General features: G+C 35.7%; 1 protein-coding gene across 3 annotated transcripts; it reads left to right on the forward strand.

Moving 5' to 3' along the window:
* The first annotated feature begins 9,343 nt into the window (after positions 1–9,343).
* LRRFIP2 (leucine rich repeat (in FLII) interacting protein 2) lies at positions 9,344–54,303 on the forward strand. 3 transcript variants are annotated; one of them, XM_010084352.1, is made up of 26 exons: positions 9,355–9,444; positions 18,235–18,321; positions 19,821–19,871; positions 22,685–22,738; positions 24,492–24,557; positions 26,410–26,451; positions 27,397–27,462; positions 28,882–28,956; positions 29,715–29,762; positions 29,846–29,890; positions 31,233–31,280; positions 31,379–31,432; positions 32,925–33,032; positions 35,317–35,361; positions 36,035–36,148; positions 36,616–36,687; positions 39,904–40,074; positions 40,762–40,854; positions 42,870–42,962; positions 46,830–46,931; positions 47,205–47,337; positions 49,470–49,519; positions 50,303–50,423; positions 51,419–51,498; positions 52,683–52,787; positions 53,504–54,303. In XM_010084352.1, exons 1-26 carry the CDS (start codon positions 9,355–9,357, stop codon positions 53,612–53,614), a joined length of 2,124 nt encoding a protein of 707 aa, XP_010082654.1. In that variant the 3' UTR covers positions 53,615–54,303. The 3 variants fall into 3 exon arrangements, with proteins under 3 accessions (XP_010082656.1, XP_010082654.1, XP_010082655.1); XM_010084353.1 differs by lacking the exons at positions 19,821–19,871; positions 22,685–22,738; positions 24,492–24,557; ... (8 more) ...; positions 42,870–42,962; positions 46,830–46,931; XM_010084354.1 differs by lacking the exons at positions 19,821–19,871; positions 22,685–22,738; positions 24,492–24,557; ... (9 more) ...; positions 42,870–42,962; positions 46,830–46,931 and having other exon boundaries at positions 9,344–9,444.
* Positions 54,304–58,171: the final 3,868 nt, after the last annotated feature.

The following is a 58,171-nucleotide window of genomic DNA, read 5'->3' on the forward strand; positions in this document are numbered from 1 at the left end:
GGAACGAGGGGGGAGGAGGAGGAGAGAGAAAGGAAGGTGTCCTGAAATCACAGCTGCCTGTGTTTCAGCGCCTTTCTCCCACTTCCTCGAAGCACGTTACCGCAGATTCAGGGTTTCTCAGAGCTGTAGGGCGTGCCCCCTCGGTGGAGAGCTGCGGTAGCGTTCAGTCAGGCTTCCCGATGCTCGGTCGGAGCACGTTGATGTGCTTATTCGTAGTATGCCCTGCTGCTGTAATTGCAGAGTCTGCTGATGATAGGACAGATGGGCACGTTCATGAGTTTGAAAGGAGCCTGGAAACAGCTCTGGGCTGCGATCTGCTCCGTGTGTTCTAAGGGATGTCCAGTTTGAATTCTAGCGTGGTACTGGGAAGGTCAGTGTTAGTATTTCGCTGATAATAACGGTATTATAAGCGATGCTACTTTGATTTTGTGTGATTTAGTCAGTGACTCATTTTAGAGAGATTAACATTTTTGGCTTGAAATGAGAAAGGTTTAGGATCAGTTTTATCCCTTTGTGAAATATCAAATCATCAAATACTTTTGAGATGTGTGGGATTTTTTTGTTAGAAACTTACCATAAGATGAAGTCAATGCTTGTCTGGTGAGTTCTCTAAATGTTCATTGTGTCTTGACAGCAAAGTGATGTTAATTAAATGTATTTGGGCCCAGAAACAGTTACTTTCTTAATATTCATCTGTTTCCTTGGTTAATGTAATTGCTTAGTGATGATGTAAGAACAGATGAAAAGTGCTCTAGCAGTACAGAATACTTTGACGTACATGACATGCCTTTTCCATTGTTTTGCATACTTGGGTTTGGAGATGTATACCTTAGCGTGTGAATCAGTCTTACCTGAACTGAATTCCTGGCTGTACCTGTGAATTTCTGAATAGAAGACAGTTGTGTGAAATGTGTCAGGTGTAAGCTTGTTGCCCGAAACGTCAGTACTTCTTGTGAACTGACTCCAAAGGAGCTTTTCTTCTTTCTTTAATGACTCTCGTTGTCTCATAAGATGGCATAGTACTTTAACAGGTGAACTTTTAGGAAGTGCTGTTTAAATTGGACTCCAAGTAGTAGGGATTAGTAGAACATGTTAAGGTCTAGACTTCCACATAGCACACATGGTGGTTGTGTGCATATACCCAAAAAACCTAGATGGGGATAATATATAATTGAATACCTCTGGTATATAATTTCAGCAGAGGGTTAGAAGCCAATAACGGATTTGATACTATGTTGTTGTTTGTGTTTGTAAGGCCCTGATGTGAAGGTGTGTGGTGACAGTTAGGGGACAGTACTGTCCAGTAGTGTTACAAAAAAATGATGAGAGCTGCTTTCTGGGAAAATAATCCAAATTTATTATCTTGAGTATCTGGAAACTAGGTAACATGTAAGTGTACATAAGGGATAGTTCATACATTACATGTCCTTGAAAATAGTTTATATAAATAAATGTGTCTGCTTGTGAAATGCTAAAGTTCATTTTTTTTTTTTATTTGGCTTCCGGAGTTAGACCTGCTCCAAGGGAAGAGGTGAAGGGGCACTTCCCAAAGGGCCAGGTGGGAACAAATGTTTCTAAGCCTACCAGCCTGCTACTACAGCAGAGGGCTACTTGGCAGCTGATTGAAGAAACAGGAGGTGGAGAAAGCTGTAAGGGGTACCCAGGAGAATTTGTCCTGCTTGCTTCAGTAGCTTTTTTTTCATTGTACTGTAACTGTAGCAGTAGTAGAAAAGAGTGTAGGAGTATATTAATTTGGTAATGGAAACATGTCTTAAATAGTTGCAGCTTCTTACTGAAAGTGGGTTGTTACCATGGGGCTCTCTGTTTATTTCATTACAAAAATGGAGCCTCAATATAGTGGCAGTGTTTTGATTTGGTTTTTTTAATGAGTAATGAATCATTCTTTTGCAAAATGTTAGAAAGGATACTCCTTTTGAAAAAGCTGACACTGTAAAAATGATGGTTGTTCCATTTTAGAATAAACACTTATGGAAGATTCTTGTGACTTTGTTTTTTATTGTGCATTCCCATCATTTTTCATAGTGCTCATTACAGTACTGTCATTTCCTCATATTTTAAAATCACGTTTGATTTCTTAGTTTGTTCTGGATCTTTGGCATTTATGGTAGCACTGATTGTAGAAAAGCCCAGCTGTGTTGCAATGCTCCTTTGAAACCTGCATCTGCTTTACATTGTGCCCTGAGAGATCCTCTGGTGAGTGACCATTATAAGAGCTTTGCAGATGCTTCTTGTCACTGATTATAACATCCTGTATATAATGTTTTATTTTGTGGAGTAATGGTATCTCCAAGAGCAGCTGTTAGCAAGTGACTGTCAGAGAACATAAAATTCAGTGCCACTGCTTGAGGTTGCATAGCTGCATGATGTTGTCTTGGAATTTTGGTAATTTGCAAAGACTGAGGAAGGTCACCAAAGACAGCTTGGTGGGTCTGGAGGATATATTAGTACAGTTACTGTCTTGCATTGCTTTAAGTTTGCCGGCACTAACCAGGCGTGATTATACTTTATGGCTCCATCAGGCAACACTTTTGCAGACTGCATAATTGCTTTTTGATTGCCTTAAGTGGTGACCTGATGTTCAGTCTGTTGGTGTTGTGAAGCTATCAATGAGGAAATTTGGCCCCCTCTAAGAAATTGTCATTCTGTTCCTAAACACCATGAACTCAAATAAATTGCAGATATGCTGCATTAAAGGGGTAGATGATGCAGTTGTCAGCTTGTACTGCATTAACTGTCGATTATCCAAAGAGTAACTTTTTTTTTCCTGAAGAAGCTGACATGAGCTTGTCCGCTGAGAGCATGAACTTTGTGCCAACGGTTTCTGAAGTGGGCCATGATTAGAGCTGAACAGTGTTGCTTCTTTTTTTTTTTTTTAATGGAAACACTATTCATGGAATAACTTTGCATCCATCATAGTGGTAGGCACTGTAATCTTTTTGCAGACAGTAATTATATGCTTTTCTCAGTCTTTGCTTTTTCCCTTTAATGTTAGGCTCATTTACTCGTATTAGCAGCGCTTTTTTTGCAGCAGCTCTAGTTTCAGTTAAGCTTTTTCTGAACAAGGTTATTCAGAATAGAAATTCTAAATGCCTCCTTAAAACTATTGCATTAAATCCCTGTTTATTTTCCTCACTCACTCCTCACACACTCCTTTGTTGGGTTGTGGTCACCCTGTGATCATGCAGCTCCCTTTCTTTCTCAGGTGCTTTTGGGCCCATAGGCAGACATACTAATTCCAAAGAGCGTACATATCCTTGTACAGGGGCATTCTTCTGAGGAAGACTCTTCTGTTAGTCTTGTATACTTTTAACTCAAGTAAAGTTTTATTTCTGTGTCTCCTTCAGAGTTTGCTTTGACAAAGCACGGAAGGCTAAGCAAATAAGACTGATTTCCAATGTGATTCTTTCTGCTTCTTCTCAAATATGAATGCTACGTCTGCTGTTTTGCAGTAATAATACCTCTGGCTTGTTCGTAGCTTTGTGTTGCTAGAGCTGTAGTTTCATGAGACAGTTCTTTAAAATTGCTGGGTTGGGTTTTCCACTGTTCTTCTGAGCACATTAACTTTTAGAACTTTGCTTTAATTGCAGGTGTGGTAGCTTCCATACCTTCACTCATCCGCAGTATTCGTTTGTTGAAGTAAAGAGCAGGTGTTCAGTTAACTTGTGAAGTATATTTAGATTATTTAATTTCAACTCCATCATCATTGCATAGCACTCTTGCTTCTTAGATCTTTTGTTCTTTTAGTATATTTCACAAGTATGTTTTCTAGTATATTTAACATCAGTGAAACTGTCAAAAATCAAAATAAGTTACTACTGTTTGTGCTTTATCAGCAACCTGTGATTGGTTTGCTGGTAAGAAATGTTTTTTTATCCTGTTTTTATTGATGTATTTCTAACGTTATTCATACAAGTAACCTTCATTCAGATGCTTTTTTTTTTTAGGTTTTTAGACTGATTTCAAGAAAATCCAGCCTTCTGTGTTAATGTTCCCCTTTCCCACTGACTTGATAGTCTTTTTGTTCTTATGAAATCAAATAATTTAGCCGTTAATGTAGATTGAATCAACTTATAACTGACATTGATCACACAGACTGTTACTACGTGTTCTGTAAGGTCTTTGGGTTTTGTTGAGAAAATGCGTAGTGCTATGTCTTGTTTGTTAAGAGACAGATAAAATTCTGTAACAAACCTAGGTATTTATGCACTCTAATATTGTGAAATTACATTCAGATGATATTTTATAATGAACAACTTCCCAGCAGTGTTTATCTGTCGTATCACATGGCAGAGATAGCGATTTCCAGCAGCAGGGGCAGTTAACCCTGTTGCAGTATTCTGTAGAACTTCCTTTATGGTCCCCTCAATTCAGATGTGTAAAGGTCTGTAGGAAACACTACTAATCACTAACTTTACAAGTGGAAAACTGAAACTGCAAGAAACTTTGCCTGGATATCATGGACAAAAGGTGCAACTCTTTCTCAGGATTAAAAGAATTTACTACTTTAAAGATATAAGCTACTGTGTTTGTGGCTTTGGACTTGAAATGCAGAGGCTGTGTTCCAGTGTTAATCAGGAATCTGAGGCTGGTTCTCACAGCCAGTGGTTCTAAATCAGGGCTGCTTTTTTCTGTTGTTGGATCAAATATACAGAGATTGTTTCTACACAGGTGAATTTTAATTATCTTGTGTTCTTACTTGAAAGAGAAAAGGAGAGTTTCAGTCTGTTTATTTATAGCCTGCTCACACTGTAGTATCTGAATGCCTTGCATGTATGTGATGCCAAATACACTGGCGTGGACCCAGGCATCAGAACAGGTGGTGCCATTGAAGGTGGTGAGTGACAGAGCCTTAAATTGCAGTGTGGCTTCTGTGTAAGCCAGGTCACACTTTTTTATGGGAAGTTAAAAAGAAACAGAGAACCTTTAGTCAAAACGTAATAGGAAGAAGAGTAGAGGGCAAAGACTTGGGCAAGAGATAAAATCTATGTATGCCTGAAGTGAGGACAAATGAGAAGGAACTTTAGGGATTTCCTCACAGGTCTTCTGGTTTGTTTGGGGACTTCAGACACTTTTGGAATGAAATACAACAGGATGTCACTTCATCAGTCCTGTAATACAATATGTAACCCACACTACAATAAGAAATAAACATGTAATAGACATGTAATAGACTCAGGAATTCTGAACTGTAAATGGAGCAGATTATAATGTACTTTCCTTTTATTATCTTTTGTAGTTTAGGAGGGCCGGTGTAACAAACTGTTCTTTTTATGGTTGTGTTTTGTTTTAGAGTTCTCTTTAGTTATTTTCTATGAAAATTCTAATGTTACGGCATATGTTAAATTCTTTATAATATGCAGCAAATTATTTTTCCCGTAATTAGCAAGTTATAGAAGTGAAGCACGTAAGAAATATTTTTGCATGTATGTGAAATATTTGGCACCTTATATTTTTCTCAAAGTGACATGATAAATTTAGTATTAGACTATTAGCAAGAGGACTAGATCTCTTTAATACTGAACTGTATAACAGGACATGAAATACTGACATACATCAGCTCAATTAAAAGTTAGATAGAATGGAAGAAATTGTGACAAGACCCTTGAAGGAATACTTAAACATCTTATTAACGAAAGCTTATATTGAGGTTTAGTTTCAAAGCTGGCAGCAATGATAACTGTAGAATCATATAATCTTTTACTTTGGAGGGAACCTCTGGAAGTCACCCCTTGCCCAAAGTGTGGTCAATTAAAGTAGGTATTTTGGAGCCTTGTCTGGTCAAGTTTTGAATATCTTCAGGGCTGCACATTTCACAGCCTCTCAGCCAATGTTTAACTATCCTCTGTTCTTCAACTCTAGGATCCCCTATTTGCACATCATTCCTATTGGAGCTGTGGGCACTCTAGTTTTGTGTGTGCCTGCAATGCTCTAATGCATGTGCAAGTGAGGGTACACCTCTCAAGCTTGCACTCATACACCTGAGCTGTGGGTTCTTCCTTGCTGCACCCTGTGCTGACCACCTACCAGCTGGAGTGCAGGACCTTGCATCCTGCAGGAGGGATGCTGGGCTGTCTGACCTGGACAGATGTCATGGTGCAGTCACTGGGATGACTTCTGGCAGCATCAAACTGGGATTTGACTGATGCTGTTTTCTCTCCAAGGTCTCTCCCACTGGTACAGGCTTTCACAATTTTTGATACTTCTTTTCAAGAGGACTTCTTTATTTCAAACATTTGTTTCTAGTTGCCTAGTTACTGTTTAATGTAACTGATGATGCTCTTGCTCTTCAATGTGAACAGTTTTGGGCAAATATCCTGTCAGACAATTTTGCATATTTGATTCACACTCAGAAATGCCTTTCTTTGCATTTGTTGTTATCCAGACCTTTTTGCCAAGGGCGGGCCTTGCAAGCATCACCCCTCCACCCCTCCCTACCCCCCTCCTCCCGTCCCCTGCATCACCAAGCAATGGCCCAGCATTTTTTGTAGTCTTTCTTTTGTTCTTAGTGTTCTTACAGTAGCCTTTCTCTTGGCCTTTGCTATTTTTGACTTCAGCTGAGCTTTCGCTTTCTTAACTCCTCCTTGTATGCAAAGGCAACATCACTGTATATCTTCCAGGTAATCTGTCCCTGCCTCCTTTTTTGGGTTTGGGCTCAGTTGGGAGTTCTGTGCGCATCCTAGGTGAGAACCATGGCAGTTAGCTGATGGGGATGCCGTGCTCACCTTCCTCCACAGTGCCTTTGGCACGATGATGCTGCAGCAAGACTGAAGTGGAGTACTTTATGCTCATTTAAAGAATCAAGGTCTATTTTCGTTAAATTCATTACTCTCAGTGTATACATTAGTACTTGCTGTCAAGTCTGAACATAGCTATACTAAAAATAGCTGTAAACCTGTTACATTCCATTCCCTAAATCAGTCTGCCAGCAAAGATAATATCTCTGAATTCATAAACCAAAGTTAGTTGCCTGTTAGAAGTGTTATGTTGTTTAAAAGATGTCCACAAATGCAGTTCAGGTCTGTGGTATGTGCAGTAATTCAGCAGTTTTCACTTATGTGGTAAATATTTAGTTAAGAAATACAACTCTAAACATAAAAATTAAAAGAATTTCATTTCATGCTTAGTGACCTTTTTCAGTAGGTAGCTTTGAGTTCTGTTGCTTACATGAGCTAATTTATTGTAATAACAATTTATTGATTTATTTTCTTCTTTTTTTTGGCTAATATGTGACTGTGAAAACCTTGTGTACTAGGGGAGTGTTATTTTACATTTTGATGCAACTTCTACTTTGGGCCTTGTCTTTTTTTTTTAATTTCAAGTCAGCCAGTAAGAATTACTGAAAAGCGAAACAGGGTTTTGGAGACGTTTCTTCTGAATGTGGGCAGCAACCTGTAGGTCTGAGCTTGAACATTTACCACTGAGATTTCCATACTCTTTCTACATGTGTATATGTTCATTTGAGTACAAAACACAAGTTTGTTTGTTTGTATTTTAACACTAAAGAGACACTTATGGAACAGATTAACAGTGGCAGTACTTGTGCCAGATCTTTTCCCAGAGCCTCCCTTCACCCTGAGTTTTAGCTCAGCTACTTCCAAGACCTATCCCATCTTCTGATAAGAATGATACTGGAATCTTGCATTTCTTCCTGAAAGTGTGCTGCTATCTAACACCAGAATTAAAGCCAAAACAAACAACAACAAAAATCATGTTGTGGGGGAGTAACAAATAAATTGAACCATGAGCTGCAGGCAGATGCTAAAAGCACTCCTTGGCAGGTGAGTCCTGTCTGTTGGTCCAAACACTCTGCCCTGCAAAATGAATGAGCAGCCTGGGGAGGAATGGATGGAATCCAGGGGGGTACTTATGCCCGGTCTTCCCCATCAGGAGTGTGTTCATTACTAGACAATAGAATGGCATCTTCTCTGGCCCCTTGAAATACTGTGGATTTATTCTTCTACTACTCATCTGCAAGCTCTCCTTGAAGGATTTTACACAATGCACCTGTTGTATCAAGTATGTTTAGTTTTGGTCTTAGAATAGCAACTGTAAATGAGTAAGATTGTTGCATAATTGTTGTATATGTCCTATGGAGGAGCTTTTAAGAAAGGGGCATCTGGTTTCACATCTTTGCTGTCTTTTCTCTCATTAGCAAATAGAATATTTCCCTCCTCCAAGCACGTAAATTAATAGTAAAATACCTGCAGAATAAAAGACTTCCTGCTTGCATGGAAAAGAGAGGCATAAAGCTTTGGAGGGGGAAAAGAAGTGTAGAAGTTGAAATACAAGTAAAGATAGCTGTGATGCTACTTGATGTCTTTGAGTGCCGGAAAGTAGCCCAGTAAGTTTTGGCTTTGTCATTGCTGTATAAAAATAACAAAGTAAAAATGTGCTTGCATAAAAACAAAAAAACTAACAAAAAACACCAAACCCTACTTGTCACACTGGTCTGACATTTGGAAGGACCTGGATGTCTGGAAGTATAATTTCTTTTGGATATTTGGAAAAACAAATTTAGATTATTGTTTTGAGTACGGTTTTGTTGTTTGTGGCTGTATGTGCTACCCTTTGGTTTAGTGGAAATTTTTATATTCTTAAAATTGATAACAAAGGTGTCTGCAGGAAAACTAAGAGGGCATTTTGTATATTATTCTGGTTGTATGATGTTAGCATGTTTCTTTCTTCATTTCCCAAATTAAGAATCTTGTTAGGCAAAATAATGTTTTAGAACATGTCTTTATTTCCATTATAATAGAAAACTGCAGTTCTCATGCAATTGCAGCTGAATGAGAACAGCTGCATTAAAATGTAAATAAGCTTCCTCTACCTGCTGGAATGCTTTTGTAAAGTTTCTGTCTGCTGAATATATCTTTTCTGTTTTAGAGAGAGTGTAAGTTTAGTTCTTGAACCCATTGCTGCATATAGGTTTTCTTCAAGTCCATGAAGTTAAGCAGACACTTATTTTTAGGAGTTGTGAAAAGTGACAGGGTATGTAAGTATCTTCATTGAGCTAGGTGCAGTTCACAGTTGTGTGTAACCTCGAAGCTGTGGATTCTGTTCAGTAGAAAGTCTTTGCTGTATGTGCACCTTGTAGGAGGCAGTGGTGTTCTATAAAGCTGCCACAAGATTTTATGATAAAGACTTTCTGGAAATACAGCTGTTGGAGAAAGTTGTGCCAATGGCGCATCGTTTTTTGAGTGTTATATAGCTAAAGAATTGGAAAATTTATTATGTTTTGGGATGTGGGCTGTTTGTTCATTTTTAATTCCAGATCTGAAAACTGAGCTTTTTCCTGTCTGTGTTTTTTTGTAAATACAGAACCAGAGAATAAAAATGGGAACTCCTGGATCAGGACGGAAGAGAACTCCAGTGAAAGACAGGTTTTCTGCGGAAGATGAAGCTCTGAGTAACATTGCCAGAGAGGTTTGTTAATTTCAAGTTGTCATAAATTCAGAGATAGGGACGGAAGCAATCTCACTATCCACAAGAAGTTAAATTTTTAAGCTGTGCATTAAAAAGTGGAATTAGCCAAAAATATGACAATCAATACAAATGAGTATTTTCAATCAAATAATCACATTTACTGAAATGTTGTCACAATGATATGTAATTGTATGATTAATGTAACTTCACAGGATCGCACCTAAACTTAGCAGATATTTCTACAGATAGTTATGCTCTAAATAATTGTTAGCTGAAAAATAAATGAGATCCAGTTGCTATTTCAGGTCTAAACCTAAAAAAAATGCGCATTTATCCCCTTGCAGTGTGTAGTATTCTTAGGATGATAAGGATAGTGTATTAGTGTTGAATGAATAATAATAATTATGAAAAAGTATTTGTCATGTATTCTGTTTCAAATGTGAGAAGTCACATTTCTGTCAAAATAAGCCTGATAAGTACACTATACCAGGACTTTCTTAACAGAGTCCCCCCCTGAAAGATAGAGAGCTGGAGGTAACCAGCCAAAAATGCAACTAACAAGAAGTTGATACAAAGGGGAATTTTGTCCCACCGGATATAGGAAGGAGGCAGCTGGAATTTAGTCTTACAGATGTCTGTTTGGACTTGAGTTTTTCTGGGAGGAAGTGCTGTGACTTGGAAACAAAAGCCAAAGTAGTGTTTGTATACAAGTGGATACAGAAGCTTTGAGCTACCCTATCTACAAAGCTGCTCACCCTAGTTGACATGAGTGCAAAATGCAGATTCTAATTGGCCTTGTAATGTAAACTGTTGTCTTTGTGTGTGTATAGTATATATACATACATGCACGTGTATGTATGTGTGTATAGGTGATAGGTCTTTGAAAACAGGTTCTGTATGCATTTTCAGATTGTAGTCATCATAGACTGTAGGCCAAGGAAATGCTCTGACAGAAAAAAAAATAATTTTCATTTAGTTGGCAATTTTCCAGAAAGCTGTATTCACACTAAATGTAATGGAAGTTCTCGCCCTGGCAGATATGTTCTGTGTGGGGCTCTGGGTCATGTACAGTCTCACTCATCAAGTTCCATCTCCTGTTTTTGGGGAAGACAGTTAAGAAAGGAGAGGGAATCTGGCTTTACATTTCTTTCAAGTGTTCTCTCCATGCTTCCAGTACAGTAACATCAGTTTGCAACTTAGCCTAGAAAAAAAAGTCTCAATAACGAGGTGTAATAAGCATTATCTTATTTAAAATTACTGTGGGGCTTTGTTCTCTTACAACAGTAACCCCCTCAGTTAAAATTTGAGCATGAGCATAAACTAAACAAAAATGAAGGGTTTTTTCCTTCTCAATACTAAGTTAAACTAGTACTAGGTCTCACAGCCAGAGGTGTTATTTCACAGAGATAACTGAGTTGAATATGCCTATTCCAGGCATTAACGTATATTAAGTCTTCCCTCCTCTCTCAAAAATGAACTGATAAACAACTTGTTGAAAAGGTTGTAAAACTTATTCTGATATTAATCTAAATCTGCTGAAGATAACGAAATTTTTTTAATGCTGATCAGCATGCCATTTAAGGGGTAGGCATTTTGTAGTGTCTGTAATTGTTTTATGTCTATTAATAATCCTTAAAACCTATTTGAATTGTTCTGAATGTTCCTTCTGATTTTCATATTAGAGTTATTTTTTCCCTTTCTAATATTCTGGCGTTTTTTTCTGTATATTTTGGGGGTTACCTTTCATGTCTTGTTAGGGGGGAAAATCAACATATTTTAAAATAAAATTGTTTGTTACCTTTACATTTGTTGGGGGGCTATGTATAGTGCCATTTCTTCCTTTGTGTTGCCATATCCAGGTTTCACATTAAGAGTCTTAATTCAAAATTGTTATCCAATTTTAAAATAGTGTGAAAAGTTGTATGTCATCATGAATATTTTATTATCACAATATGTACTGCTGTCAGGTTGTTAATCCCTTGGTCTGTGTAGGAAAAGCTGGCCCTTAGATCCTGTGTCAGAGAGCAGCTGTTGTCACTGAATTGACAGCTGTAATTCATAGTAGTAGCCAATTTATTCTAAAGAAAACTTTTAAAGGAACAGAATGCGTTTCTTAGGATGTATCAGCAAAGGCCAGTTAACAAAACCAAGTTTTGTCTTTAAATAACATCTGATTTTACTGTGGCATATGTATGCCTTATCACTGGAGGCTGAGGAGAAGTTTTCAGTAACCATGCTGACACAGGGCATGAATATATCGAGTAGATGTACTTGACCATTCCAAGGCCATTATCTCAGCAACATGGCTTGCTTATCTTTTTATTGTCAAAGGGTGTTTTGTTCCTCAACTTCCTCTTCTGAAATTACCTTTTTAGCAGATGTTACTTATAATAGTTGAATTGAGCCCTATAATCCAGAAGTCAGATGTCTTGTGAGGAAAACATTCCTAAAAGTTGCTCTAGGTAGCAAGCGATGGTAAACAGAATATGCTGAAACAAAAGGCTGGCACCCAGGATGATCTGCATGGAAAAACTGCATAGAAGTGCTCTGGGATTTGGAGCGGACACCAAACAGCACTGGGAATTATCAGAGTTTGTAATAGTAGCACAGGCTTCTAGTGTAGTGTATGGAGTTTTAGGGTGTTTTCCTCCAAAAATTCAGATTTCAGAAAGCACTGGTCTTACGCTTTTTCACCATTCAGATTTGACAAAATTGGGATTTCCTTGTTCTGTGGGATGTGTCAAAAAAAATAAATCTTCCTTCTGGTACAACAAATGTCTGCTTTCTAGGAAATGTTGTGTAAATAACTCTTTGGTGGTATACAGTTATTTTTCTGCACTGTCTGAATCTGATGTGTCATCTTATATGAAAATATTTAATGGAAGACAAGGGCACTATCATGGGATCCAAGCGGCTTGGTCAAACTACTTCCTCCTTGTGAGATTTCTTTCATTTTCTCCATCTTTTCTCTGCATCAGAAAACTTCTTCTCTGTTGATTATGTCTCCTCCCCTTCACTTGTAGCCCTAGCACTGTTGTGTACAGAGTTCTTTTGTATCTTTCCTTGCTGCGGGAGTTGGCATTGAGACATGTTTTGCATGTTGTAACAGATCCTGAAGCTGTTACCTTTCTCAGATTGACAAAGAACATAAGCCACCTGGTGTGGAAGCACAGAAAGAGAAAGGACTCAAAACAGCTGATATGTCTGGGTTTAGTACTCTCTATAGAGCAGCAGACGTACATGCCTAGCCTTTAGACTCTGGAAATCTCAAGATCTGTTTTTCCTGTCGTTTTGTTGTGGAGATTCTCTGCTTGTAAAGCTGTTTTGTGGACAGAGTATTTTCAGCTGACATCTACATCACTGACTACTGCACTTGTCTTTGTAATTTATGAACAAATTGTTGCATTCATTTTACATTTTCAGCCGTAATCTGTCATCACAAGCCATCTCTTATGATTATATGAGAACCCAAACTCCAAGACCAGCCTTACATGCAAGAGCAGAGGTTTCAGTTGCTTCTGTGTTCTTACACGGACTTCAGTTCAAGCTCAGATACAATGAACATCATGCCAGAAAGTGAGATGAGTCTGACTTTTGTCATCTCACCAGCCTCAACCTGATAGGTGGCAGTTTGAAGGGACAATCAAGATTTATGTTTATATCCTTTCTTGCCATGTTTGCGTCAGCAACCCTTCCATTCTTCAGGGCTGAATAACTCTAGACGACAAAGAACTAGAGCTTGTGGACAACAGTTGCATCACTGTTTGTTTCCTCCTCCTAGCATCTTTTTTGTATTTTTCAGGAACTCTTCTCATGACTGTTTTCATTGTATAGCAGGAGCCTGGAAACTCTTAAGCAGGTGTTTGCTTATGGGAGAGAATAAAGATTAATGTGGATTTAAAATTCACTCTGTAGTTGCCCAAACTTTGGTTAGAGTGCAGTTCTTACTTTGGTAAAAATGTCATGTTACTTAATTGCTAGGGTAGTCATGTTGAGTCTGTTCAAAGTTCAGTACGTGTTTCTCTCTGAGTATACCTTCATATTTTTTTAAGAAAAAAAAAAAAAAACCCAAAGAACCCCACCTCATACAGAGATTGCCTGTGCAGATGCTAGGTGATTTTTGAATTTGTTTTAATAAGAGATGTCTTAAATATTTTTAAATCAGCTATTTCTACTTTAGTATTAATTCAAAATTTTGTTTGCTGTTGTTTTTAATAGTGGTTAAGGATATTTTATAGGAGTTAAGGTATTCTGTGAGAGACTTCCTAATCTATATATGCGTCTGTATAATAAATAGAAAAATAATAAGATAAATCAAAAATAAAGAATCCTAAATCTTTAACTCATTTAAACCTTAATATTTTGTTGATTTGTAGGCAACTGTAAAAAGAGTAGGTATATCAGAAATAAGTGGGAGGAAGATATTTTGGAGGAGGCATGAGAAATACATTTGGCATATGAGTGATGGTGTTGGTCCATGAGGCAGTAAGGATAAAAGGAGAGTGAAAAGCATGGAAATAAGAATACAGAAGAAATGAGCAACGTTAAAGAGAAATATTGCATGTTCATTTAATAAGAAATGATGAAACAAAGTTCATGTTGCAGTGTGTGGTAGTGCATTAAGAAGTATGTGAACATATTTAAAATGTTCACCCTTACGCTTTACCTCGGCCAGGGGGCCACTGCCCTCTGGTGGAAGAAGGGCACCTTCCTTGCTGGGCCTCCTGCGCTGGAAACCGCAGGATTTTGTAAACACTGCATATCCCTTGATGGAGAGACAAATGAGTTAGACATATTGTAGCCCACAGTGACAAAATAATTGTAATTTTTCAATGAAAAGTGTTTGTGTTTTTTCAGAGGTTAATAACATAATTTAGTGTAACCGATATTTTATCCTTATAAAGTTTTTATCATGAATCTGAGCTAATTAATGAATCACCTTCCCTACAGTATGGAAATTAAAACCAAAATACTATTGCTTTCTAGTGAATTCTTTCTTGCAAGCAAGGGGAAGGAGAAAGATGCCTGTCTTAATGCCTCTCCTTGCTCAACAGCAGGGGAAGCTTCTACCATATCAATTCTGTATACTAGCGTGCTTCTTATTTTGGTGAAGAATTTGATCATTGCTGTGAAGAGACTAAGGAAAAACATGTCAGAAAGGAGAGACTCTAGACTCAATCTTTACAAAAAGCATTAAAATTAAAATCTGGTCTTTTTCCCTTTCTCCTTTCTTTCTTGCCAAAAATATCTTGGATTTAACTGAAGAACTAAATGTTGTCCTTGGAAGTTGAGATAAAATGGTTTCAAATTTTGTGGCAGAATATGTATTTTTCAAAAAAAAAAAAAGATAAAATGGAATAAACAAAGATGATTTTCTAAATTACTGTAAGTAGTTACTAGTAATTGGGTTTTAGGTGAAACTGACCATGTCACCTGTAACGGAAGGAAAACATTCTCTTGCTACCCCTATGTTTACTAAACACACGCAATAAAATAACTTAAAGTGAGTAGGGCTTTAAGGTGCTTGAAAACAGCCACAGTTGCCATATTCTTCTAGAAGGAAATGCTGTTTATGCAGGTGCAAGGAAACATTACTTTTATTTTTGCATGTAATGCTTTTTTTGCTACCTGTTTTGAAATTAAGAATTCCAGAACTCATCAGTGAACAGATGGCTTTGTTTTGTTACTCAGACCAGAGCTAATACCCAAAGAAATGCAGATATGGCGCTTGGTTTAAAATCACCTATTTGTCCTTAGGGTAGAAGGTAAAAGATAAGGAGTGGTATGAACACACTCATACAAAGAAAATTACATGTTTAGTTATTAATTGATATTTTATTAATGAATCTTTTTTCCTTATCCAAACAAAGTCTTTATGGCATCATTGTGGTGTTTTTTTTTCTACCCAATCTTTTTGCTACAAAGATCTTCTCTGTATTCCTCTATTTCCTTTCTTGATCACTTCTCTGAATAAATTACACGTAATATTGTTGTATCTATATGTAATGTCTCCTATTTGCTCTCCAGAATATATAACCAAGTGATTTCTTTCCATTTTAGCCACTAGCATAAGTGTGCTGGTATGGCTCTGACAGGTTTGGATACCTCATCTCTTATTTGCAACTGAAGTGTTTAAGAAACTTCAGCTATCCCATTTCTCTTTAACAGTTGGAAGTCCCCTTCAGAAACTTTTAAAGTGTCAGATTTGCTAGATCTTGGACAGTCCACAGTTTAATTTTACCTTCAGGAAAATAGGAATTTGGTTGCTTATTCTTTAGCAAGCTGTACTTCAATTAGATGATATTGTAATATATCTTTATCTTAACTAATAAATTTTATTTATGTGTGTCTGGTCTAAAGACTGTATAGAAAATAATGACTGATGAAACTGAAATAAAGACTGTAGTGGCCAGTCTGTAGTTCTCTAAGATTGTAATTGCTTTCTACAACTGGCATGAAACAAACCTGTGCTGACTCCCAGTCTCCTATGAGCAACAAACAGTGATATATTTAGAATGGTCTTCCGTTCAAATACTGATTGAATTATTTGGTATGAAGGCCTTTCAGATGGTAGTGGTTTGAGTCTTGCTCTTAAGTTTTGGTGAAGGAAGCCTGAGAACTGTGCTTGCATTTAACTTGCCAACTTCTTTGTCTTTTTGAAATTGTGTACTTTTTAGAGAAATCTAGTTGCTCAGGTGAATAATTAATGTAATACCAAACCATTTTTTGCTAAAAATTTTCTCGAAAAAGACACAATTTTTTTCTTCAATTTAATTCACCAATTTTATGACGAATGTTTGTAAAATTCTATAGTTTGTTAACGGTTTAGTAAATTGAAGAAATGGAGTTTCCCCTCTACTGTAGGAGTGTGAAAGTTAGGTCTCTGTCTGTAGGACCAGGAGAGAATGGTGAAATGTAAATTGATTTTTAGTGTGAATCAGGGAACAAATGAACTTTCTACCTTTAACAATAAAGCCTTGCCAGAGTCTAAAGGCTAGGTGCGTGTGTTTGCTGCTCTATAGAGAGAACTAAACCCAGATATATCAGCTGTTTGAGTCCTTTCTCTTTCTGTGCTGCATGCGTGTCTGTGTGAAAGTTTATACAGGACAAAGCTATGATTACAGACAGTTACAAAGTAGGGCTGCAAGTGAGAAAAGACTTCCTGTTGCATGGGAATTCCCTTGCTTTCATTGTATGCTGTGATCAGGTAGGAAGAAGAGCAGCTTTATGCTGCTCTGAAAAAGGATTACATCGTGGCAGTCAAGAGTGCTGACACAGGCTTGGAATCATTTAATCTGAGTATGCAAAATATAGAGAAACAGCCTTGATGAGAGTCATTTGAAGTAAAGATGAACTATTTTAAGTAATAAAGCTATAATCTGTTTGTCTTCTTTCTTGTCGTTATTTGAAAGATACTTCTGTACCTGTAGTTTGATCATACTTTCAAGTTAAACTCTGAGTTAGATATTCCTTCCCTTCTCCTGAACACAGTAAAAGGTGTAGTTATTTGCATTTTTAATTAATTTTGTGGGTTTCTAATGTTTTACATAAACGTACATTAAAAAAACCCCTGTCCTTAACTGAAGGCAAAATCCTATTGAATTTTACATTTTAAAAGTTCTATAAAATTAAATGTTTTGGATGTTAGGAGTTCTGAATCTATGGCTGCTGGTGTTTCTCATAAGTTTTTAATGCTAGACTGACAACTGGAATTTTGGGTGGAAAATGTGTTTTCAGTGCTTTAATATTTCAAGCATTTAAGAAAAAATTCTTATCAATTCATTATTCGAACATAGAAAATTTGAGCTTGTCTTTTCCTCAACTTCTAGCTCTATGTCAAAAATTATTGGCTCATGTAATTGACTGTGATTAAATTTGAAGTAGCATTTAGAGTCTGAAAGACAATGTGTTTCTTTTTTGGTTGTGTCTGGGTAGAAAGGGGGAAAAAATATATAGTTGTATCTGCCAATAACCAGGTTTCACAAGCAATGGACAAGATGTAACAGCTTTTTGCCACTGAAAAGGAGGAGAGTCTCACTACTTGTTTGTCCTGCCCATTCCTTTTGCTGGGTCTGGTGTTCATAAGATACTTGCCAATTCATTTCACTAACACAGCAGAAAACTACTTTTTTTTTTGTTGTCGATTTTCTGCTATGGTAGCTAGTTAAATTGGCTTACAGCAGATTCTGAGGGGTGGGACTGTGTCTGAGAAAGGTGTTGGGAGTGTAAGGGCTTGAATGGAAAGGTAGGGAAGTCCCCGTTTGGTGATGGTGGATGATTTAGTTCCTGAAGAAATGTAACCTTACACTTTTTTTCTTACATTTTGTCCAGTAATTGATTTGATTTTATGATTGCTCTTAGAAGTAATTCCACCTCTAATTGATGTTTGCTTATTGAAATCGTTCCAAAAGAGAAATCTTTGTTTTGATTCTTTCCTTTTTGTTTTAATGTCTTTGTGGCCGAACATTCTGCAGCTGCATATGTGCCTGTTTAAATAGTATGCATAGGCAAAGACCTGTCAAAGTCCACAAGACATGAGTTTTTAGGTTTAGTGATGATAGTATTTCTAAACTCAGTTCTTTTATCAACATGTAACTTTTTTACTAGTAACAATATCTGTAAAGACCTAGGTATATATCCTTTCCAGAATTTAATTGTGAGAGCTCTGCTTCCTTGGCTATCTATATATTCTGATGTTAGAATTTTAATCTGTTTTAGTGAAAAATTGAATACTCAAACCGTTGTACAAAAAAATGTCTTTAACTTTCAGTATTTTCAATTTGCTTGTAGGCAGAAGCCAGGCTTGCAGCCAAACGGGCAGCTCGAGCAGAAGCGAGAGATATACGTATGAGAGAGCTGGAGCGACAGCAAAAAGAGGTAGTGTAATCATCAAGAATTACTGCACACCTTTGCTAAAATTCCTAATGTATTTTATTTCTGTACTTGCATCAGATTTTGTCTTTCAGTGTAATTCAGCTGTGTGCCAGTATTTTCCGCATCAGACAACTGTTAGCTTCTCTCTCTCCCCCCGTACCTTCCTCTTTCCCCTTAGGTTATATATGTAAAAGGGTAACTTGCTTTGTATTTACCTGTGGATAGCACCTCACAAAATATGAGTCTGAACATTAATTTTTAACTTCTTAATAGTACGCTCATAATGTGGAAAAAATTCTCCTATACAAAATAGGGTATTAGCACTGTTGATTTCAAATTAAAAATAAAACACTTTTAATGTGATTTTAAATTCTAGTGTTACAGGTGAAATCAGATGCTTGGATGTTTTACCTTTAACAAATGCAGAAAATTCAGTGCTAGCAATCAAAATGGGACAAAGATTGATCTAAATATTTATCTTTAGATGTTTAAAGGGCTGAGGCTTTCTTATTACTGGTTATTTGATTTTTAAATGAGCAGAAGAGAGAATGTAATGGCACTGTCCAGAATTAAGGCTTGCATAAATAATTTTGCATTGAGAGGAACAGTTTTCAGCTTCTAAAGTAAAATTCAGTATTGTCTGTATTTGAATCACTAGATTCATGGCTGAGTCAGCTGGTAAATTTTGTCCTTTTATAAGAACAATTACTTAACATGTGCTACAGTCACTTTGCTTTTGTTGTTGTGCAAAAGGTCCAAGTAAATATGGATAACTGGCAGCACAGCATAAATAATAAACATGACCGTACACAAAATGTTCACTACCTAATGCCTAGGATAAAAAATGATGAAAAAGTAGAGGGAATTATTTTGCTCTATGTTTAATATATTTATAATATATTCAGTAACTATATAATTTGGATATGTGACTCTGGGTATAATCCATGTGGTAAGAAATTGACTGAAAACTGCATATCCAAAGTGTTCACAGTAAATACCTATTGTTAGGGTCTTTATCCCAATTCTATTAGTTTTTTAAAAAATCCTATTTACACATACGCTTTTGTGTTGCTCCACACATTTCTCCTAAAAAATGAAGTTTGCATTTCTTGATCAAAAAAACCTGAGGAGAACTAGATTTTCAGCAGTTTGTTTTTTCATTATTATTGCAGTTGATTCAGGTTGTGACATAGCATGCAAAAGATTGATAATTTATTATTTATCATGATAACATTCAAATCCATGTAAACGCTGATATTTGGGGTGGGTGCTGTGATAATAACAAGTACAATTTACAAAACATGGTTTTGCCACAATTTTACATGGTTCTTGTGATTCCATAATTTCAGTTTTCTAATGGTGGTGGGTGTCTGATATAATACTGAAGATTGCATGGAAATTAACTTATATTTTTCCAATTTTTTAATTTAGGAATCTGGTTTTGTGTGGTGATTAATCAATATTGTAAATGGTTTGTTTGTGTTTGTTTTTACATTCTGTAGTTTTCTCAGCATTCATATGATAGAAAATGGGCTCATATCCAGAAATGGATGGTAGGATAAAGCCACCTGTTTTGCATGTTTTTGCCACTCAGAAGACTAACATAGGATTTGGAAGAAGTAATTTACTAATGGTTTGCTGTGTGTCATTTTGAAGTGTCATGTTACTGGAAACAGTTACATATGAACTATAGGTAGATGTGGATATGCAAGGCACTTTGTGGTAGTAAAAGACGAACTATGAAATTAGATGCTTTTCCACCAACCACTGGTTTAAGGTTGTGAGACTATTTAAAATGAAATTACATTAGTTTCAATCTAGGTAAACATATTTTCAATAGTAAATGTTTTTATTTCAGTTAATTTCTGGGGTTTGGAGGGTTTACTTTTTTTCTTAGCAGATTTGCATTTATTTGTATCCTCTTTGAGTAATGTGGCAAATGCTAGTTTCTTGACTGGTTCTGAGTTCAGTTCTATGACTTAGAAAAGTAATTGTAAAAGATTTAAAAAAAAAAACCCCACACGCAGAAAACGAAAAAGAAAAAACTCCCCATGCATCACTTGAATCCTCTTACTTCTTTCCCCTTGCTTTCAATGAATAATGGTAAAATATTGGACTGTTCAGTTGTTTAGATTAAATCCACTAAGTAGGAAGGAGTAGAGATAGTTACAATCTGAGAAAGCTGCTGTTTATTCTAATTTAGTGCAGTCTCTCTTTAGAGAATTCTTTTCACAAACTTCATGTGCCTCTTAAAAGGCACATGAGAGATCAGAGTTTCTTTTTATGTTTTTAGGGAAGAGTTCATTATGTGACTGTTGTGAACCAAGAAGATTTAAGTAATACATGCCTAACCGTAATTTCAAATAGTTCAAACTACCATGACAGTTAATGAACACTTCTGTTGAGAAATCCTACAACTGTCATGAGAATCTTATTTGCAAAAGTTGCGCTGATTTGATGTTGTCTCTTTGCCTAGCTGATGTTTGTGTTTATTAGTTCTCATGTCACTTAAAGAACAACATAGCTTTGTTATCTCTTGGTGGAATGCACATATGAATGCTTTTTTTTATTGGAGACCAAGGGTTTCCGAATCATGGAACCCATTGTATTTGGGAGCAATCTCACTTGAAAATTAATGCCACCTTCTTTTTGCGCTCACAAGAGGCACATCTGGTACAGGAGGTTTTTGAAGAGATGTGCACTCTTTTCTTGGATCGGGAGACCTAACCTCTGTCTTATATAAAGCACATACTTCAGAGTTAAATTCTTAGAAATCAAGCTCGTTAGCTGCCAGCAGGAGCTATCTGTTTGCAGTCTATACTGTAGTAATTACTTTATCCTTTGACCTGAATATGTCGAACACTTAACACTGACTTTGTTTTCTGATTGTATGTCGGGAAAAGACTCATTACCCTCAGTAAATTACCTACAGAAATGTACAGAAAATTGTATCAGAAGCTGAAGTTTTGCATTATAGGAGCATATTATTAGCTGGGGGAAAGACTGGTGTTATATAGGGAATTAAGATGAATATTATATAAATAGCAAACTGCTTACGAACTGCAAATGTTGTTAACAGATATTTGTCCATTTAGACCACAGGCACAGAGTCTATTTAAAATTGGCAGTGATATGACTAAAGTGTGTTGAAAGTTGTGTCGCTTAAATGTTCATTTTTAAACCTCAAAGTAGATGCTATAGAGATGAAGATTAAAATTTTGTTATGAGATGAATGTTGGGTTTTTTTTCCCCTCTGGGAAGTTATTTTCTTTCAGAATATTAACTAGGCCTCTTGAATAGTCAGGAAATACTATTAAACAAGTTAGTGTATCCAGTGATAATGTAGAAAATAACTAGGTGACCATAAGAAATATGAAAGCCAGCTTTAGGCTTTAGATATCCATCTATGATCTGGAGGCTTAACTTTTATCTCTAAAGATAACTGGCTTACAATCTGTAGAAGATTGACACATTGAAAACTGTAGAAAGTAAGTCATTTAAGGAAGGATTCATAGTTGTAGAGCTCTGTTATAGCCTTCAGCTGGGATAGTTTAAAATTCAACTTATTCATAACATGCTTACCCACTGTAACTAAAAATTTGAGAAGTTTATGGCACATGAAACATTTGAATATTTAATTTTAAATTAGTCATATTTTTGTCGTGCTTCTTCTCTCATATTCCTTTGTGTGAGACAAAATGAGCATTCCTTGATCTTTTAACAGAACAGAAGATATTAAGGTGCCTTAGCTAGTTGTACTCCCCCAAATTTTGTAAGTTGGATTTATTTACACTGTCATCATAGAGCAAAACTACCTATAGAACTTGAAATTTATCAATTTGCTTTAGAAGATTTATTCCTGTAATAGAGGAGAAAATCTGAAATATATATGAGGAAACTGAGAATGATCATCTCTATTGGGGCTCAAATGACTTTGTAAATATTCACAATCTGGCTAGTAATTATATAGTACATTTCTTACTAATGTAATTTTGTAAAGCTTTTCATTTTTTTATTTTTATTTTCTTAATTTTAAAAAATCTTGTACTTTTTTCTGCATTAATACAGTAATCAGAAGATTGACTACTGAACACTAATTATTAAGTATATTAACCCCCTTATTTGCATCTCCTAATGTAGTGTGTTGATGTACTTACCCAAATCAGGTGAAATCACAGTTTTTCTGCCTTGAATGAGTTCACTTACCACAATGGGTTATTCAAAATAATACATAGCATTAAAAGTGCTAACAGCATGTTGCTCACCTTTACTTGCTTTTACTTTACTGTCATCTTCTTTTTTTTCTTTTTTTTTTTCTTTTTTTTTCTTTTTCCTAAGAAATAACTCCGCATTTCTTCTTTCTCAGGAAGATTCAGAGAGGGCCAGGTATTCTCACCGGTCCAGTCGACATTCATATTTGGTTTGTGTTTGAACTGTATACTTTTCTTTTCCATTAAGTTTGGGTTTTGGTTTCATTTTCTTAGCAAGCGAATGATGCTTTAGGTTTTCCAAGTATTAGCAGTTTTAGAGTCAGTATTTTCAGTTGCGTGCAATGTTAAAGTTCATCTGGTATTTTATTTTCATAAATGTTAACAAGGGATTTTATTTTTATGTATTTCAATCTTAGTATTTAAAAAGAATCTCCGTTGTCACATTTAAATTCTTTGACTATTGTTTTACTATATCTTGTGCTTTTTTTTCCCTCTTCTACGTATATTTATTTTCAGTATGTTTTTGTGGCTGAAAATAATTGAGTAGGTATTTCAAAACTGTTTGGAAGTATATTTATTTCAGTGGTCTATTATTTGTAATAACATATATTTAATGGCTAGTTTTAGTCATCTTTTGGTGTTATTGCAGTCTAATATGATTTATTTCCTTTTTGAAAAGCTGAGTAATTGTACTCACATAGGCTTCAGATATTGCCAACGAGTAAGAATTAATTGGCTGGTCTTGAAATGGTAGAGTTTTAAGATTCCTGTGTAAGTTGTCAGTTGTGATTACTACTACACATCAAATCTCATGGTCAGCTGTAATATTAAAGACTATTTTTAACACTGGTCTAGTTTAGATGACAGTCTAATGGGAAAAAAATCTCTTTTCCATTTTTCTTCTCTGTCTCAGAAATTCTGCAAATGGGCAAATTTTAGTTAAAGTAAATATTACTACTGCTGACTCAGTCATCCTAGGAATCAATGCTACTTACTGAAGGTGAATAATAGTGGTTTGGGACTTGGGCTTTCCTTCCAAACTGGTGCTGATGGTAGTGATGATTGTGTTTCTGTAATATTTGTGCGGAAAAAAAAAAAAATAGTAGTACTTTAAGACACAGTTTGAAGAAGAGTTTGGTGTAATACAGGGTTTTATTTCTTTGAGAATGTGGTGATGTATGTATTTATTTGTTAGTGGCAAAGACTTATCTGAATGATGCAAGATATCCCAAAGACTGCTGGTAGAAGTGTTTATTCTAATGTATAGGCTCTCTTATATAATTTTTAGGTCATGTGCTGTGCTAATTAATGGTTTTATTGAGGGTTTGTAAACATTTTCCAGTTTTCCGTAGATCTGCCTAGAAATCTGCTTGGCATTTATCTGGATATATAGGCTAGGATAGGGACAAATTACTAAAATAAAAGGGTTGGTTTTGTTAATTTTGGAAGATGAAATAAGCTGTTTCTTTGTGTGACTTTAAAAAAAGAAAAAGTGATTGCCACTTACTAAGTGGTTTGAGCAATTAAATGTCATCTTTGATGAATTTTCTGTAACATCTTCCAAGTCCTGGTGTTAAGTAAGAGTTTCTGCAATTTATCACACACATATTTTTACCAAATAAATCTTTTAAATCATGTAGTATTGACTACTTTGCAAACAGTAAGTGGTTTACCAAAAAAGCATGTAACAAAACGTACAAACTTGTGAGGTGGTACAGGTTTGCTCAGGTCTGCTCTTGCCATGGTTAACATACAGAAGATGCTAAGACAGAGGTTAAGTAATTTACCCTTGTCTAAAGAGTAGAGCTTGAATTCAGCGGGTAACTGAGCTCATTTTGGGCAGACTTACCCACAATTTAATTGCCTCAGTTATTTTCTGCCTTTCAGTAAAGATTAACAATGATGATTAGAGCTTTTAAAAATTATTATCTACTGATGCATTTTTACAATTTCATTCCAAAGAGTTCTTTGGATGTCAGTGGGTCTCACAGGAGCAGATCAAGTACCTCCAGAAGGAGAGATCGTGTGGTGTGTAGCCTGGAATGAGCATGCTTTGATGTGTTCGTATAATAGTGTTTTCTGTGTCTACTTATCAAAGTAGGGACTGCTGCAGTGATTGACGTAATGAAATGATTTGTGACGGTAGATTTAAGGGCTCCAAGAAAACTTAGTGTTCTGTCTTGAAGATAACTTCTAGTTTGAAGGGGATTAGTCTCTCCAGTCTCTCTATTCTAATATCTCCAGAAGAGAAATAAAATAAAGTAGCAAAGGTTGAGCATTGACCTGGATAGGTGCAAAGGTGTTGCTAAAAGTTCTGGCACAGGAAGCCTTTTTTTCTCAATTATGTTGCTATGTTAGTCCTATAGTCAAGGCTGGAATACAAACAGAAAAGTTACTTTCTCAGAAATTAACATTTCTGTATATTTTGTGGTGTTCCTAGTTTAGGTAATTTCTCAAGAAATATTTGTTAGTAGACTGTTAAGCTGTTAATAGTTAAGTAAAGGTATAAGTGAAGTGTTGTGATTATAATGTTTATCTGAGTGATCTGTTTCTGTTCTTTGATAGCCAGGTCACTTATTGGTAGGTAATTAAAGATAAAAACAGTTTGAAGAAAAAGAAATGGTTAAATTGGTTAAAACTGGTACAGAGTTCCTATGGGTCCTGTATGGTACTGTTAGCAACAAAAAAAGGTTCCATGGTCTGTAAGTTACATTAAAAATAATACTAAATTATTGTTATTTAATATAAGGTGATTATTGGATATATTGGAACTATTGAGATAATATGAAAACAACTTGAAATAATGTGAATTAAACCTGCCCTATATTAATTTAAAAACAAATATGAAATCTAGAACCAGGGAATTTTGGGTGCTACTTTGATCTCTAGAAGGAATTTTCAGACATATCAATAAACAATAAGAAATTCTTTTTCTTGTAATCCTGTCAGTAGTTCTCATGTTGAAAATTACACTGGATAATACTCTAGCATGTATTATTAGTGCATCATGTAGTGTTCTCAAACTACCTTCAGTTTTTGTTTTGTTTTGTTTTTTAAGAAAGTTTAGGATGATAGTAACATTTTGGATTGTGTATTACCTACAGTCAGAAGAGCTAAGTTAAACCTGTGAAATTTTAAATGAGGTGGAAAAACAAGCTTGTTTTGAAAATGTGAGATTTGTATGTTAAAAAGAAATGAATGTGTATATAGATATATATATATACTCTCCACACATTTGGTCTTTGTTGAGTAAGACAAAACATGGGGATGCTGCCTAAGCTATTATTACAAAGGTCTTTTCATAAGTATTGTTAGGAATTGCCAAATCTGGTAGGCCAGCAGTCTCCTGACGCACAGGTGGCCCTTTTATCCCACTATTTCTCCTCTTTCACACACCTGCTCCTTCTGAGAACACCTTTTCCCTCCCTTTCCCCACCTTTGATTCCTCCCCTGATCCCAACGTGCTATTTCCCTGCATCCCTAATGTCTTCCATGCCCTGTAGGCAGCCTCCCTTGTAACCTAACAAATATTGTGTCTGTTTAATGCAATCTACCATATGAAGCTTTACTTAATTATTTAAAATACTGTTTCTAAAACCACATTAAATATTTCGCATAACCTACTGCTGTCCAAAATTATGTCACTTTTCAGAAATTGGGATGCTGTTGGTGGGTGGGGGGGGGATAGTTTTTATAAAAAGTGTTGCACCCTCAGAATGCCCTTTAGACTAGATAAATGGCATTTCCTACATGTGTGAATTTTCATAGTTAGTAGAATATTTTTTCTTAACTTTCTTTTAAATGTTTTTAGTCATTCTTTGAAAAAAAAAAGCTGCTTTTTATTTATTTTTCTTAACTTTTAATTTCTTTTTTACTTCAGTATGACAGTTCTAAGGATAGATCCACAAGATACTCAGCCCCTGTATGTTTGCATGTCTTTGAGTGAAGACTGCTTTTGTGCTTTGTTTTTAAGGTGTAATGACACTAACTTGCTACTTTAAATTATTGATTTAAAAAAAAAAAACAACATAAATTTGTACTATTACACTTTCAGACCTAGAAGAGCAGTGTGATTCTAACACTTTCCATAGAATGCATGTGTAAACCTTCTCTGGGAGAAAATCTAATGAAGTCACATTACAGAAAGCTATGTTGCAGTAACTACTTTTTAGTATTTATCTGTTATTTCTAAACTTTATAGTGAATTGACATATGCATATTAGAATTGGAAGACGTACTTTTTGTAAAGAAGTGTGTGTATGCATTTATATGTATTCTCCATTTCCGTATAGAAACTTTAACTCAATCTAATGGAAAATTATTTTGGTCCTGAGAAAAAGCAGGTGGTTTGTATATTCTTACTTTAAAAAATTCCTTCTTATTGTTATGAAACGATAGTGGAGTGCATCACGTTCTCATTGGTATTACACCAACTAAGATTTGTGTGTGTTTCCTTAGGCAAAGAAAAGCACCAAGTATCACTAAAAGGAATATGCAAGCAGCTTAGAAAGCTGAATCTGTTTAAACAGCAGTGTTATCTGAGTTAGCTACAGATAGGCAAACACAATATAGTGCTTAAAATAGTCTGTAATGTTAAGGTTTTTTACTTTATTTATTGGTTTTATGTTTTTTGTTAAATGTGAGCACTGCTTAAGCCCAATCTGTGTTAATCAGAGATATGGTCTGTTACAGTTTTTTACACAGCGATAGAAGTATGGCCTATTATTCTAATCATGTAGTTAGAATTTTCTGTGGTATTTCCATTGTAGGTGTTAAATATCTGAAATACTTATGTTTGACTTCTTTATATTTTAAGATTGAAGATATGATTTTATAGTGGTATTAATTTTCTAAATTTTATTCTTAGAGTTATGCTTACAGTGAATCTCATAGCTCAAAGAAGAAAGCTGCTCATTCCCACAAAGATTTATTGGTTAGTTTTCTGCTATAATTTTTGTTATACTAACTGTGCAGATTTACATACTAATACAGTTATGGATAAATTTGTTAGCTTCCTGACATATGGATAAATGTTTTCAGGAAAGAAAAGAAACCTCTAGTAGAAAACCTTCCAACCAGAAATTAAGTGTTTGAAACTGTGCTCATGGCAGTGGAGTCCCATGAATGGAGTCAGCTGAATAGAAATCATGTTCTGTTGGAGGCCTGTGGAAGGCTCTTGGAAATATTTTCAAGTGTCACTTCTCCGCATTGAAGTTTATTCAGTCAGGATGGAAATTATTTACACTTTGCCCCTATCAGTTAGAGATATTTTAAATGTAGATATAAAGCAGATTGGATTTACCATAAACCTTGACATTAACCCAGGGAACTGTTGAGAAGGGCATGTGGAGTATTGTGATCTTCCAAAAACTATTCTAGAAAATTGAGTATGTGAATATAGTGCCAAGAAATTGAATATTTTAGATGTAATTTTTCAGAGGGTTTTGGCACTGATGAAATAGCAGTCATGTCAGGGATTGGGGGAGTTGGAGCAGCAGTGGACGCTTGTGTTGAGACAAGGCTGAAATAATTTTTATATTTACTTACAATTATGGGTATTACAGCATTTCTCTTAGCACTTTTCCCATTCACTCAGTTCTTCAATGAGAAATATGGATCTTTCCTCCTCCTGTGGCCTAGTGAGATATAGTGCTGCTTTCTGAAAGCACTATTTTTTGCCATGTCTTCGTCTCTGTTTCTCTTTCCTTATATGTGTATATCACATTTTTCCTCACATTTGCGTATAATGCAATCTGTGTAGGAAGTGTCAAAAAAACAACAGAACTAAGCCAAAGTATAATTGTTAGGCTTTCGGCATGCACTCTTGGTGTAAAACACAGTGGTAGGGTACAGACTAATGCTGATCACATAAACATCCATCCCCTCTTAAATTCTTAGGAATTTCTGTCCTGTTGCCTTCCCAAATGCTCTGATTCAAAATAGTATGTAATGGAAAAAAAATCAAACAAATAATTGTACTATTTATTAGGAAGTTTTGTCAAGTTTTTCATGTTTTGTGTGCTGCGCTTGACAGGAACCTTTTGATGAACCTTTTTCTGGGTTTTCTTCTTTTTAGAGAGAAAAAAACAGAACTATTTATTCCTTTGGTTGGGCAGGACATTAAAATGCAGATAATGCTGATATACAGAGTGCAGAAGTAGGTTTGGGGTGTTTTGTGCTTTACTTGATTTGATAAAGTTACATGGATTTTGAGTTAACCATAGGGAAGATTTTGACAATGTTCTGTACAAGTTCTAAGCTTGGGAATGTTTGGGCAGTGTTGAGATAGAACTTTTATTTACAAGATCTACAGATGCAACCTTTGTTTTATCTTTTCTTTTTTCCCCCACAGAGTGGAATTTACTATGATCAAAGAAATTATAGCAGCCTTAGATATAGTAAACCAGTTCCTTCCTACCATACTCGGGTCTGTCTCTTCTTCCTATATTCTTTTTTTAATGTATATAACATACATACATTTGTTTTCAATTACTTATGCTATAAGATGCAAACTTCACTCTCTTTCCTTCTATAACACTGCAAATTATTACAGCTAATAGTAGCTGCAATTGTATTTCTTGCTTTTAAGGGTTGCCTTTTATAAAATGAATGGACAACATGCAAGTTAATCTGTGTTCTGCATATGTGGGGTTTTAAATTTACAATAGCTTCTGTTTCATGATTGCTGTATGATAGAAAGAAAACAACTAGCAGCTGTGACACTTGCTTTTCCAAAGTCCTGTTTTTAAAAAAATCAACAACAAAAAAGCCTTAAAAGTTTAGCACCAATGTACTACTTTCTTCTACAGTTATCTAAATGATAAATTGATGGTCTGTCATGAGATGGGTAGTATCTTCCAGTACCTGCAGCTACTGTCATGATCAGGTTTAAATAAGTAGCTAGAGGAAGCTGATGTGTCTTTTGAAAACTACTTGGTTTCTTATCATTCTCTTCTACAAATCTTCTGAAAAAAATACTAGAATTCATGTTTTAGATTATGATTTCAGAGATAATGGGTTTTCTTGGAATGTTTATCCACACTTTTCTTAAAGTTCCTGTCTATTGTAGATGTAAAATTTAGTATTCCAATCTTTAGAACTTTTGGTTAATATAGAGCAATAGATAAAAAACAATAATGTGTGCAGAAAAAGTGTTTCTGACTTTTTCTGTTCTTCACGCTACAGTCGTCTTCTCTATGCAGTGATCCAGTGGCAACAACTAGGAGTTACAGGGTCAGTACAATGTAAAATTATATCTTGCTTGTCTTCAGATGTTTGAATGGCCTTCAAATATAAAATTACACTTTTCTTCATAGGTGTCTCCTTCTGTAAACACTGGTTTGATAAGAAGTATCAGTTTGGTTCGTAAGCACCATTTGCATGGTTGCCTTAAGTTTGTATTGTATGGCCATGAGGCTTGACAGTATTACATGTGCATTTTTTTTCACATTTTAAAATAAAGTTGCAGCTTGTGTGTGTCATTTTTTGGTGGTGTTCAGTTTAACGTTTTTAACATGGTTAAATTGCCTCTTTAAAGTACTTCAGCAGTTGCTGCTTTACTGATTTCTTACAGACAAGCATAAAGTTTATGAATACAACAACGATGCTGAAAAACAGTGGGGTTAGACCAAATTAATCCAAACATACTAAATAGCAACTGCATGTATACTAAAAAAAGTATTTAAAGAAGTTAAGCTAAGTGCTTAACGGGAAAAGTCATTGTCAGATGACAGAAATTTGTGGTAAATACACTTTAAATACTTTCAAACAATATGCCATATTTAAATTTAATGGTCATACAAAAATGTAGTAGAATGAAAACCTAATCTGCGTCTTTACAAAATAAAAAGTATCTAGAAGTGCCATAAGAATGGCTAAGATAGCTCTACAAAAAGTTGTCATCTTTAAAAAGTGACATGCATGCCTGAAACTTTTTGCCTCTTGCTGCTGTAATAGTTCAAATCCAGCTTATACTGCCATTGAGAGACATGCTAAACCCATGTAGAAAATGATCAAGTATTCTTATGTAATATTTTATATAGTTGCTGAGGTCTTGTTCTGCACTGGGATTCCAAACAGAGAAAATTTACTTTTTTGGCTTTGTCCATATTCTCAAGAAAACATTAGAAGATCCATGAGAGCATGAGACCATAGTGACTGCTATTACATAGAATTCTAATATACATATAATTATAATTTCTACTGAGATCTCTTCATAGGTAGGGGGAAAGCAGCACAAGACTGTAATTTTTTTTTTTTAATTTTGCTGCCCAGAGCTGCTTTTATCATCCACTACATAAATAGATTTCAGCCTTGCACCTTAGAATCATAGAATCATTTAGGTTGGAAAAGACCTTCATGGGTGAACACAGAGTAAAACTGATAAGTGTACAATGTAGTCTCCGTTCCCAGGGGGGATCAAAACTTCTAAAGGCTTCAGAACAGTGAAAAACAAATTGCAATTTAAGTATTTAATTTTCTTCTGAAAATATCAAATATATTTGGAAGTAGACATCCCTAATAGTAGGGAATGCTTCTGGAAATTTTTAAGAAATTGTTTGTCCTTTCAAAAAGTACTATGTTAACTGGAAAATGCATAGATGGGATAAGGCAGAGTACAGTGCGTAAGAATTACAGTGTATGCGTGTGGCATAATTATTTCTGAGACTGACTATAAACAGTACTTCCTTCCCTCTTTCTCAGGCTTCTTTGCATGGTGATGGATTACGTAGCTCATATAGTTCTCGCACTGTAAGTGTAATAGGCTTTTGGTTTCTTTCATTATCTTTGTTTTCTGGAGACAAAAATATATGAAAATTGTGAAAATTTCCTTCATAACTTTTCTTTAGCCATCCGAATACAGTTATTCTTCAAGAGCAAGCTCAATTCGAAGTAGTCCTGTGGTGAGCGCTCCTCTTGCATGACTTGCTGAATGCTGTGATACTAACACACAGGGATGATGAATATTTACACTGGGGATCATTTTACTGACCAGCACACAGACTGTTTTCCAAATCCACATTAAAAAAATGTAATTTGTCAGCGATGTGATTTTTAGCAAGATGTAAAGTTTTATCAGTAAGACAGTAAAGTGTAGAAGCAGTAAGGAATTTGCTTTTTTAAACATCTTTCAAATGTAATGTATAAATTGCAAGCAATCAGAAACGGGTGTTTAGTACATTGTTGTACTTGTGTACTACTTGTGTTGTAGTTGGGCAGGCTCATGAAACTCTTACTAGAGAACACGTGAAAAAGTCTTTCTTTTCAGAAAGAGGACTAATGCAAGCTTTGTTATGTCATGCAGTAAAGAGTAGTTGGCTCAGGTTTATGGTGACCAATATTCAAAACTGAGTGAAATTTGTTCCTAGATATGTATTGTGTTAAAAGGGTCACTCCAAAGATGATTTTTTTTTATGCTGCAAAGTGATTTTTAAATAGTTCTACCCAGTTTCGACCACAGAATGCCTGTCTTCATTTCATTGGTACAGCTGCTCATTTGATCTCGTATGGGTTAAATTGAAATGTTCAGTCCTGGTTTCATTTTTCACATATTAACAATGTTATAGAGACTAAACAAATAAAAACAGATTTGTCAGAGACTGGATGTTTTTAGCTACAACAGATGTCACAGTGCATTTTTGAAGGTGTAGGAAAAAAGGGAATTTTGCTGTTGCTTTACAAAGTTCCAGAACCTAAGGGGTATTAGCATCTATCTCTAAAGTCTCTTGGACTGTGAAAATACTGCTTGTCTCCTTAGTTTCTGTACATACAGCTTTGGGGAGTGAGCTTGTCTTCTATTGTGAGGCCTCTTAAAATTAGGAAGGAGGGAAAGCCCAGATCATATTCATAATTAGTAGTGTTAGGATTGTGTTGATTTGAAGAAAAGACAACATTTGTAAAGAAAAATAGTAACTTTTACTAATCAGCTTCTGATTACATAATCTCTTATGATCTACAAACCTTTTTTTTTAAAAAGTAGTTTTTGTAGCTTGTTTAGCACCATATTAGTACTAAACCCTTCTGTATCTCTGATTGTATTTTTTATATTACTCCAAATGTAGAAAATTAACCAGTAATAAATGTTTGATGGTTTTAGATACTGTAAACTAAAAGAATAATAAACATGGAAAAAGTGTTTAAAAACAATGTGTATGCTGACTAAAGTATTCATATCAGTGTGGCACAAGTTTTATTCATGCAGACACATTTAAAATAGCAAAAATCTAGAAGAGTAGTTAAGATTTTACAATTGTTAAACTGTTAGAAAAGCAAGAATAAATTGCAATAATGGAGAGTTAAATTGGGATTTCCTGTTTGTTTTTTTTAAAATAAACTTTTGTTCATTCTGTGGTATCATCTTCAGTTCTCTTTCACCCTTCTCCTTATCTTTTGAAGTCTTCTGATTTTTCTGATCAAAGTGAAACTGCTGCTGACTATTTTAGTCGTTCCAACCGCAGGGGAAGCATTGTTTCAGATGCAGATGATGTCCAAGGTTTGAACAGTGTGAGTGTAATGCTTGTTATACTGTGGTGAATACAGCAAACTTACTAACCATGGATTTTCTTTTCATGCTCTGAAAGAATACATACTGTAAAAGCATTCAGAGTTATTTAATGGCAAATAAGTTTGTTGAGGGGTTGAGGCCATTTTTTGTGTTTAAAAAAAAAAAAAGTCTGGAGTCTGAATTTTTAAAAAGCATGCTGCTTTATTTTAAAGGGGATTTTGCCTGTTGCTAGAAGCATGTGTCAAGTGTTAACACTTCACCGGTTTTTGTGTGTGATAAGCTTAAGCATCTTCTAAATGTAAAATGTTGAGGTTTTTACTTATGGAAAATAAGTGTCTAAGTTTGTTATGTATTTTTGGAATACTACTACGTGGTTTAGTGACAAAAATAAATACTTACAACTGTGCCCTCATTATTGCATTTTAGTTTTCATTCATTCAAGATAAGATTTTGTCAGGATCACTACTAGAGCACTCATTGTTGGCTACGCTCTTGTACTGAATCCCAAGTTGATAGAGCATGTTACAGGAAAATTATAATGATGGTTTTCCTGTGCATCCCTTCAGTCTGAACATTGTTGACAACAAAACTTAACTGCCTTCTCTTTATTGCTGCTATAAGTTCTAGAAATTCTTGTTACTTGCAGTCAAAACTTCTTTGTTTGGTAGTGGAAAAAAAGGGAAATTTTTCTTCTTAGTCATGTCTTTGAAGTAACAGTCAGGGTTGGCACATGCAGTAGGAGGAGAGGTTGAGAGAACTGGGCTTATTTAGTTGGGCAGAGGGGATGCAGCAAGAGCCAAAGTCTTCATAGCCGTGCCAAGCCAAGGTGCAACAAGGGGCAGTAGCCTCATGCTGCGGCTTAGGAGGTTCAGACGAGCCATTGCAAGAAGCTCCACAGGGAGGTTAGTGTTGCACTCTGATGGGTTATCTCAAGGCTGGAGAATTTATCTAGATAAAGCCACAGCTACCCTGGACCGATGGCAGTGGCTCTGCTTTGGAAGGCATGCTGGACTAGGTGACTGCTAGAGTACTGTCACAACCACTGTTTCTGGGATTCTGCATTTAGATGATTTAATGCTCTTAGTGCTATGTAACTTGTAATAATGAACAGTATTTATTGTCTGTACGTGCTTAAAGCACGACAGATACTAATAATTTCACCAACTGAAATTTTATCTTTTCTTTTCCTAATAAACCTGCTTTTCTGAAATTAATGCTCTACTAAAAGAAAATGTGGAGGCTGAGACTGGCAATTATGCTACTTTCTCAGTTGCTTTTATTATCATCGTCATTATTAAGTATTATTGTATTCCAAATGTATATTTTTATTTAAGTTATTCTAAATGGATACTTCAGATCAATGGGATTCTTCACATCATTTTATTATCACAGTTATGACAAATATTTGCAATTTACAATTTTAGTACATCATTGGAGATGGTGAATTTGACATGGAAGCGCAACGTTGCTTCTGTAGAAAACACAAAGGAAGGAGATCTCATAAAGTAACTGTTTCTACTGTGATTGTAGGAGACTTCAAATCTGTTGTCCTTGGGCTAGGAGAAAAACAGGTGTTTTCAGAGAAGCAAGGTATTTGAGATATCTTACTCAATTTATCATACTTCTTTTAGAAAATATAGCAACATGTTTATGTTAATTTAATTCCACCTGTTTTGATTCACAAAAATATAGAAAATATGGGAACAACAGTATAAGTTTGCAGTATAAGAGTTTCCTAAATCAGAAGGCAGGGGTTGTAGTTCTTTTGCATACAATATGTAAAACATGAATTGAAATTGTATTGTAGGTTGCTATAGTTTTTTTGTCCTGATGTAATTGTAGGCTTCACCAAAGAGATTGAAGAACAAATGTGTTTTCCAATAACTAGGATATTCACACTGATGTCACTGATTGTTGGAAGTGCACTTGCATGAAGCATCACGTTTGTTATGCCACCAAGTGTTGTAGCCACTAGCCTGTTGAAATTTAAAATAGTGAAACATGTTTTGTTGTTTAGTATTGGTAATGAATTTTTAAAAACTTTTTAGAAAGTTTCTGGCTTTTTCTTTACAAGCATACTATTTTGCAGTTGAGGTAAAAAATACTTTTCCAGTGAAGTATTTTTTCCTGCCTTGATCTACAATAACTTGTGGAATTTCTTTTTTTTTATTGCTTCATTTTTCGCTCTTAATTATTTCTCAGTGTCTTTGAACAGAAGGTGGTGATTGAGTAGTCCCTCACTGCAAAAGGTGTATTGTGATCACTTTCCCTTTTCTCTTTCAGCTAGAAGAAAAGAGTGAAAAATCACATTCAGAAATATATTCGAGGGTAAGAGTTTTTAATTTAAAAGTTATTGAAAGTCAGTGTTCATTCATAAATTTACAAGTATTTAAAAAGTTCCAAAAGTATAAATGCTGTGTATTTTTAGTAGAGTGTGTATTAGTCATTTTAAGAGCTTGCAGAGAGATATTTTTAGACATACTTTTTATCCCTAGAATTAATCCCGAGGAAATAATTTTATTATTTAGTTTACTTTTAGCAAGTATTAGTTACTTACAGAATTTACTTTCTGTGTGAGAAGTATTTAGCAGGAAAGGTTGAATTTGAAGAGGCGAGAGCTATAAAAATTCAAATACTAGATTCCACTGGAGACGTTCCTCTGAATCCTGGGTGGAAAAATTATTCTTTTTGGAAATATTTATACTTCTGCAGTTTTTCAGCACTAACAACCTCCTTATGAAAGCCTTCTGAACAGAAGACTTAAAACCGTAATGTTATGCTAACTGATAAGTCATGAAAGAGAAACCAACATTTCAGCAAAAAGAAAGAGAAGTGCTGGAAAATAATCAGTGAAAAATATTGTCTATAAGCTAGCGTTAAGAAAATGGTATAAACAAGCACGAACACTGTTCTATGACTGTGAAGCAGTTTATAAAGAGTAATGTCAAGTGTACCAGAAATGGCAGTGTGATTCCTGATACAGTTTTTTTCCCTTTTTAAGCCATCATCTCGCAATTCAATAAGTGCAACCCCTCTGAGTGGCAACTCATCTAGGAGAGGAAGTGGAGACACAAGCAGTTGGGTGGATCCTGATGCCTCCCTCAGTGAATTACGGGTAAAACGCATTATCGGAGAATAAGGAGCTAGTTTCAAACTGTATTTGTGGTTAGGAGGAATTTTTCTTTGTTACAGAACTTATGGTTTATTAATAGTAAGAAAAAGTTAGGAGGATGTAATTTTCAGTCACAGAAGATTTCTGTATTTATCTTGGTAATTGTATTTGTTGTATTATTTATGGTCGTGACTGTTTATCTTTTATTCAAGTAAGACTTTGTTTATGTCAAATTTGAAACAATTCTGTCTTATTTGAGATGACTTGGATTCAGGGATATAAACAAAATCTCAATTTCCATCAAGTTGTTGTGAATTAATTCTAATTTCTGTGAATTATGCAATAATTTGGCATTTGTAATGCTTTGGCATTTGACAGAGATGCTGTAAACCTTTTAATGCTTTTTTTTTTTTAATTACAAATTATTTCCCCATACTTCTTATGCAATGGTTAATTCCTATGTCCTGCAGGATATCTATGATCTTAAGGACCAGATACACGATGTAGAAGGGAGATACATGCAGGGACTTAAAGAACTAAAGGTATCAGGGCTCTTCCCAAGCATGCATTCTGACTGGGTGTTTTGAGTAATGAAGGATCTCACTGGTTCCACTAACTATATAAGGCTTTACTAACAAGTTTTTAGATTTCTTTAAAGCATGTATCTAACTTTTAATGCATAGAGAGCATCAGCTTAAATTTGTCATGTGGGTAAATTAAGATACACTATCTCATTGTACATTTAAATCATATGTTCATTATTTGGTTTGTGTTAAAATAGTGTTAAACTTTCATATTTTTAGCATGTGTTTTCTGGTAAGATAATGGGAGGTTCAATTTATATTTTTGAGTTATGTTAGCAAATAAATAGATATTCAAAATAATTACTATGTATTGAATGGAGAAGAAAGAAATTGGGTATAGTTATGATGAAGAACTTAAGAAATTAAGAGTTAGTCTTCCAAGTTTCGACAAATACTACATCTTGTAATGCAAACCCAAAGTAATGATTTTGCAAGATGTGCTGAAACAAATCTGGGTAGGCATATTGCTTGAAGGAAAAGATTAATTTTGTTTTAACCCTTTGCCATTAAGAAAGAGGGCTTTTTTGTGCTTATGGTTTACATTTCCATTATCTTGGTTTAAATTATAGATTGGCATTTTCAATATTAGGTTTATGAGATTTGTCTCTGTTTTGACTTAAGTTAGTATGTATGCTTTTCTTTCGCAAGTTTTCACACAACAGTTTGCAGTTAGTTTAAAGTATGATTATTTTCCCCTCTCTTGTGTTGAAGGGAAACTGAATACATACAGCAAATGATGTGGTTTACAAATATTTTTCAGGATATTTTTGCTGCTCTCTTTCCTGTTACCTAATTGTGAATGGTTCCATGCAAGAGAGATCTTTCCATATTTTTTTTATATCCGTATGGAGACTGAATCTAATGAATGCTTCTTGTACTTGAGCATGTAACAGTGATGGATTGAACAGCTTCCTTTAATTTCCTTGATTAAGGAACATATTAGATGATACAGTAAAGAAAAAATATGCACTTTGAGCTGTTCAGGTAGCAAAAATTATTTTCTTTCTAGAGGATAAGTAACTGAATCTCTTAGCTGTATGCTCAGATGAAGTATATCTTCTTGTAATCATATTGCCGTATGAAGATTAAAAGGACTTCATAGAGTAGTGGATTACAAGATTGTTAGAGATAGCTATGATTGTACTAAATTTGAATAAAACGTGAGATTGCTTCATATTTACAGAATGGATCTAACTCTCATAATCCTGCATGTTTTCCAGTATCTCATGACTAGTGTTCTGAATCATTACTATTGCGCTATCATTGATTGTACTCCATTAGTTACCAAAGAGCACAGGTGTGCAATAGACAGTAAGAGATTGATCTGTGCTTGGATTACAAAATTGAATTGCATTTTATGCTATTGTTAATACTGAATAATATGTTCCGAAGTTAATTTGCCTTCCATAGAGATTCTTTTGGGAACCCTTCTTTCTAATTAGAAAGGTATTGCCTTTTTCTCAACTTGTTTTGAAGCAGTTTTGTCTCATGTACATTAGAAAAGTTCCTACGATGCCTGCTTTTACACTTCTAAGTGTTTTTTCAGAGGTTGAGTAACAGTGATTTGTAATCACGCTACTTGTGTATCTCTGTGGTTGACCATCTCTCGTGCTGCTAAGAGTGTGGTTTTTACCTGGCTAAAAATCTGCTGGGTGTCAGCAGAATAAACTAATGTGGATAGTTCTGATTTAGTTAAGTCTTCAATCTTTTCATATCTCGGTTTGATGCAGTTTTGTTTCTTCTTTCTATATTCCCTTGCATCAATTAGAAAGGAATCCTTTTTCTTTCCTCAAAATTTTTCTTCTGTGCAGTTAACAGAGCACTCACTTGATGTCTGCTGGGTTTAATAATCCTGTTCTAATCAAGCAAGCTAATTTGCATAGCCCTTTGGCTTTACTGATAAGAATTGTGGGTGGTATTTCTTGATAGCTTTAGGTTATGTGCAGAGCTTTATTATCCATTTTCATTCCAGCCTATTCCCACTGCTTCGTCCTTAGGCATCCTGCTGCCTCATTGAGGTGTTTCAGAAATTCTTCCAAATCCATATTCTTTCTCACCAAACTGGAAGATTACCAAAACTACGTGGAATTCTTGAACTGTAGTGAACATGTGTAATACTTTACTCAAAAGAAGGAACACTTCCAAAGAAGCCTGAGCAATGTTCCAGTTTTTTTTTTTTTTTTATGGGTTGGAGACTCTTCCTGTGCTAGTACTTCTGCTATCATAATACAAATAATTAAAAATGGAGGTTGTGCTACTTATGCCTTCAAAGAACAGATCACATTATGTACTAGGTAGTAGGACACAGAACTACTTTGGAATGGGAATAGGTCTTTTCCAGTTCTAAAATTAGGACTCTGTGAAACACAATTTTTTGTATTTTTAAAAGAATGCATAGTGAAATAATTGCATGTTTAAAGCTCCTGGAGTGATAGTTGTTCTAGTATTTGAATAGTTGACATTTGTTACAGAAGCGAGAAAAAAATAATAGAGTAAAATCATTTTGGTAAATTGCTTAAGAGAGTATTTAGCAAGGCGTATGTGCCACCTTCAGGTAGACAATCAAGCATGTGAATCTTAACATGCTTGCTTGGTTTTTTTCTTTAATCTTAGTAAGAAATAGAAAGACAAAATGTCTGCTTAAACAGAGAATCATCATTACTGAAAAAATGTGACTACCTTAAAACTTTGAGGTAATAGAGCACTACTTAAATAATGAACATGAAGTTAAAGCTGCTCTTAGAGATATTTCTGTGATTTATTTTTTTTATTCATTTAATTGTCTGAGTTCTCTCTGTCAGATTTGTTGCCTCATTCTAAAGTGTTTTTTTCTGTGTGCACTGAAAATACGATAAAGCTGTGACATTACTACTTTATCCCTGGGAGTTAGGTTGTGAAGGTGTCAGAGGAGAAAATGGCAGTGTGGAGTATTGTCTTGTAATTTTCATAGTTTTGTAATGATAACTTTTCATTACTCTGGATGACCTAACCTGAATAATGGAAATTGAACTGTGACTTGGTGTCTCTATAGAGACAACACGAATATAATTGAGAAACAAAAATGGTTGTCTAATTTTACTGTATAGCAGATAACACTCTTCATCGTTATGGTGGTATTTTAACATTATAACAATGCATCAAAAAGATTAATGTAAGTCTTTCTACTGTCTATAGGATTCGCTAGCTGAAGTGGAAGAGAAGTACAAGAAAGCTATGGTTTCCAATGCTCAACTAGACAATGAGAAAAACAACTTGGTTTACCAAGTGGATACTCTAAAGGATGTAATTGAGGAGAAAGAAGAACAGATAGCAGAGTTCTACAGGGAGAATGAAGAGAAGTCAAAGGTCCTGATTTTTAAGACTTTTTCTAATTGTAAAGATAAACCATAGAAGCCTGGACTACTTAGTAAGAACAACTGAAAACTTTCAGATTAGTAGAAGAGTCTGTCTGTTTCAGTGGCCAAAGATGTTTTGAGTATTGTGGTGGTGTTTTGTTTTTGTTTTTTTTAAAGAACATACCCCCCCAACACACACACCCTCCAAAAAAACTCCCAAACCCCCAAAACACATCCCATTCCCCCTGCTTCATACCAACATCCCAACCCCATTCCTGAAAAAAAAAAAGTTCTTTAATTAATGCAATACACTAAAAATAAAATATACATTTGAATCCAATAGGACACATTCAGTCCCGCTTTCTTAGGGAAAATCTATGTGGCAGATTTTTCTAGCAACATATAAATAAATTCAGTCTGTGAGCTTTTCTCATTAATATTGTGCTTAAGCCTTTATGGCATCTTTTCTCTCTAGTCTGCATTTTATTAATTAAAATCTTCTCTGTAGTAAGTATCTGGAGAACTTACCTAAAAAATTCTGTGATTTTTTAGCCACTTGGCAGGTAGAATTTCTCAAATTGTTGCAGTAATTTCTTAGAAAATGTTAAGTGATACTACAAACTTTTAAAGAATTTGTATTGAAATTGGTGCCAAATGCAAAATAAATAAAAATAAATAATGAATTTTTTGAATATAGGAATTGGAAAGACAGAAACACACGTGCAGTGTTCTGCAGCATAAGCTGGATGAACTTAAAGAGGGCCTTCGACAGAGAGATGAATTGATAGAGGTATGTTCGTATGAGACAGTGTATGATGGAACTTGTGCAAATAAATACAGTGTAAGATTTGAATGGGAACAGCCATCGTACACAAAATGAGCTTAAGTATTATTTTGCATTTTTAAGAAAGAATTCATCTTGTTTCAGTGGGTAGAATTTAAGCTATCAATTTCTCATAATTTATAAAGCTGAAAATGTGTTAAATCCTTAATTCCTATGAGAATCTTGGTTCTCTCATGAATGTTCCTTGTATCTTTCCTTCTTTGTGAGAGCAGAACTAATGTTTGTATGACCAAGATGTTTTTGCTTAGCTAGAAGTTCTGATGCATGAATAATACCAAATATTATTCTTTGCCTTTCCCAAAAGTTCCATTTTAGTTATTTCAGATGTTTGTGAGCAACAATAACTGAAGTTTGCAGTAGCAAGTGTTTGTTTGCTTACCAGTCAAGCATAAATATAGCAACACTGGTCAGCGTGTTATTGGAACGTAACCATGTTGCTGGGTTTGTGGTGTGTTCTTTTCTGTTCCCCTCTCACTCTTTTCCCCTCATGCCGCTTTCTCCTGGAAACAAATCAATGTGCTCTAAAATCCCAGAGCTATTATCAGTCTTAATTTTAAAATGGTCCACAAGGATATATATTGCCAACAGTATGCGGATGTCCATTTCCCGTTTATTTTAGTTCTAGCACTGTAAAGCATAGTTCAATTTGTACCCATTAGTTTGATTTTCCCAATTTGCTTTTTGGTTTAAGTAAAAACCGATTGACCTTTAAGCATATGACCCAAAGTTTCCAAAAGCTATATAATATTGCACTTCATTGATCAATTTCTTTCCCTGTCAAGTTCTTGTGCTCTCCAGGCAAGTAACTCCAAAAGACTTCTGAAAAGTCCCAGATCTGTTATGGTTACTGAGAAAATAATATGTTTCACAAAGTGGAGTTGATATGACTTAATAGCAGAAGAAAAGGAATAAGACTAGATCAAGTAGCTTCATTTTGCGTCAGATTAACCCTGGCGAGAAAAAATTTAGCAAATTCTGGTTGTTCTAGCTCTGTCGCTTGTTCTGAATTATTTTTTACTTCACTGCAATAAGAAAGAAACCTTTATACTTCTTTTGTTTGTGGTTTTTTTTAAAGTATGTGAATCGAGACTGCACAATAGATTTGTCTGGAGTGTTTGCTTTTATGGAACATAGCGTACATGTTGAATATTCACCAAATGCATGCAGTTCTTCAAAGATTTGACCCATATTTACCATTTATTTGAGTAACCTCTCCATCTGTTAACACTACCAGAAGATCTAGCTGAAACCTTTTAGCTTTTTGCAGAAAGACATTGTCTTCCATTCCCGGATGTAAAATCAAGTTCACTCATTAAGAGGGGAAAAAAATTATCTCTATCCCTGAGATTCCTTTTGTTACCTTCAAACATAATTATGTGAGCATAGCAAAGAGTTTTACTTAAATTTGCAGGGCAAACAGCAAAGTGCAGTGTTGGATAAAAAATGAGACCGCCGTTAATATGGATTAATATAGTATCAGAAAGCAGTCCAGCAGCTGTATTTCACTTCCTGGATGCTTGATTCAAACTTCCCTCTTTGTACTTTCAAGAAGGTTTTCTGTTTTGTAAAACATGAATAAAACCACCTGTTAACATGAATGTTCACTTCCAAATGAGACTTGAAGGTATCTGGAAATTACCATGGGGTAATTATTTTCCTAAAGAAAAAACATTATCCCTAGTCTGCAGTGGGAACTGTTACTAAAGGACAGTAGCTCTAGCTTCACTAAATTCTCCCATCAACATTAAGTGATTGAATAAAATTAATTGCCATTCTCTTGCATGAATTCATAAGGGAAGTATTATGTTATGCTTAGTCGCACCCTTTTTCTTTAACTTCATGCTCATGAACTCTTTGGTTGACTTTTGCTATTTAATTTCCTTTATCTATTTGAATGTATTTTTTTTCCTTTCCTTACTTCTCTTTCCTCTTTTATTCTTCCCTCATCCTATATACTGCAGGAGAATCAACGCATGCAGCAGAATATAGACTCCATAACCAAAGAGATGTTTGATCTCCAGGAGACAATTAATTGGAAAGATAAAAAAATAGGGGTATGAAACAAATATGGGGGGAGAGGTATTTTTCCATTTTAGAAGTAGATGGATGCACCCCACCCCCAAGGAATGCTGTGTACTCCAAAGAAATGAAGGACGTTCCCAATTTAAATATTTAAAACATTTTGCAGTCTTTCTCTTCTTTAGTAAATGAGCTCCACTTCATCTTTACTTGCATAATGATTCATAATACTAATTTAAATCTATAACATAATAAACTGTTATTATACAATTTTATAATTTTTTACAAAATTTTTTCTACCTGTAATCAGGGCTTGAAAAAGTCATTGTTTCCTTGTTCTTAATAAATGTAAGAATGGCCTGGGTCCATATATTGATTCATAGTGACATAGCAATAATATCATTTTATACAGATTTGAAATTAGTTTTGAAGCTTTTAATCTCCTTAGAGGCAAATATAATTCTCAAAACTTGAACAGTTTAAACCTTGCTCACCATTTGGCTCCTGCCTCTGTCATCATCTTAACAATTTGCATAAGAATGAAGTGGATTTTAAAATGGTCTGCTTTCCACTACCTGGCATGAGAGACAAAATACCCCAAATAATGGCAAAGCTAGGGAGCTGCAGGAGCTAAGGCTCAAAATGCAGAGAAACCTCAGTTAATATTTGTAGATCATGCTTGCACTTGGCATACCTAGTGCTAAAAAAATATGATCTTGAGCTGGCTTCTCTAGCCACACTTGGCCATTCCTGTATTAACACTTGTGATCCTTCTAGGGCTGGTTAGCTTGGATGCAACGCTGAACCAAGGTGATTTAGTGCAAAATACCAGAGTTGCCAGTTATTGAAATTAAGAGGTGGAATTGAAACAGTGGTTGCATGAAACCTTTAGAAGACTATCTGTAGGGCTTCTGTGTAGAAAGGAGGGTGGTCCAGAAAGAACTGAGTTGATATTTGCTACGCAGTTAATGTACATCAGGCAGAGTTTGTTAGCTTCTCTTCTGGGCAGCATGGAAGTAGTAAAACTGTCTCAGTCAGCCTGATCCTCAGTGGTAACTGCACAGCTCTGAACTTGTGGCTATTCTGGGCCACAGGGAGCTTGCCTGCTGGCAAGTGGGAGTTACCTGGATAGTCTTTAGAAATGAATTGTCTGCCTTTCAGTAATGCTAGGGTCATTTCCCTCGAAATGAATTTTACACCAGATTTTGACATACACAGATTTCTTTGAGAATTGCTGTATTTGCTGGAGTTCAAGTCACTTTGAAAAGTTATCTTTTAACCAGTGGTGCCCTGTTATACTGTCGTTTTTCAGTCCATATTTATTTCATGTTTGAGTCTTTCAATCCCTATTGCAATCCTCTCTTCCATCATAAAATAATATTTCAACATTTTGAATTTTTTTCTGAACATTCTTCTGAAAGTTTTTTTTATGTTTAATCATATTCTTTCCATACTTACTCTTCACCTTTATGTAGTGGACTGTTCCGATTTGTGCAAATTTTTTGTGCAAGCACTTTTTTCCTCTTTCAAATACATTGCCAGAGTTAGTACAGAGCATGCCATCTATTTAGTATTCAAAAACCTAGCTACCAGCCACATTGACAAGAAAGATATTTTTTCCTCTATACAAAATTTTCCTTCTAGTTTCTGTGGTCTTGTAAACACCATAACTGGATTTTTACTAGGGTTTGTTTTTTTTTTACCATCTGGGAATTGAAATCTCTTTGTTCTTCAGATATAAAAATACTTCTGTCTTTTATTTATTTTGTTATCTAATAACATTCACAGATTTTTCTTAGCTCACAGTTTTTCAGTCTTTTTCACCAGTGCTGAGTAGTTTTGCTAATTTTTACTCTATTACAGCTTCAAAAGTCTCTGAGAAGCTTCACAATGGAGTAGTTTTTAACTAGAATTGTAACCTAGTTTTACAGTGTGTGTAAGACTGATGCTGCCTCAGAGGAAGAAAGGGAGGCAAGCAGAACAGATAATATAAGTTTCCGTTTTAGACCTGCCCTCTTCTATTGTCCTGTTTCTACAAAATGGTTGAAATTTGCAGTTGTATTTGATCTTAAATTAGATCAATTTGAGGACACTGAACTGTAATTTCCAGGTCATATTGCTGAAATCTACACCTATTTTACTATTTGGTGACTCCAAATTGTACAGACATTGCCAATTTCAAATTGGCATATGTCAAAATGTCGTATCTCAGTTTGGTATAGATTTCCTGAAGGTTTTTTGAATATTTAGTAAATGGGAACCCAGACAAATGTGCTCTCTGACAAGTGATCAGATTTTGATCATATTGGCATGCCTGCAGAGCTTAGCTGTGATTTTTATTCCCTCCTCTCCCCCAGCCCCATGATAGATTTGCAGGAGCAGATTTAGTACAAAATCCATGTCGTGTATCGTAACCCCTAAGCATACAAACACTAGCAGTTTTTACTATATCTTTAACATGGAATAATTATTATTAATCTCCTCATAGGTAGAGATATGTAGCTATATCAGTTTAATTTCCTTCCCCATCAAAATTTCTGATTTCCAGCATTTGTACCTAGGGGGTGAGGATAGAAAGGATGTTTTGGCCAGGTCAGCAGCATCCCAGGGAACTGCCAAGCACACAGAGGATCTGTATCTACCGTGTAATTCTGGGCCTTTGTGTCCGTTCTCTCGAGTGGGAGAGCCTACTTTCCCCTCCTTCTCTGCTGCTGCTATTCAGAAATGGCCACAGTGTATGTATCTTTAAGCGGAACACAAAATGGTGTAGTTATTGAGGTAGTTAGAGAGATCTAGTATGTGTTAGGACACAAAAGGACATCTTATGAATTCCTAAACTATGATGTGACAGCTAATGCTTTCACAACATGTTGAATTACCTGTATTTTAAATGTTACATTTACATACTAATAAATCAAGTACAATGGCACCTCTTAAATTTTTCTGCTGCTCTAGTATACAGGTTCTAGATAGTTTAGCATATTGCAGTTGTTACATGGAACAATTGCAATCCGAAGGTACATACCTTCATTTCTTTCTTGGTATCAGTCTATTCCTAAACATTCCCGCATGATGCAAAGTTTAGTTGGATAACTTTCTTGGCAAAATGTGTGTACACTTTTGCAGTTGCTGTATCTCAGGATTAATTGTAATGCATGCAATGTTGAATTTGAATGGAATACTGGGATGCTGCCCAGTCAAGTGAAAATGTCTGATTGACTGCCAGGTAACACAGCTCCAGCATAGGCGGGCAAACCCTTCTACATCCGTATTGTGCTTTTAGCTGCGATCCTTTGTTGTGCTAGAATAGTGCTGCTAAGGTGTTTGCTCCCTTTTTTCCCTCTAAAACTGGCTACTTTGGTTTTAGTAAAGGGTGGTTGTAATACTTAAGCAAGTAGTAAATAAACTGGTATTTGTAAGTGGACAACAGGCTTACATATCTAAGGTCTTTTATGGGGTAAAATTTCTACTTCTATACCCCATAAAAGGTAGAGAAATTAGTTCAATTAATGTAATGCTTTAGGATTTTAGCCAATTGAGTTCCAGCAAATTTTATTTATGATCACAGAGTGCCTGTATTAAGAAGACTCACTATTTTTGGTCTTCAATTTAGTTTATCTAAATCTACCAAAAATAGAATCCACTAAATAGAAATCTATTATAGAATCTGATAAGACTAGTCTGGGAAAAAATTACATCATGAGAAGCATGCAGCAATGAGACTAGATGTGTGACTTATAAAAGGTAGTTATCAGAGATATGTGCTTGTATATATTAAATACCCCTTTTAATTTCTTTACTCTTATTGAGCTCTTTGTATTTACTTGTAGAAAATCTCTCTGCTGTCTGTCATATTCTTTTTCTCTGTACCATTCTTTTTCTTGCTATCTGCCTGAACCCAGGCCCTAGAAAGACAAAAAGATTACTTTGACTGCATTAAGCATGAGCGAGATGAGCTCAGAGAGGAGTTGGCTGACCTGAAGGAAGCAATGAAGAGAGGAGAGGTATGTTGGCAGTAGTTACTTTACAGTAACAGAAATCCAGGAATGGGGCATGAAATCAAGGTCAGTGAAAAAGAGGAAGAATTGTTACTATTCTTGTGCAGTCTCAAAACTGGACCTTAGAGCAGGATAAATGGTATATTTTGTTGCAACTGTTCAACAAACAAACTGTTCAACTTGAAAAGCTTTTTGAAAAGCTTTTTAAAAAGCTTTTCTGTCCGATTGTATTTTAGCACTGCTCTTGTATGAGTAGGTTTTTTTCTTTTTTATTTTTAGAAACATGGATTAGTTATAATTCCAGATGGCACACCAAATGGTGATGTAAACCATGAATCAGTGGTTGGTGCAATAACAGTTGTATCACAGGAAGCTGCTCAAGTCTTGGAATCTGCAGGAGAAGGACCCCTAGGTAAAAATATCCTAACATACTTTGTAGAATGTTTGAAGTCTTTGTTTGCCTCCTGTTCACAGTGGGTTGTGATTTACAACCCCAAAAAGATACCCATGATGCTTCTGGAATACATGTTTCTACAACTTTTAATTATGAGTTGGTTTGGTGTTTTTTTAATGCAGAGGAAAAAAACTAGATGTATCTTTTGGGTGAGGAGAGAAAAAAAAAAAAGTATATGCTTGGGTGTTTGTAACTGATTAGATCTCTTTGTCCAGATCCTGTTTTATTACTGACAGAAGATATCTTGGATAAGAGTGTAGTCTGTTTTTCATTGTGTTTAATGAAAAAAAAAATTATTTAAAAGTATGTATAATCAATGAAAGAACTTCTGTTATAGATAACAACATGTCGTATGTTCTTTGCCCTTCTTTGAAATATTTCTGCCTTTATTAGTGTAAAGCAAGGACAATCTTTCACATTCATTAGGGGGAAAAAATAGTTTTAAAAACATTCAAATAATGACACAGACAACAGAAAGATACTGGTCTGGGGGGGGTTTATTTTAACTTGCTTTTATTGTTAGGTTGAGCAAGTTATTGTATGCATAGTCAGTCCACTGTAAAACTCTGTTAGTTAACATGCAAAGAAACATCTCTATATGCTTGTATTATATTTGTACGTAGAATCATAGAATAGTTTGGGTTGGAAAGGACCTTAAGGATCATCTAGTTCCAACCCCCCTGCCATGGGCAGGGACATCTTCCACTAGACCAGGTTGCTCAAAGCCTCATCCAGCCTGGCCTTGAACACCTCCAGGGATGGGGCATCCACAGCTTCTCTGGGCAACCTGGGCCAGTGTCTCGCCACCCTCACAGTGAAAAATTTTATTCCTTTCTTTCTTTTTCTAGTCTAAATCTACCCTCTTTCAGCTTATACCCATTACCCCTTGTCTTCTCACTACACTCCCTGATAAGGAGTCCCTCCCCATCTCTCCTGTAGCCCCCCCTTCAGGTACTGGTAGGCTGCTATAAAGTCTCCTCGGAGCCTTCTCTTCTCCGGGCTGAAGAACCCCAACTCTCTCAGCCTGTCCTCATAGGGGAGCTGCTCCAGTCTCTGACCAATTTTGTGGCTTTCCTCTGGACTCCCTCCAACAGGTCCAGGTCTTTATTACGTTGGGGGCCCCACATCTGAACACAGTACTTGAGGTGGGGTCTTACGAGAGCAGAGGAGAGGGGGAGAATAGCTTCCTTTGACCTGCTGCTAATGCTTCTTTTGATGCAGCCCAGGACACGGTTGGCTTTCTGGGCTGCAAGTGAACACTGCCAGCTCATGTTCAGCTTCTCATCCACAAATACCCCCAGGTCCTTCTCCTCAGGGCTGCTCCCTATTCATTTTCTACCCAGCCCATATTTGTGCTTGGGATTGCCTCGACCCATGTGCATAATGTATAATAGTCACATATTTTTGTTTCTAATGAGATTAGATGTGATACATGTTTCTGTTGTGGCTCCCTCATAGTGGAATACAGATGTCTTTATGCTTTGTTACTGTCAAAGTTACAATTTCCAAACGAGCTGCTCTTATCTTAGCGCAGTGTTGCTTGACAGACTGTTTTGTCGCCATTACTGATCTTCTTAGTGATTAGAGATATTGAAACATTCCTGTGGGTCCTTTCCCAAGTACTTTTTTTGTGGTTTGAGAAAACTTCCTACAAACTTTCTAAACATGGGGAAGTTTAGTGCCTTCCCTGGAGAGATAGCATTCTTATTCCTAAAGACAGAGAAAAGAGTATACAATCAGAAGAAAACTTTGTTGGAAACAGCTGTTCTAGATATTGGGACAAATATGTGTTTTATTATTAGACTAAAATCATCAGTTGTTAATTTACTTTGAAGAATTACTAAGCTCTGAGAGTTTGTTTTTAAAATTGTTATACTAATAATCAGAATGAATTAAATGTTTTTCCCTTTTTTCTGATATTAACTGAAGGCTGGTGTGTTGTCATGAGTGAGATATCAAGGTTTTATGTTCCCAATGCTATTTAGCTTATGTTTAAAGAACATTATAATTTGAAAAATAACACAAAGTTATGAAAAATATGTCCTTAGTTACAGATTTCTCTGGTTTTGAATTGGGTTCTTTGATTTTAGATGTCCGGCTACGAAAACTGGCTGGAGAAAAGGAGGAATTATTGTCCCAGGTAAAATAAACTGTTCTTTTTCTATTGTTTTCTTTTATTTTGTCTTATGCAGAAATACTAAAGTCAGTAACATTATATTCTCAGAAGCTTGAGTTGCTCTTTCTTCCAAATTGCTAAGTGATACTATTTCTTTGATCATTTCAGTTACTCAAACAGAAAATTACTTTTATCAAAGTAGCTATATTTTAATAACATTCAGTATTAAGAGAAGAGGACTCAAGAAAACATACAGGCATTGAACAATTGTTAAGAATAACATAGTTTTTATGCTTCTGGTTGAACACTTTACAAATTTAAAATAGTGTTCTCAACATTTGTTTTTGCTGGGAATGTACTTTAATTTTAGTATAAATATTTGTTTTAGAATGCAAATAAACTCTAGTATTGAATCAAAGTTATTAAATATATGTCTATAAATATGTATATGCTTATTTATCACCATATCATTGTAAAATCACTGTTAAAATATTTCATTTGTATCATGAATAGGAGTTTTGCAAATATAACTCCCATACTGCTAATTTATAGGGCACTATTTTGAGAAGAGCATCAAAAAAGTAGCTCCCACTTCTTTCATAAACACCAGACACAGAAGACATAGCTGAGGAGTGTGTTCCCTGACTACTGCAAAAATCCTGAGATTGCTGCTGCAGCATAAAATGGAACTGTTTAAGACTAGTGGGCACTTGGGACTGCTCTGCCTTTTACCCATTGAATGTTCAGCTACACAGATACTGAACTTCTGAGAGTCTCTTCTTTCACAAGATACCACTTCTTTTTCAGGTTAGAAAACTGAAGATGCAGTTGGAAGAAGAACGACAGAAATATTCTAAAAGTGATGGCATGAATCCAGATATTATGGGCTTAGAGAATGGTTCTGACTTGCAGCTGATTGAAATGCAGAGTAGGTATATGGTTACTGTTCAAAGGTGTTCTTCCTGAGGAGAAGAAACAGACTCTTCCAACTCCTTTTCCTATATGGTTGTGCAATACTAGTATCATGAATTAATATACAATTGAGAAGCTAGTTTTTTTCCTCGCAGGAAATTTCTTACTGCAGAGTAACTCAAAAATCTGTCTCTTTCAGTGTTGGGTAACAGCATTCAGGTAAGTTATTCTTCAATTGATGACCTTGCCTGAATGGGTGTCACTACTTGAACAATTTAATTTTTAGATGATAGAATTTCAGCTATTTGGTTAATATATTCTACCTGATTTTTTTAATGTTGTGGAATCTTTGATACAGAAAGTTAATTGAAAAGACTAGGATTCTCTGAACCAAAACATGAAAAATTATCAAAGTTTAATACGATATTCAGTGTTGCTTCATAGATGCAGTAAGCTAGTTTACATTTCAAGCAAGCGATTTCTTTAGCTGAAAACTTTTACTTGTTTGACAGATTATCATTTAATACACTTGTGGCACTGAACAGGAACAGAGCACTGGCACTGTTAGGGCAAAAATATAACAGCAAAATAATTTGCAAAGCTGCTTGGAGTTTGTCAGACAGGTTCAAGTCTCCCTATCGTACAAATGTTGGTATTATGTCTATTGTCATTTGTCCCATTTTGCAGTGTGTGTTGGTTATTGTGTTGATTCTCTTTTTTGAGAGATGAGTTTGCGGGTCTAAATATGTGTGTTTTAAAAGGTTTTTATCTCATTTATACATCTGAGATTTAATGCACACTCTTACAGAGACAGTAGTTGTGGTCTCTCTATAACAGGAAAATTATTTCCCTTTCTTACTCTCAAAGATTACTGAAAGAGCATTTACCTCTCTATAGTCACGTATACAGGCTTCTCAATAAAATGGTCTTTTTAAAGAATTTTAATTGAAAGGAAAACTGCTGGTTTAGAGAATTGCTTTGAGTAATGTATTCATGTTAATTTTTGCCTAGGAGATGCCAACAGACAAATTAGTGAATACAAATTTAAGCTTTCGAAAGCTGAACAAGATATAACTACCTTGGAACAAAATGTAAGTGTAACTTTCTTCATATTTATTTTTATCGTTACACTTGTTCTGCAGACTTTTACAATGCTTTTTTCAACAAAAACTGTATGAAAACATATTTCATCATTTGATTTACTGTTTGTTCTTTAGTTTGAACAGAAAGGCACTACATTTGTATTTTTTTCCTATTTCCTGCAATTCAATACCTGTGCATAGTCTAACCATAAGAGAAAATAGTCTGGAGTTAATTTACTAAAACATGAATGTATGGCAGAATATAAAGAGGAACTGAAGCTGCTATTTCAAGAAAATCAGTTTATATAGCTTGCTTACTTGTAAAAAAGTTATTTGGACTGTGGAAAGTACATAATTTACTCTCTGAAATTCAAGAGTTTGATAATATGTATAATGTGTATCTCAATCGCAAAGTGTGAGTAAATCAGTGTAAGTCAGTAACATGGTATTATAGTTCGGCATCTCCATAGATCACCTAAAAATCACTTAAAGGATTATAATTTGAATCAGAGATGCATAGGTGGTCTCTTGTACAGCAACAGGCTGCTAGCCTGCCCTAGGGATTTGGGGCGGCAGGGAGCTGTAAACACAACAATACAGCAAGTGGGCTTTAATGCCTGCAGATCACAACCAGGATTTATCTCAAGCCCCCTCTTTACTGCTGAGCTCTGTGCATGAGCTGAAGACCTCTTACATCGTGTCCTGATAACACTTACAGCCTCCTTTCTACTTTGCACCTTTTCATGTGGTCTCTTGCTTTTCAACTTTCCAGCTTTTGGTTTTAATCCCATGTGTTCCCCAAGCCTTGATTTTTTTTTTTTTTTCCTTTTTCCAGCTCTTCTCTCTGCTTCATTCTTTAACCTCTGTATCTTCTCAGCTATGTCCTATACTATATTCAATTCTGTAGTGTTTCCCATGACCCTTGCCAGGGAGGGACAGGCAGTGAAGGGTATTCCAATTTTCTGCCCAAAATTTATTTTACTGCTTTATTAGTTCTCTTAAAAATTCTCTTTGCAATTATGGCTCCTGCTAACACAGTTAAACCTCCTCTTTCCAGAGGGAGATACTATGGATAGTTCCCAAGATGCCTTGTGTTATGGTGGCTTTTCAGAAAGGAAAGAACAGCTGGTGGCAGGTGAGCTCAGGGTGCAACACCTGAGTAATCATTCCTTTTTTCTTGTTTGGATTTGCAGATTGGACGACTTGAGGGACAGGTTGCAAGGTATAAAAATGCAGCAGAAAATGCAGAAAAAGTAGAAGATGAACTCAAAGCTGAAAAGAGAAAGCTTCAGCGAGAGGTAGTTGACTTGATTTTGTTATCAGCTATATGCTTTTTTCAGTCTTCAACTGCTCTATCTTTTGCCTCCATGCTCTGTTTTTTGTAATCTTCTGTTACACCTTTTAAGTGTTTTTTGAAGAGGTCTCCTTGTCTGTCAGTGTTGCATTCAAAAGGTGACTGTGGCACCATTTAATGTAGTACTTCCTTGAAAGGAAGGATCTCTAGATGTGTTTTCTTCTAAATGTGATAACTTGCACTATTTTAAACTAATCCTTCCATAAAAATCACTGGGAGTCAAATGCTCCCTACATTAAGTGCCAGCCTGGGGAGTTTCCAGCTGGGAGCTGGGAAGAAGCTGGAATTAACGGAGCTGTTGGTCATGCTTGCTTAAGAGCTGCTGTGTGACTAGCATGATGCCTGCTACCCATGGGAATATATATCCATCAGCAGGTAACAATGGTGGAGAGGACTTCACCTTTAAATAGTATGTAATAGGAAGTTGAAGGCACCTAGTTCTTTAGAAATGAGTCTGTTTCATGTTTCAATTGCTTTGCAATTTTTTTTTAATAGTTGAATTCCAGTTCATCTTACTGAAATAATGAAAGTGTTGTGTCCTAACTTAGGTGGCACTCTTATAAATCATATGAGACTTGTATTCCTGATTTAATTTCTTCTGTCAAAGCTTAAGAACAGCTGAAAGTCCAAGTAATCATAACTCTTGCTTTCATTTTATAGTTAAGAACAGCACTGGATAAGATAGAAGAGATGGAGATGACCAATAGCCACTTAATGAAAAGGCTGGAGAAGATGAAGGCAAATAGGACTGCGCTTTTATCTCAACAGTGAAGTGGAAACTGAAAACATGATGCACTGCTCCTTGAATAACCAGCCCCTAGCTTGTTTTTAAATACAGACTTTAATTGGCGCAAACTATTTGAACACTGAGCTGTTCATTGGTGGTTTAGTTTCATAATTAAATGGCATACTTCGTTTTGTAACTTATGAGAAAATGAAATGTAGTTTGAATTCCCATGCGAATGACAGCAATTTTTCTGTAGCTTTTGATTCTAGAGTCAGAGCTGGAGCACAATGCTGTATGTTCGACTTAGTGATAGAAAATGTTTTTACAACTGTGGAATCAAGTTTACTCACGATCTCTTTTGGCTGCTTTAATGATGCTTGGAGACAACTGCATGAATTCAAGAAGACACTGTATTACTGTATTATAAACTAACGTATATTTGCTCAAGACATCACACAGCACAAGTGCCTTTTATCTGGTGCAATTTAGACTTCATTGTTGAAATAACCTTTGAAATCAGATAACATTTTATTTTAAGATACATTTGGGGTATTCACTAAACTTTATACGTTTTGAAAATACATTTTTGTAAAATATTTAAATTTATAAGAGAAAATAGGGACTGTATATAAAAATCTGCTTTTTTTGCATGGGCACATCTGAGTTCTAGGTAATTTTGTCAAATACTAGCCCGATACTCTTAATACTAAGAGTGTGGAATTTAAAACTTCTGTTATACACCATCAAATTATGTCATCTGCTGCTTAAGTGTGAGTTGAAATTTTAGGGTGGGAGGAAGGGGTGGGAAATACGGCTAAGGAGTTTATTAAATGAACACTTTACTGACCAAAACCAGATGTTTTGTGTTTTCTTTTAAATACTGAGATACCAACAGGACAGAGTAAAATCTTTGCAGAATAGTAAATTCTGATCTCCATGTTCTTGAAAATATCTTTTTGTCTTTGAAATAGTGAGTTTGAATTTTTTTTTTCTGATTTCTTTTCCTGATCTGCTACTCTTCGAGAGTACTGCCATGGCAGAGGGGGACAGTACAAGGAAGAAGGTGCTTTCTGGAAGAGTGTGTTTTTTGTCTGTAGCCTACTCCCTATGCACAGTGAATGCTATTAAGAGCTTCCACTATTTTCAAGCTGGCACATCACAAAGGGGAAATGAGCAGCACCTGCAGTGGCAATTCTGAAGTATTTGAAGTGGCACTACGCCTGTGTTGGACTTTGCTTGGGGCTAGCAGGAGAACAACATTTGATCTGAGAGGAATCATTCTTTTGGACTCAGATGCTTTCCCGTTGCAAATTGCTACCCTTCAGGAGTATTTCTCAAAGCAAGGCAGGTTTCAGGACCTTTGCAATCCAGAGGGTTAGTACTTCTGCTTGTACCAGAGGTGCTTTCCAAAGAACAGCCATCTTGACAGTGCAAAACTGAAGCTTTGTCTCTTTCGGTTTGGATGCCTCTTGCTTGGACTTGGAAAAGAAAATGCCTTCCCTGTTGAGAAACCTCCTTGTAAGTAGCAAATCTCCATAGGCCTACTCAGTAAATAGGAGACAATTGTAGTTTGGAGATTATGATGATCATTGTGCTGTTAACTCTTCGCATTCTGTCATGTGCTTGTTCAGAAGAATCTATCTGGGTTTTGTTTATTTGCTTAAAAGTGTATATTCTGAAGATAAAGGGGATCCCTTTGGGGGTTTTGAGAGTGTTCATGTACAAAGCTCTGCTAAAACTGTATCTGGCATATGGTGGGGAACACTTCTCCTACTTCATTTCCTCTAACTAACCCATTGAAGCTGGACACCTTATGGCACAGGGAAAACTGATTTCAATATTGTGGCAGTCAGATAAGGAGTTACTAAGAGTTACCTACTGGAAAACTTTTACTGGAGCAGAATTAAAGCATTAGTATATCCTTTCTAAAGATTAAGATTATTTATTAGTAGGGGTTTTTTTAGAGTTGTTTGTTGCAGAGTTCTGTGTAGTCATTTTAGTTGTAGAGCTTCCCCAATTCTTGCTACCAGCAAATCAAAACAAATCCAACAAAATAATCAGAGCATGAGACTCCCAACATCTGACTGAATAATACTGGATTGTGTGATCAAATATGACTCTTAAGGCATTTAAAAGAGCCGAGAGGGAACAGCCCTAGGAAGAATTAATTGCAAACCTTTCACCTTTTTCTGAAACAACTCTTACATTAAGTAAGAATGTTTCACCAGGTTCTTGTGAACTCCTTTCATATAAGTGAGATAGATCGAAGTAAAAAATTGAAAGTAAAAACAGTAAATAAAACCAATGTGATTTTCAACCCTGCCCCATTATTAAGTTTTCCTTATGAATCATGAATTCTATTTAAGAATCATGCAACTCAACAAAATTTTTGTAATGACCATACCATATCTGACATCTGTTTGAAATTACAGAGTGACTTTGTTTTTCAAGCTGTGATTTGACAGTGGTATTGGTTATAATGCAAGTTAATGTTGCAAACTACCTAGAACTGTATAAGAGGTCTGTCTACTAACTGGGTACACTGAACAGTCCTCCACTGTGGCTCATGCAGCTTAGGAGCTGCCTGTTCAAAGTCTGGCCCTTGAAATTTAACAAACTGTTTTAAAAGCTCACTTTACCAGCACAGCAGGCTTACTGGCCAACTTTTTAACATGTTTTTTTTCTCCCCTCAGCAGTCTAAGCAATCATATTTAGATGGTCAAATAACAAAGTCTTGAGAAGCAAAATGCTTGTTTACTTGTATATGTTTGATTACTGATTTCCTCCTGAAGAGTCACAATACAATGGTCAAGTCAATAATTATTCTATGGATGCAGGCAGCAGTTGTTCCCTTTCTGGTGTCGTCATTCTCCATTTCCGTGTCAGCATCTTCCCATAGTCTCTTTCTGCAGTATGGAAACAAAACCAATGTGCTCTTCTGTCACTTATGCGAAACACATGTGCAGCAGATGGGATGCTTGATTCCATGTGCTTTACGTTAGCACTGAAAACACAGAATGTTTCCAAAAACTTCCCAGAAAGAAAGTTTTTGGATTTTATTCCTAGACATAATTTGTGAGAAAAGGGTAGTTCATAAGGGAATTTAAGACTTACTGATCACACCAGGATTCTGATCTTTAAGCAGCAAGTAAATTGGGCTCTAAAGGACCCATCACAAAATGTTGATATTTCTAAGGATTTTTTCATTATCCTTTTTCTATAATACTATAGGGCAGGGGGGAAATGATTTCAAAAGACTTCTGCCTCTCCTAACAGCTCCCTGGAGGAGCTATAAAATATTCCAGCGCTTTTTATCTTTACTAGGGTAAAGTCTACAAAATGCAGTAATGGAATTTATCTTTCTATCCCCCACAAGAGAATGACCTTCAAATAGAGAGAGACCAGCATGATTGCTAAACTGAAGTCCAAAGAGATCAGGAGAGTCTTCAATTTCAGGGCCATGCTGTGAAATAAACAGGTGGCATTGCATGACATCAGGAAAGATGGGACTTGCTGAGGCGGCACCCTCTCAGGAGATAAGTGTCCACTCTCAGCCTCCCCAGGCCTCACTGTGCCTCCCTGATCATCAGCCATTTCACCCAGGCCACTGTCATCTTCCATTTCAGCATCCTGAGGACTGACTGCACCCTCTGGAGGTCCTGCATTCATCTCTGTCCTCCTTTCAGTGCGGCCTGTACTTAAGGGTTGTTCACTGACTGGAGAAAAACATCCAATTTCTGCTCTCGGTAATTGATGCAGGCTGGAATTTAGACAGTACAAACAAAAAATTATCTAGGGAAATAAAGTGTTTCTGAGATTACCTAGGATGTGCCATAAGAAGCAGTAACAAGACAAAAAAGGTAGGAGGTTATTTTGTCTTGATACAAGTATAGGTGTGTAATATAGGTTTTAAGTAACAAGGACTGACAAAGCACAGTTCATTTAATCAGAACTAGTGTGCCTGTGGCAGGCTGGTGAATAGCAGCTCCATGACCTCACTGGTGTTGCTGAAGACCACAAATTGCTTGTCAGCCAAATGCAAAGCAAGTGTTAGCCATAATTACAGAAACCTTATAGGAAAAGTTATTCTTTTTGGTCAAACTGGGGTTTGGTTGAGAAAAAAAAAAAACATAAGCTGAGTTTAATTTAATTGTATTAGTCAGATAACTTTGGAGATACTTGCAAGGGGACAGAGATGGTTGTTAGTGCCTCTTGCATGCAGGGTTATGTCCAATTACTGCCCCAAAAAAGGTGCAAAGTTAGTAGAAAGTGACATAAGGATGATTGTAATATGACATATCGATATTGTTATTCAGGGCATGATTTTTAACACCCAGCACAGTTTGTTCTTCCCTCAGGCTTGCGGGGGGTTATGTTTGGTCCATGGGGGGTTTTTGGGGCCGAGTGTAAAGATTTGGTGAGTGTTTGTTAGGGGACACACAGCAGGACCAAAAAGGTGAAGATAAGCTAGATTTTCCTGGTGTGTCTTTGGTGGAACATCGCAGGCCAGAGGAGACCGTGAATCCCCATGGCCTCACCCGTGCGCCGGGAGGAGATCTTCACCCGACGCGTCTCACAGAAAACCAGGAGTCCCGGCGGCC

The sequence above is a fragment of the Pterocles gutturalis genome, unplaced genomic scaffold (assembly GCF_000699245.1).
Source record: "Pterocles gutturalis isolate BGI_N339 unplaced genomic scaffold, ASM69924v1 scaffold42305, whole genome shotgun sequence".
NCBI classification, from domain to species: domain Eukaryota; kingdom Metazoa; phylum Chordata; class Aves; order Pterocliformes; family Pteroclidae; genus Pterocles; species Pterocles gutturalis.

Excerpts from the sequence above, each read along its gene's own strand:
- LRRFIP2 (XM_010084352.1), top strand. The coding sequence starts at position 9,355 with ATGGGAACTCCTGGATCAGGACGGAAGAGAACTCCAGTGAAAGACAGG. Across the intron at positions 31,433-32,924 it reads CAATTCGAAGTAGTCCTGTG|TCTTCTGATTTTTCTGATCA; the intron begins GTGAGCGCTCCT and ends TATCTTTTGAAG. Across the intron at positions 42,963-46,829 it reads GGAAAGATAAAAAAATAGGG|GCCCTAGAAAGACAAAAAGA; the intron begins GTATGAAACAAA and ends GCCTGAACCCAG.